The 72,089-nt window shown below is 41.8% G+C and overlaps 3 protein-coding genes across 6 annotated transcripts; 1 reads left to right on the top strand and 2 right to left on the bottom strand.

Moving 5' to 3' along the window:
* Positions 1-217: 217 nt before the first annotated feature.
* LOC131217220 (RING-H2 finger protein ATL43) lies at positions 218-2,806 on the bottom strand. Its single transcript, XM_058212069.1, has one exon. The coding sequence runs from the start codon at positions 2,483-2,485 to the stop codon at positions 1,223-1,225; it is 1,263 nt and encodes a 420-aa protein (XP_058068052.1). The 5' UTR covers positions 2,486-2,806; the 3' UTR covers positions 218-1,222.
* Positions 2,807-38,651: 35,845 nt separating this feature from the next.
* Positions 38,652-60,365, top strand: LOC131217218 (uncharacterized). Of its 4 annotated transcripts, none has more exons than XM_058212066.1 (15): positions 38,652-38,880; positions 40,601-40,973; positions 42,309-42,398; positions 42,518-42,614; positions 43,592-43,655; positions 48,325-48,368; positions 48,458-48,628; positions 48,755-48,853; positions 50,279-50,347; positions 51,928-52,066; positions 55,369-55,570; positions 57,173-57,306; positions 57,441-57,480; positions 59,459-59,635; positions 60,166-60,365. In XM_058212066.1, the coding sequence occupies exons 1-15, from the start codon at positions 38,746-38,748 to the stop codon at positions 60,183-60,185; spliced, it is 1,854 nt and encodes a 617-aa protein (XP_058068049.1). In that variant the 5' UTR covers positions 38,652-38,745; the 3' UTR covers positions 60,186-60,365. The 4 variants fall into 4 exon arrangements, 3 of the variants coding, with proteins under 3 accessions (XP_058068049.1, XP_058068050.1, XP_058068051.1); XM_058212067.1 differs by having other exon boundaries at positions 38,653-38,880; positions 40,601-40,673; XR_009157227.1 differs by having other exon boundaries at positions 38,654-38,880; positions 59,459-59,963.
* A 2,818-nt stretch (positions 60,366-63,183) lies between these two features.
* On the bottom strand, positions 63,184-70,720 carry LOC131217217 (probable xyloglucan endotransglucosylase/hydrolase protein 6). The gene is made up of 4 exons (XM_058212065.1): positions 70,482-70,720; positions 70,291-70,391; positions 69,988-70,184; positions 63,184-63,726 (listed from the first exon to the last, which is right to left on the bottom strand). Exons 1-4 carry the CDS (start codon positions 70,660-70,662, stop codon positions 63,336-63,338), a joined length of 870 nt encoding a protein of 289 aa, XP_058068048.1. The 5' UTR covers positions 70,663-70,720; the 3' UTR covers positions 63,184-63,335.
* Between the last annotated feature and the right edge of the window lie 1,369 nt (positions 70,721-72,089).

The following is a 72,089-nucleotide window of genomic DNA, read 5'->3' as shown; positions in this document are numbered from 1 at the left end:
TGAGAAATATTCAAAGGCCCTGATCCAGCAAAGAGATATCCAACAACCAGAATCAGCATCCCTCAATCGATTTAACTTTTATGACCCACCTTACAATGGGTCCCACACTTTGGCCTGTCCAATAAGAGCTCCACTCGTAGCATGAGCACAATTTATGAGTGCATGTGTATGAACCGTCACCATCTGACAGAGTATCAAACAATATTAACCCCCTCTCTTCAAGAAAAACGGAAACACGTAGTACATTTTTTTTGGTAGAGTCATATCACCATAAATATCGAACCCCTTTACTTTTCAACCGACAATCCTAACCAAAGACACGCCTCATCAAAATAGAAAACGACGGTTCCAAACGCACCAAAAATATCCCAGCCCCGAACCCGACAAAGGCGTTCCGCTAAGAAGCCGACACGATACCACCCGACACGTTACGTCCCTTCCATGTCCCCCCCATAAAAAAAATATACTAAAATAAAAAATAATAGAAAATCGCCTCCAAAGCTCCCCATGCAATGCACACACACCCCATGTGTCGCCGTTTTTTATAAAAGAAATCTCAACAGACGCTCTTTTTGTCTTTTACTTCGAACCCGATCCGATACGAAGGCCTCCCCATGCCGATACGGCACGTTACGATACGCCCGGTTTGGAAGTTAAAGTAATCAGTTCGCAGTCACTAATTCACCTCGAAAGTAGGGGTATTTCTGCTCTACTCGCGCGAGTAACTATTTACTATTCAAGTCTCCATTCCGATTGTAGGCTCCATGCAGATCGTGTGGGGCCCACTTGACAGTTTTCCTGGCTTGAAATTAGGAGTACCCAGTAATCAGGTTGGTCGATCACGTACGTTGGATGATGTGGACTTCCTGCCAATTATTACCAGCCGTCGGTTACTCCCGTGGTTAAGGCTAGTTGAAGACTGCGATGAACGGTTCCGATCAGGCATGAACGTGTCGGAAGAAAGGTATCCAGGTTCAACTCTCGCGAGTATGAATCGCGTCTCTCTCGCTGCCAAAAGTGCACGCACTGGGATTTCCGAGACGCTCGTGCCGGTCCGTCACGTGATTCGAACCGTTTGAGCTGAAGCTTCTCTCATTCTCGACCCGGGCTCCTGTCCGTGGTCCTTTCTATCACGCTTCGCAGTGCCAGGATCGTAATTCCCACGAATAGCGAAGGGTGTTCGATTAAAAAAAATCCCCAACAGTTCTTTTTTCCTGACACACTAGCTGTTGCCGGTACGACGTGGTTCGAAACCCAACCATCTCTTCACGGCCTTCTCCTCCTCTTCGCGGCGGAGCCTGCTCAAGCCCGTGATTTCGGACACGCATCTCGAATTTATTACGCTCCTGCCACTGGTTCCATCAATGTCATCTGCCACGCTCAGCCGCACGTCTTCCCGCCTCTGCGACTGCAGCTGCAGAGGGTGCTTGGATGACGTGGCTGACGAACACGGCGCCCTGGCGCAGGATAGCGAGTACCGCCCGCTGTCTGTCAGGATCATCTCCGACCGTAGGAATAAAAGATCCGACGGCTTCAGATCGCTCCACCGACGCCGCTGCAACGAACCCACATCCGAAATAATGATGCGGTGCTCGAAGCGCTTGCGGTCGGCTGTCCCCGCGGCGCCCGTTAGCAGCGCCCCGTCCTTCTGTCCGGCACGGTCGAAGCATCCGAGGCGGACCGCCTCTCCCTTCAGACTCCCGTTATCGACAGACCTCCTGAAAGACGCCTCGCGCGCGTCCGGATCGAACGGTCGCGAGCCGCTGGATTTCTCTCCCGCGGACGAGTGCCGGCCCGACACCCGAATGAACCCGGTCTGAAGCTGCGGCGTCCCGGTTCGCGACCGGTTCGCCTTCCCGGCTTTCTCCTCCCCGGTCTCTTCTTCCGGTTTTGAGATGGGTTCTGCTTCTTCAACCAGGAGGACGTCTTCCGGGTCGACTCGGTAGCGGCAGAGCGGGCAGGTCGAGTGGGCGTCGAGCCAGGTGTCAACGCACTCGACGTGGAAAGCGTGCTTGCACTTGGGCAGTAGCCGGAGGACCTCCGCCGGCTCAAACCGGTTGAGGCAGACCGCGCATTCTAGCCCCTCCTTCTGCCCACGAAGCGAGCTGAACCGGAAGACGGGCAGCGACTCTATCACGACCCGGTCGATGCCCGAGTTCCGCCGGGCCGTGGATGGTGCGAAACCTGAGTTGGTATTTGACCCGTATCCGCTCCCCCCACCCGAGGACCGCTTGCAGTGCTTGGCATAGAGGAGGAGGAGGAATGTGATGGAGAACATGGTGGTGAGTACGCCAACGATGACAGCGATACTCGGGCGGAAAGGAGCAAGATTGGATTTGGGAGGCTGAGCGGAAGGCGGAGATGGGTTTGGTGAGAGAATGCTATCTGAGGCCGTTGATGGATTTTTTACAGTGTCTTCCGCCATTAAAAGTACAGAACAGAAAGAAAACAGAATCCAGAAAAGGGTTTCTGTGAGAAAACCCATTTCTGGGAAATGGAGAGAGGAGGAGGGATGGAGATGGGTTTTTCTTCAATTTCTCAGAAGGGGAAGAGGGATTTATTGGGAGAGTTGAGTGTATAGAGAAAATACAAAGGAGAGAAGACAAAAGGCACTAACTGACTTTGATTGGGTGTATACACGAGAGAGGGAGGATCGCTTTTAACGGCTTTGATAGGCGATTTCGTCATCCTCCTTGCGAACTCTTACCTGCTCTGATGGAGAAAACAAGCTTCTCTCTCTCTCTCTCTCTCTCTCTCTCTCTCTCTCCTGCGATTCCGGCCGCGGAAACCGCGAGACCGCCCATCTGAGAATATACACTGAAAAACTATATATAAACTGAAAAAAACAAGACCACTAGCGGCCGGTTGCAGGTTATCTTAACATACAGCTCTGGCTCATGTCCCACTACGAGATCCGAGCCGTTTGTTAGGTGGGGCTTGCGGTAAGACGACCGAGCTTATTGCTTGCGCCAGGTGATCTTTATGGTGGGGCCCACGGGCCACATGAGCAACGTGAACTGTATTATTGGTTTGATGGGGAGTTAATTGATACTCTGGCCACTTATGACCTTGATATGCAGGCAGACTACTATTACACACGTGGGATAAATTAACTCAAATGAAACTGACTAAACGGTACAATCCCATTCCTGAAATCAGATTGGCTGAACAGCCTTTGACATCTGATTCTTGGACGTTTGTTTGCTGAAAGAGGACCGTTGGATTTTTATTTTTTTTTCAGCCGTCAAGTTGATCTCCACCAATTCGATTGGCACATGATCAAATGAGTGTATTTTTTTGGTTTACCATACATCTAAACATGGTCCCGTCATTTGGCCAGTTCAGATTTTGATTCATGTCTACCATTTCTCAGTGCCTGCGCATCATCCATCATACTCAGTCAGAGTATCAAAGTTGGACGCCGATTGGGTACTAGCCCACCATTTTCCAACGAGTAACGTACAGGAGCTCTGAGGGGCCATCGGTGATGTATGTGTTCTATCCAAACCGTCCATCCATTTTTACATGTCATTTTATGAACAAGCCAAAAGATGCGGCAGTTCCAAAGCTCAAGGGGACTACATAATGGGGATTAAACACCTACTGTTGAAAACTTTTTGGAGGCCACAGAAGTTTTGGATCAAGCTGATATTTGCTTTTTACCCTTCATCCAGGTCTATGTGACGTTATGAATAGGTTGGATGGAAATTAACCATCAAGGTCTGGCCCAGGAAGGTTTCAACGGTGGATGAAATTATCACTTTTTTATGGTAGTGTGGTCCACCTAAGCCTTAGATCTGCCTCATTTTGGGGCTTGCACCCTGAAATGATATTACAAAGTGAACGGACGGTGTGGATAAGACCCATACATAACAGTGACCCCTCGGAGCCCCGTTCTTAGCTAGGGACGGGCGGGGTAGTACCCAATCCACGTCCATCAAAGTTCTCCGTAAGATTTAACGGTCCATTGTTTTTGTACGGGTGGCACGCCTGAGAAGTTGACTGGGTTTTTTTATTTTTGCATGAGAGCATCTACATGGTGGGGCCCACTTTCATTATAGAGTATCTATATGATCAGACTGCCTGATTCTCTCGCGCTTGAAACGAGTTGTATGTTAAGCTAACCTACAGCGGTTCTAGGTGATTGATTTGGTAGTCTTCAGGAGTACGCGATCTTGTATGGGGGCACGCCTGCAGGTTTGACTCGTCTTATTTTTAAATATTTTTGGCATGAGAGGACCTACATGGTGGGGCCCACCTTCACGCGAGGATCTACGTGAAGGACTGGCCTGATTTTTTGTGCTCGAGACTACACGTTACGCTAACCTGCAGTGGTTGTAGAAAAAATTAGCACTGTAGACACTAACCTTTTAAGGGATTAATTTAATTTATTTATTTATTTTTAATTTTATTTTTTTATTTTTTTTTTATGAAAGGCCAAAAACTTATGTTATGCCTAAAGAGCGTTTTGGATAAAAATAGCCATAGTTTTAGGGTAAAGCAGTGGAAATAGTAGGGATACTTTTGTCTTACATGTAGAGGTTTAGATTGGTACGATAGTTTCTGTTTGGGTCAAATAAAAAACAGGTGAATGGTCGCGTCTACCGTAAAAAATTACCCGTGGTTGTATGTGACCGATTTGGTGGTCTTCATGAGTTTGTGAGACTGTAATTCCTCTGTCCAACCTGATTGGACACCGGTCAAGATGATCACAACCATTCATATGGGGGCCATAACTTATGGTCCATGCAAAAGTTGAGCCAATTAGAGGACACCTTTTGCTAGGAGGCGAACCGTTGAAACTCTTTAATCTTAACCGCCCATTAAAGCAGAGTTCTGGGATTTTTCTTTTTCTCTTTTTTTTTTTTAATAAAAAAATATTTATCAAGGTTCACGGTGGGATCTGCAGGATGAGTGGTTACGATCATGAAGAGCGGGTGGTAGTGCAGGACCTGCAGACTGCAATTTTGGTGGTCCGGAGCACTATCAAACAGTTTCCCCACAAGGGGACTTACATCATCAACGTCTTAACCCACCTACCTGGAACACATCTCCAGCAATCGGAGCCGTTGATTTGATGCACCACCATGCGGACACGCAAGAGCACAAAAGTCAGAGCTGATATATACATTTTCCCTTCATCCAATTCTGTATGACCTAATCAACAGGTTACATGTCAAATAACCATTACAGTGGACCGTAGGAGGTTTTAATGGTGGACATCCAATCACTACTGTTTTCCCATGGTGTGGTCAACCTGAGATTTAGATCTAACTCATTTTTGGGATTAATCACTAAAATTATCTTTCAAAATGGATGCACGGCGTGGATAAAACACATACATCATGGTAGGGTCCACATAACACTGACCACTAACCATGGGTTCCAGCAGGCACGTGTGGGGTGTGTGAGTGCGTGTGGAAGAAAATGGACCCCACTGTCTGATCAGTGGCTCTCAAACAAACGGTTAAAACAAAGTGCGGCTTCAATCATGCTGGAGATTTGTCGGTCGCGGCTAATCTATGGTGGGGCCCACTTCACTTAATGGTCAGATGATAAAGACAATCTGGCTAGTGGATTCTAACACGGACATACAGTAGTACGAAACATCAGGTGGTTGGGAAATTCTAGCCGCTCTGGCGGCCTCCAATCATGCATGGGAAAGTCGTATTTAGGATTGTAGTTTCTGTTTGGCTTTTTGCATCATCTACGCATCAACTGGGCCATCAGATATACGGTCCAGATATCCCGGCAGTTCCTCTCGTTTAGGTGGGTCACACTTCCATGCTGATGTAGACCGTTGGTTGTCCATCGTAATGACAAATCTCATTTGAAGCTCGGAGGTTGGGAAATTTTGGCTAAAAATAAAAATTTTAAAAGATTTATTATAAATTAATATATTAATAAATAATTTACAATTTATAATTATAGGGTTATTTTTGCTATTGTCTTCCACTTTTTTAGTGACACATGGGATGTCTGATCATCGATGGAGACCCTTCATTTAATACTTACCATTCATAGTAAGGCATTTGTTACGATGTTCTTTTCAAGCAATAGATCTCATGGTTAGAATCATCCAATCAAACTGCTATTTCATATTTGTAAATAACATAACATGGGATTTATGGAATGAATGGTTTAAGATGATTGGATTAATTTCGTTTATTTGCTTAATCTTGACTGTCCATTTTCCACACCATTGTCAGATGCTTGGGGACTATTAATAATTATTTCCCATTCTCAAGGTAAAACTTAATGTGGAATGTGAAGTTCATGTGAGGCCTATTGTGATGTGTTTGAATTATCTATGTTGTCCATCCATTTTGCTAGTTGATTTTAGGGTATGAACCCAAAAATGAGGCTAATCTAAAGTTTAAGTGGACCGCATCACAAGAAACAGTGGGAACTAAATGCCTATCATTAAAAACTTTTTGAGGGTTTCATAACTTTTGGATCAAACCGATATTTGTGTTTTTCTCTTATTTATGTCCATGTTACTTTATAAACAAGTTAGATGATAAATAAACAGTCTTAAGATCTCTAGGAAGAAAAAATATTTCAATTATGTAAGTTTTACCACCATTGTTTCTTGTGGTGTGGGTCACTTTAGCTTTAGAGTTGCGGCGTTTTTGGGCTCATGACTTGAGATGTTCAGGTAGAACAAATAAACAGCATGGATATCTCACTAGATCATAGTGGGGCCCACAAATTTAAGTAAGTCATTTTCATATTAATTTTCAAAACAAAGATATTCACAAAAATTAAACATACTTAGGGAGTAATAAAGACCCATTTACCATACATTTTTAGTGAAAATAAACAATCAAATAGAGCCGTCAGCATCCGATTGTCATGAACGTTGCACCATGGCTTGTCTCTAGTTATATAAAGAATAAACAACTTAAATTAGCGATGGACCGCCCCACCTGTTATTCAAAAGGTTTGTGGATGATTCTAACATCAGGAGGGTTGGGCAGTTAGCAAAGCCATAATTTGTAATTTATTTAAAATTTTGAATATTTTTTACCATTGGCTGCATTTTGTGAGATATTATGAAATTTCATGATTAATTAATCTAATTTCATGTAACGTGTCATGAAATTTCATGATAGTTAGTGTAACCCAATAAAGCCTTAGTATTGGGATCATTTCATCAAAAAGATCATGTAAATTCAAAATTGCTAATATTCCAAAAATATCAAAATATTGTCCTGAGAATATAAGTACGTTTATTTATCAAGAAAGTATTGCAATTGCATTTCAAAATCTCAGTTGTACTTGTCGTGTTGTTGTCCACTAATTCCAACGGTACCGTTCACATAATGAGCGGATATGCCTGGACTTTTATTCCAAGTGAGCATCATTAGACGAATCTTCGGGGTATGTTTGGTGGGAAAGATGTAGTTGGACAACAAGATAAAACTTGACAGTTGCATATGGTCGATGCATGCTCTATATAGATGTAATATCCTTATCTACATATATTATCCAGCGTAAATTTCCCATGCGATGGCATCTAAGAAATCTAAAATCAAGAATATAATGTTAATTCTATTTTTTTTTTTACAGTTGCAATTATTATATTTTCTGTCATTGTAGCTAAGTTAAAAAAAAGGTGTTTAGATAGTAATTAAATTTTCTAAATTAATTAGATAATAGTCATTGTTACAGATAAAGAGAGACTGACCATGGATGATTTGTGTGAGAAAAACTACAGTGTACCTGGAGTGACCCTCCAGCTCTGACAACCAGGCTCAAGCCCTGTGACATTCCGATTATCATTGAAGAAAACGGAGCTTGTAATGACCTCTGACTAGCCGATGAACTACTATGTTGGCTAGTACGCATCGAGGTTGACCTTAATTGCGACCCGACATCCAACTTAGGACGGCTTTAGACCTTTAACCACCTCATCTAGTGCAACCTCCCCAAGTTCTGACCAGATGATCTTATCGCTAAGGTTGTTCTAGGAGCCGTGCCGAGGATCTCAAAAAACAACTACTTGCCAAATAGGATAGCTTTCTATCCAAGGAGGGCATCAAAAAAGTACACACAAAAACACTGACATATGTATGGACTCAGATTTTATGTGTGAATTTGGCATCAGAGGGTCCCTTGTCTTAGCCAGGGTCTCCATTAATTTTTCATTTGTGCAGGATCTCAAAGGTATGACTAAGACGACCATAAAACAGCATCATCAGTCATCTCGTATTTTATGTCAGAGATATAAAATTATAAATAAAGGTGATGACCTCTTTGTAAAAATCCAAACGACAAAAATTCTCAAATTAAGGAAAAATCATTTCCTCTATTGTTGATTAAAGTTAAATCACAACATTTCTAACAATGCTGCATGTCATAGGTCTCTTAGTTCGTTAGCTTGTCCATCCCCGCATTGACAATACTCTGATGCAACTCAAGCTATTCTACTCATTTGCACCAAGAACAAGCTATGATAAAATACCACAAGAGAGTGAATGGAAAAGCTTTTTCTAAGTCGAGTAAGTGCCAAATGTAGAGAGCTTACTTATATTAAGGCCTTTGTACGCATTTAGCTATATATCTCGTACTCGTTCAAATAATAATCTTCTTCTTTTTTAACTTTCTAGAAAAGTGGTTGTTCACAGAGAAATGATAGGTCTTATCGTCATCCACAGCAATATAAAGAAATTTAAATGAAGAAATGTAGAGGTAGGCAAATGGTGCTTTCAAAAAGGGTGGTTGCAATAATTGATGTATGACTAACTTCCTTTTCTGGTTGAGATAGGACATGGATAGTTGCCCTCCAATCCACCCTTTGTTGGGGTTGTTAGCAGTGATTTGGACTTATGAGATCTGATGGATCAAACCTGATTTTAACCAATTCATGGTCTTTTCTTGGACATGTGAAGAAATTGAGTCAAGTTGGTTTAACCTTTTAGGTCTTTTTCTTTTTTTTTTTCTACATAGGCCTGGTATGAGCACTCGAATTGATGTAGAGCAAGTCACGGACATTTTCATAACCAAGATAGACCAAAGAAGGCCCGATCGGAGGTGAAAGTCATCAAGACCATCAGAACCTTAAAACAGGTAGATCTCGCAAACCGGAATGAGTTACTCGACATACCATATATGATTTTGAGGTAGGACAACTACTTTAGCCAACCAACGCGGATATGTTGGGTAGCCCACGTCGAATTTGTGAGATTTTATCAGATCGACAGTCAAATTTTCTGTTTATTTCAGTTTTTACTATTTTTAGTAAATTTTGGTTTGATTGTAACATTTCCCCTGGCGGGCTTTAGGAGTTGTGTCCAACATGAAAAGTGCTTAAAATAATTAGGAGATTAATGTGGTCAAGTTGAATAGAACACTTACTATAACTAGTAATTTATGAATTTGAAGACGGTGATCGACCTTGTCACGTTCATCACTGCGTCACGAATCCAAGACTTCATTGTTGAAATGTAAAGTGTCTATAGCAGAGGCATGCATTAAGACCTCCTTTAGGTCTAGTTAAAAATGGGTTTGGTCAGGTTTTGATTAAGTTAGGTTGTGTCAGCTAGTTTTGATAGGACTTGTGTGTGTGTGTGTGTGTATTAAATATGAGGATATATGTCGCTGCGTGTAGAGAGTAAAGAGAAAAAATGAAAATGAGACCGAGGGAAAGATGTAATTACAGGCATATGGGCTATATATGAAAACAGATCATAATAGGATTTCAATGGTGGGCCATCTATGCACACAATTATTTTAATTTTTTAATTTTTTTATGTGTTGGGACATCTTGCATTTTAGATTTTGGTCATTTTTGTGCCAATAACCTAACGTGATGCAGCGCAATAGAACGTGATCAATTCGAACCCAACCATCCTTTGTAACTAAGTTGATTTTTTATTTTTTTTTTCGTTTAGTGTTGAAGGTCAAATATTGCATATCAGACCCAGTTGTTGCATAGATTTACAAGCATGATACCGCTTAATGGCCTGATTTAATCGTGTTTGTAATGCAGAGTGTATGTACGAGCATGGACTGAAAAAGGGTGCTTAAAGCATGGATTTAACGCTCTGATGACACCAGAGCATGGGACGGACTCCAGAGGACCAAGATCGACGGAATTACACGTCAGGGATCCACGAAAATCGAGAATCTGAAGTTCAAGCGGCCTGAAAGTCAGCCAGAATGCAAGATCACTGGGTTTCCATCATCAGTTTGGCTCGAAATTCATACATGGCTTGAGGGCCATAAATTAACCGTACTCGTAAAATTTCAGCCATTAGATGCCTCTGGAAGTGGCACAACTGTCAGATCAGCCCATAAACAGTTGATTCTGGGCCCACCTAATCTTCGGATATGCTTTAACTTTGGTATCAACCCCTTAAATTTGATGATTCAGAAGATGAACGGTGCAGATTTCGCGAAAACATCATATGTGGACCCCATATGAGACCGGTGTGCATAGTGCATAAGTGCACTAGCTGTGTACGGCAATGAAAAAATTTTCGTTCCGTCTCTGACCGAGACTCCTTCCAAAAGACTCCAGCGTCCGTGTAACGGACGGATGCTAGCCTTCCGATTTTGAGTTGTGGGGCCCATGCATCGTTCAAAAGACAGATCTGGACCGTCCATGAGAATCACAAGGGCCATATCACGCATGCCTAGGTGGCAAATTCTCAAAAGGTCCCGGAGATTCATTTTGATCGTCCAAAAGAAAGATAGACGGTGAATGGATCTGGTCCAATGGGCCATGCATAATTTGAAGAAAACCCACCCTTCCTGACCAGTTTTTCGTCGAGAATCCAAATAACGGAGTGGATTTATCAGTCGAAGTCAATAAGTGGGTCCCACCGACAGCCAGCGCAAGAAGCGCTGACTCTGTTTTACACGTCCGTGAAATCCGGCCGTTGTGGGCCATTGTGCGTTCATGGTGGTGGTCGGATGCATGATCCAGACCGTCCAATATATTGCCCTAACCTTATCCATGATGTCTTTTTTGAGATATTTGGAAGAATAGTCGAGCAATCTCGATCGAAACGCGAGTCCTTTTTGCATTTTCTGTTGCTGCGCATGCTGCCGTGCGTAAACAGTTCTTGCGCACTCTCCACCGCGGAAAACGAGCTCCAGCCTCCATCTGCAGGAAGGATAAAAGGAGAGGACGGGAGGAAAGGAAGGAAAAGAAAAGGAGAAGCTTGGTGGACGTGAGCAACAGGTTTGGCTTGCACAAGAGAAAGAGTGGTGGAGTTTGGTATTTTTTTCTGTTTATTTCTTTTTCTTTTTATTTTATTTTACTTTGTTTAAGGGATCCAGCCGCATCATGCCTGTGTGTGGCTGAACCTCTTGGCTAGGGCTAAGAGGTGAAGCCTGTAGCGAAATGGGAGATTATATTGTGCCTGTAATTTAAAATTCATGAACTGAATGTGATTTTAGTTGATTATTAAAGGAATATTTTTCTTAGTCATTAATGGTCTGTTGTGACTGAAATTACAATGGGTTTGCAATGGCTTTGAGTATTTCTTTCCCCTTTTTATGTTATGAAGTCAGGAAGCCCTGTTGTTCATCATTGTTCTATGGGCATGGTAGGATGACAGTACCCTTCCTGATCTTCATACATTGTTGGTTGGTTGGTAACTAGTTTAATTCTGTTATTTACTTTGTCTCCTGGGCATGGTTTGGTGATGGAATCCATTCTAATTCATATACCTTTCATCTCTTTGAAAATTATATCAGAGGAAGTTCAGTTTAAGTTTCATAATTTTTGAAGCAGGCATAAAGATCTCCCTGATCTCTACAAGTGGATCCTCTGAATCCCTAGTTTCTTATTCCCTGAATTATTTAAATTTTCTATAATTATCCCATAATTATTCCATTAAATTCTATTTAGATTACATCTTTTGCTAGTTCTAGATCTAGTTAGTTCCAGATCACGTACAATTTTCAGTCCCTGTGGATTCGACCTCGGTCTCACCGAGTTTATTACTACATCACAACCCTATACTTGGGGAGTGAAGTTTAGAAGCTTTTCTTCCGAGGGAATACCGAGCCCTTGGGTCATGGACTCATGTGTGTGGGACCATGACCTACTTCAAGAGGTAGGTCCCACACACACACACTCTCTCATGTGATGGTTTCCTACCTTGATATTTTTGCCCGATGACTCATCTACAATTGAACTTTTAGATGAACCGTTTAGATCATCACATCGTGTGGCAGAAGTGGCACAAGAGCTTTGCTGGCAAACCTTGTAATTTCAGCACACGAGAAATTAAAGGTGGGCCACAGAAGTGCATGTACACGTTAGGGCCTGACTGATGAAAGGTTTGGATCTCCCACACGTGTAATGAACTATCACGTATGCATGCAAATGTATGCTCCTATTGATAGTCGCGGGGAGGATTAACAAAACCAGAGCGAGTATAGCTTAAGGTGCGCGTCAGCCAGAAAATTGCACTAACTATGGTTAGGTGAATGCACATGATTTCAGACATGAAAAGCCTATCAGAACCATTAATCTGATGGACCCCACGTTAGATGGTAGATTCCTCAAAAGTAATCCAGATTAGAAGTTCCCAACCCTTTGGTGCTCGTTGGAATGTGGACCGCTTATGTATAAGGTTAAGATCTTTCTAGACATTTCGTCCATGATGAAGCTCGTCAGACCAACGGGTCTAATCACTAGAATATGGTCCCACATCTTATAAATCATAATTGTAATGTTTGTTGATGTGTAGGCTCGTTGGTTCCTCCCAAAGCAATTCATCTACCATATGTGATATATACACGTTTCAATCCAGGCCGTCCAAATCATTGTCCCGTAGTAGATAGAGCATTCGTAGGAAATCGTACTTGCTAGATTATCCCAGCCGTCCAATGGTACTACCTTTTCAATAGGCAAAATCACATGGTTAGGATTGTTTAACTAGTTCTAGATATAGTGTAATGTCATGTCCAATTAGCACAGTGTCCGGAGGCGTACACGTAAGATTTGCCGCAGAACCGCTCGTGTATGGGGTACCACCAACAAATTAACCCTGATTAGCCCATGGGGGTGGACCAGTCTTGTTGTGATCGGACCGTGTGTGGGCAAGCAAGCCAAGTAACCTATTTGTACTTGATGGACGTGCAACGGCCAAGGAATGTCAGAAAAATCTAAAAATTGGGAAAACCGTAGATCTCACTGGACTTGTTGTCCATCGCGGACCGCGGACTCAGTAAACACCTAGAAATTAATTATTCACACCGTCCCAACGGCACTTACTAAACTTAACTCACCCCAGCCTTGACTCAAAGGCTAGAACTTAAATCTGACACTTTTAAATAAAACTGAGATATTAGGCTTTGCATCCTTCGGATCTCTTCTACATTCATGGTGAAGGCCTAAAGTATTTTTCTACGCCCGTCCACAAAATCTGGAACCCGATCGTGAAACGGTGGCCGTTGATCGCAGATCAGACCCAAACGGTAAAACCCCGTGTCTGATTGCCTTCAAATTTTGCACGGCCCTTCATCGGGCCATGGGACACCTATCTTATAAATTTGGTGGCCAGGGGGGCATCAGAACTGCCCCAAACAACCTGAATGGACCCCACGAGGCCATTTAAATATCGAAACCGTACGATGAAACTCCACATCTGTTTGTCTTCAAATTTTGCACAGCCCCTCATCGAACCATGAGACACCTACTCATCAAATTTAGTGGCCAAATGGGTGACAAGGCTACCCCAAAGCTACTAAATGAACCCAAATACTTCGTGGGAGAATCAATGATTAGATATAAATGAAAGTAGGCAGCGTAGGATAGGAAAGGAAAGGACGATGGTACAAGAGATTTGCTAAGTATCTTGATTGCCTTTGGATCATCATTCTCAAATCAAAAGGTCTTAACGGCTCACGTCGTTTTTACGGTCCACCAAGCAAGTAACTTTTAACCTAACACGTGTGTGAGATCCAATCCTTCCAATAGGTGGGCCACACCATGAGGATCAAATAAAAGAAAAATCAGCCCCTTCCACTTATCAGGTTGGCCACTCATAGAAAACAATATCTAGCCATTGACAAATGACAAAAATCCAAATGTGGTCTACTCTGATTTTGGGAGAGTGGATACCACATTTAATGTACAATTTTCCGACCACCTGCGTATCAAGCGTCATGCTCCGCTAGAGTATCAAATAGATCTTTTTCTGGAAATTGGGGAGGCAGATGGCTTGTCCGTTAGCCGTTTTCCCAACGTGACTGCCTCGCTGCCCGATCTGCAGTCTGCAGAGATTATTTGTTAGGTGAGCTAAGAATTAAAAAAATAGTTTATTCGAGGCACCGGTGCACCTGAGACACGTGTGCCTGATCCGAGCCAATGATTGGGTTGGGTCGGACCCACGGCTAATACACACGTCACGTGGCCTAATCTTGTGTGAGGAAAAAGGAGAGTTGGAAATTCCTAAACAGCCTGTACAGCTCGTGTTACGACGCGAGTCCAAAAGTCGGGCCAATCCAAAATTCAAGCGGGCCGCGCAACAAGGAACGATGGAGATGGGATCCCATCATTGAAAACTTCTTACTGATTATGTGCCATCCAACCGTTCATAAGGTGAGTTGCACCGGGATGATAGGAAAACCAAATCACATTATCTAAAACTTGGGTGAGCCTTATGGTTTCAATGATAGGCACCTAGATCCACACTTTTCTTTGTGGTGTGGCCCACTCGAGTTTTGGATTTTTCTGATTTTTGTCTTACACACTCACTTGAGCTGGAGAAAATTGATGGACGGAATGGATGTTATGCATATGGTGAAGTCCACAACTTTTTTGTTGCGTGAGTTTGCGTCCATGATGCATGACCGGAGTTGATACCATAGAAGCCGAAACAGTGCCTCTGTGGGCATGGGAGATACCGTGCCTCAGTGTCATTGCTGAACATGTGGCGTACACGTGTTAGATTGAAACCGTCCAAAAATCAAACTGTTTGGACATTGTTAGCTTTTCAATCAGTTGCATACAAATGGACACCAAATGGGAAACGGATTGGCTACTCCCCCTGACACCAGCTCCGTGGCTGGTGGTCGGTGCTCTGTGGGGCCCACCATGATGTACGGGTTTCATCCATTCCATTCATCCATTTGTACAGATCATTTTATTTCTTGTTACCAAAAATTATAGGGATATAAATCTCAGGTGGACCACACCACATGAAAACAATAGTGATTGGATATCAACCATTAAAATTCTCCTAAGGCCCACTATACTGTTTATTTGACATCCAATCTGTTGATTAGGTCATACAGGCCCAGATGAAGAGAAAAAACAAATATCAGCTTGATCCAAAACTTTTATGGCCCCTAAAATGTTTTTAATGGTTGACCCACATTCAACACTTTTTCCTGTAATGTGGTCCATTTGAGATTTGAATATAACTCAATTTTGGAATCATACTGTAAAATGATCTGTAAAAACAGATGGATGGCATGGATGAAACACATACATCATGCTTGGGCCCACATAGCACCGACCACCAGCCATTGGCTGGTGTCGGGGGGAGAAGCCAATCCGTTCCCCACCAAATGATGGTCTGTCAACGGAAATTTTAATTAGTGGGAAATCAATGGACGTGATCAGGCCACGTGCGTTGTTTAAGATCTTAGAAACCTTAAAATGCAGTGAATCTAGCAGTAGTGGATCAGCTCCGTAGTTGACAGGAAAGCATGACCACTTAAGTGGCATACATGAACCTCAATCCAAACCACACAAATAGTGGGCCCCGATGTAGACGGGTGATTCTAACATTGTTTGTAGTCTAGTCTAGTCCAATATCAGTACGTTTTACCGCATGTGTACCGTATAGTCCGTGAAGGATACGGCCGTATCAGCCCCATACATGGGCCATATGATCGACGTCCGAGGTGAGTAATCCAAAACATTCAAAACAGGTCAGGTTCGGGTGAGGTCCTATAGGGTCGTATCTGGGCTAATTGGGTTCGGATCCCGCTGGTCCGGATTTTTTCAAATTCGGGTCTATTTTTTAAGACCCGGAGCCAGATTTGCTCGTATCCACCGGGTGTTCAACGGGTCTTTAGATTTAGGCTTCCAGTTGAGTTGGGGATACATAAGAGCACTTATATAGTTAGGCTCAGCAATAAATGAATTAGATTGTGTTGATGCAATTGTCTGGTTCGTCCTCCTGGACCCTTGTATGCCTGCACAGAAAGAAAACAAAGGAGACCCTGGCTCGAGCAGGGGACCCTCCGATGCCAAAGTCAGGCCTGGACTCGGGGTCTCAAAGTATTGGAAGGTTTTTAGGAGGAATTTGTTTCGTACCTCTCAAGGTGACAAGGGTCCTCCTTTTATAGCTGCTGGGGTCCTCCTGATATTGAGCGCGGGATCTTCTCGGGTATCACGGAGATAGGATCGTGCCCATCTTGAGCCATTATCCGATCCCGTGAGCTTCGGGGTCGGAGATCTTATCCCAAGATATCCGGGATGAGATCTGACCTAGCGACGGTCGGTCTTGCAAGGCGGTCCGCCCGACACATGCCCGGAACGCTGATAAGTCGTTCGAACCGACTCAACCATTGTCTCGGTTTAGCGAACCATGCCTCGGATTTGACGCATCCTTCGGCGACCCGAGGTATCAAGTCCGAGTCCCGAGGCATTAAGTCCGAGTCCCCGGACTTGTATTTTTGCCCCCAACAAGAGCCATCCTACTCCGTGTGTTTCATATGACACTGAGGAGTAGCGAGTTTGGAGTCGGTTCGTAACTCAGTCCGAGATGAGTCGTGATCATTAAATGCATTCCATGAGGCCTTTGATGGGGGACGGTTCAGCTTCTGACATCGCATGCGCCGTCAGCCGTCAAATCACACATCCCGCCAATGAGGATTGGACACGTAGCGAAGGTATTATTGTTGCCAGTTGACGTGCGCCACGTGTCGAGCGAGGGAATCGATGCAGGCGTCGAATCATTTCCTCATTAATTGTCTCCGTCGTATGGCCACCTTATATAACGTCAGGGGCCCCGCACTTTAAACTTTTACTGCTCTTGCCATTCCCGCTCCGCATTTTCTTTAGGGTTTACATAGCCTTTCGTCTCCTTCCTTTTCTTTCTCTTTACCGTCGGTGCCTCTTTCCGCCATCTCCGTTTTCCTTTCTCCCTCAGGTGAGTTTCTCCTTCCTCTTTATTTGGTAATAATGGCGGATAGGAGTTCTCAAAGTCCCAGGGGAGCTTCAGGAGACGAAGGCGAAGCGCAACGTTTTAACGTTGCGGAATCGCCTTCCTTACTGACGGAGATAGCAGTGGACGCCAACGCTGCTTGTCTACCGGAGAGAGTCACCGAAGCTCCGGCGGAGCGCCCTGCTTCCGTCGTTCCTTCTCGGGGCGGGTCGTCTCTATTAACCCGCCCGGGAAGGCCTAACTTGCCAAGGGATATGGAGGAGGATGAGGAGGAAGAAGATGAAATTTTAATCGCCGAAGGAACCCCTGATCTTGCTCCTGTTGGTGAGTCGGCGCAGGCCGAATCTGAAGAAGAAGGATCGGGGGAAGATTTAAGCGGTCCGGTTCCCTCAGTCTTGACTGAGACGGACTTGGACAGAATCCGAGTCGGGTACCATATTCCCGAGTCGGTCATCACCTACCTTCCCCGTCCGAATGATTTACCGGATCACCCTCCTGCCGGGGCAGTCGCGATTTACCAAGTGTCGATGCAATGCGGCTTGCGTCTGCCCCTTCAGACCATAGTCCGGGGAGTTTTGTCTCGCATAAAGATTGCCCCGGGCAGATAGTCCCGAATGGGTGGAGGAACTTACTCGGATGTGCAGTGTTGTGGGCTGAGATGGAACAGCCACCACTTACAGTCGACGAATTTCTCCACCTGTATCAAGTGCGGGTAAATCCGAACTACCCCGGCTTCTACGTCTTCGCTGCTTGGCGAGGCGGAGGCGGTTCCCTGATAACCGACCCTCCCACTTCCAACAAACACTGGAGAGAGCGTTGGTTTTGGGCATGTGGTCGCTGGGAGACGGATGAGTCTCTTACGAGGCTCGTGTTCCTCGGGCGTTCCAAAGAGCGGTGACTTGGGTCTTCTCTCCCTCTCGCCCCCTCTTTTTGTTTTTTTTTTATTAGTCTGACGAGCTTGTGTTTGGCAGATATTCCAAAGAAGCGGCCGACGCTCGTACTGCCTCGGCTCGGATCAAAGAGTTGAGGTCGTTGGATCCGAGAGACAGTCTTGGAAGGTGCTTCTCACAGTAACGCCTTCATCTTGCAGGTCTGGACTCGGAAGTTACAGGTAATTGGGAATGAATCTTCTGGATTTTTCGAATTTTCCCCGACTTACTTCGTCATAACTTATCCTTTTTTTTTTTTTTTTTTTTTTTTTTTACGAGATCTGCCGAAGCTCGTCCCAACCTCGTGGATTGTCCCCGAACCGAGATGGCTGGAGCTCGTCCGCCTCGAGGCGATTACGAGGTTGAAGGCTCCTCCGCGGTCGGTTCTTCTTTCGGAGCCTCGCCGAAGAGGCAAAGGGTCCAAGCCGTCCTCGAAGCGGCGAGCTCTTCTGCTCCTTCCGTCGTCGTGATTCCCGACCCGGACGAAAGGGCGGAAGAGACGGCGATTGCTGCTTCGGAGCCTCAGGCGGCACCTGACTCGGCACGCGTTGAGACGGCTGTGCCGAGTCGGGAAGAAGAGACCGAGGCCGCGTCCTCCAGGGGGGAGGGAGAGACGAGGACCGCGTCCTCCCGAGGGGAGGAGACGAACCAGGAGGGGCCGTCAATCCTGGAGCAAGTGGTGTCGGGGATGGTTCCTTGGGCCCTGGCCCGCGGGTGCGAAAGAGAGTTCGTGAAACTCTACAACGCCCCGTCGTCGCAGACCGTTAGCCACGCTGCCCGGATGCTTTTTGAACTCGCTCCTTGCTTAATCAAGGCCAGCAAGGAGCTATCCTCAACTCATCGGCTGCAGGCTCTTCTGTCTGAGGCCGAAGGTCGACGCGGGGAGGCCGAGATCCGGGTCGGCGTCCTGACAGGCGAGGCGTCCCTTGCCCGGAAAGCTGCTGAAGACGCGAGGGCAGAGGCGGCTTCCTCCAGAAGAGCCCTGGACGAAGCGAAGGCAGAGGTCGCCCAGGCGCTGGCTCGACTCTCCAAAGCTGAAGAGGAGAATCAGCGAGTTCTAGCAGTCCATGCTTCGTGCGCGGATGATTTAGCTCGGGCTAAGCTTGAGGCGGCGGAGCACATTCAGCAGGCCGTCGAGAAGACTCGGGAGGCCGAGAGGGCTAGGGACCAAGCCGTCCAAGCATTCCTCGAGTCGGCGGAGTTCGAGGATGAAAGGGACCGCTTGTTCCAAAGCGGATATCTGGAATGCGTCAAGGACATAAAGAAATCCTTCCCTGACCTTGACCTTTCAGAAATCGAGGGTGGAGCAGCCTCGGGATCCGAGAACCCGGACGCCACTGCTGAAGATACTGCTGGGGATGAGGCCGGTGCATGAGGACAGTTACCGGGGCCCTTGGACATGTATTTTTTTTTTGCTTTGATGTATTCACTTGCTTTGTACTTACATATGTTTTGAGGAATGAAAGAGAAATGCCTACTTTTACTTATTTGACTTGGCTTTATCCTTTCTTTGATCGTTGAATATAGAACTAGGGATAGTAGACTTTGAGGTGTTCAGCGTTCCAAGGGTGAGGCAATGGCTGTCCGTTTAGATCTTCCAGCTGATACGTTCTCGGTCTAATAGTGCCCGAGACGATGTAGGGTCCTTCCCAATTGGGTCCCAGTGTACCCGACCCAAATTCCTTGGTGTTAGAAAACACTTTCCGAAGAACCATATCTCCCATTCGAAATCTTCTAATCCTAACTCGGGTATTGTAGAACCGAGCCACTTGTCGCTGCCGCGCCTCCGTGCGCAGCCGTGCCACTTCCCTTTGTTCGTCCAAAAGGTCGAGTCCGAGTGCTAGGAGTTCTTCGTTTGCTTCTGCATTGAATGTGGTGATTCGAGCCGAAGGTAATCCGATTTCAACGGGAGTGACGGCTTCCGAGCCATAAGCTAGTGAAAACGGAGTCTCCCCCGTGGCTGTTCGAGCGGTGGTTCGGTAGGCCCAAAGAATTTTCGGGAGCTCTTCGGCCCATTCTCCTTTGGGCCGGCCAAGCTTGGTCCGAAGATGTTGCTTGATAATCTTATTAACCGCTTCAACTTGTCCGTTGGTTTGAGGATGATGAGGCGAAGAGTAAACGTTTCTGATTCCGAGGTTGTCGCACATCCCGCGAAAGCTTCTGTTATCAAATTGCCTTCCATTGTCTGTAACGATGGTACGGGGTACCCCGAATCGGCAGATAATGTTTTTCCATATAAATTCGGTGATCTTCTGCTCGGTTATTTTAGCTAATGGTTCTGCCTCGGCCCACTTCGTGAAATAGTCAACCGCTACCACAGCAAACTTGGTCTGACCTTTTCCCATAGGGAGCGGTCCTATGATGTCGACGCCCCACTGGAAAGGCCAAGGACCAGTCATCGGCGTTAATGCTTCGGGTGCTTGCCTCGGAATTGCCGCGAACCGTTGGCATCTGTCGCATTTTTGAACAAGCTCGCGGGCGTCGTGTTGGATAGTGGGCCAGTAGTATCCCTGTCGTAGGACCTTGTAGGCGAGAGATCGCCCTCCAGAGTGGTTTCCGCAGATTCCTTCATGAATTTCCCGTAACACATAGTTTGCCTCGGTGGGTTTGAGGCACCGCAGCAACGGGGCGTAGTAACCTTTCTTGTAGAGGGTTCCGTTGAATATGGTATAACGGGAGGCTCGAATCTTAATTCGTCGAGCCTCGGCACGATCCTCGGGCAACTTTCCTTCGTCAAGATATTGGCGGATTGGATCAATCCAGGAAGGTTCCGAGTCGATTGTATTGACGGCCTCGCTAATTGGTTCATCTATGCTGGGCTTGTCAACGTATTCGACAGGGACGGACCTGGGTATCTCATCTTCATCGGCCGAGGCGAGCTTTTCTAACAAATCAGCTTTGCTGTTTTTCGTACGAGGGATCCGAGTGACGCGACAGAGTTGAAATCCGTTGATGAGTTCCTTTGCTTTCTGCATGTATGCCCTTAACTGGTCTTTTCGTGTCTGGTATACACCGGTAACCTGGTTAACAACCAACTGAGAGTCGCTGAAAACACTTAGGTGAGTGACCTCCATGGTAGCGGCGAGTCGGAGGCCGAGTAACAACGCTTCATATTCCGCCGTATTGTTCGTCGCTTGGAATCCAAGTCGTAAGGCATACTGTATGTAAGTATGATCGGGGGTTTCCAGCACAACCCCAGCCCCACTGGCCTTCGAGTTGGAAGAACCGTCAACATACAGATTCCACGGAATAGGGCAAGGGGGAGCGGTTGAGGTCGGAGCTGCACCGTCCTTCGGTGTATCATTTGCTGAAAGTTCGGCTGAAGACGTTCCCTCGGCGATAAAATCAGCTACGGCTTGCCCTTTGATTGCTGCCTTTGGTCGGTATTGAATATCAAACTCACTCAGCTCGATAGCCCATTTGGTGAGTCGGCCGGAAGCTTCTGGTTTCTGCAGTACCTGGCGAAGCGGAAGGTTGGTCATTACAATGATGGTGTGGGCATGGAAGTACGGCCTAAGTCGCCGAGAGGAAGTTATTAAAGCCAAGGCCACTTTTTCCAAGCTTGGGTATCTCGTTTCTGCTGGCACTTTGCTGACGTAGTAAACCGGTAGTTGCTTTCCTTCTGATTCTCGTATCAAAGCCGAGCTAACCGCTGCGGATACAGCTAGATAGAGGAGCAACGACTCCCCCGGTTCAGGTTTTGATAAGAGAGGTGCAGAACCGAGATATAATTTTAATTGCTGGAATGCTGCTTCACACTCTTCCGTCCAACCCATCGCTTGTCTTCCTTTCAATTGTTTGAAAAAAGGGAGACACTTATCCGTTGCTCTGGACAGGAACCGATTGAGTGTTGCGACTCGTCCGGCCAATCTTTGGACGTCCTTAATGGTTCTGGGAGATTCCATATCAATCAGAGCCTTTATCTTCTCAGGGTTTGCCTCTATTCCTCGCTGACTGACCGAGGAATTTACCGGAGCCTACTCCAAAAGCACATTTACTTGGATTCAGCTTCATCCGGAACTTCCGTAGGATTAGAAACATTTCTTCCAAATTATTCACATGATCTGCCGCGTGTATGCTTTTGACGAGCATGTCGTCGATGTATACTTCCATAGTCCGGCCTATAAGCCGAGCAAAGATTTTGTTAACTAACCTTTGATAAGTTGCGCCGGCATTCTTCAGACCAAATGGCATCACTCGGTAACAATAAAGGCCTTTGTCGGTGACAAAGGTAGTTTTTGATTTATCTGTTTGGTGCATTACAATTTGATTATACCCTGAATATGCATCCATGAAGCTAAGGAGCTCATGTCCTGCGGTACTATCTACTAGCTGGTCTATCTTCGGAAGCGGAATATCCTTGGGGCAGGCTTTATTTAAGTCGGTATAGTCAATATAGACTCGCCACTTCCCGTTGGATTTCTTTACAAGCACGACATTCGCGACCCACTCTGGATAGTGTATTTCTTCTATGAAATTAGCACGGAGGAGTTTGTTGACTTCTTCTTCGATGATAGCGTATCGTTCGGGGCCGAGCGGTCGCCGCGTCGGATCGGTCGATACGACGGATCGATGTTGAGTCGGTGAGTCACCACAGAGGGGTCGATCCCGGGCATGTCCTCGTGACCCCAGGCAAAGACGTCGGTGTACCTGCGGAGCAGGGCTATCAGCTTTTCTTTCAAAGGGGACTGCAGAGACGAGCCAATTCGTACCGTCTTGGATCCATCTGTCTCGACCAAGGGGACCGAGACAAGATCCTCGACCGGCTGTCCTCGTTCATAATTCTCGCCCCGAGGGTCCAGCGATTCGATTGTTAATATGTTGGTCGGACTTTTGTCGGCGGCTCCTTTTACGGCTATCATGTAGCATCGCCTCGCATCCTGCTGGTCTCCTTTGACAATCCCGACTCCCGATTCGGTCGGGAATTTCATGGAAAGATGGTAAGTGGACACCACGGCCTGGAGGAGACTCAACAAAGGTCGGCCGAGTATTGCGTTGTATACCGATGGTTGATCGACGACCAGGAAGTCTACCATCACCGTCGTCTGACATGGGGTACTGCCAGCAGTGAGTGGTAACGAGACAATCCCTTCAGGCAGCACCTGTCCTCCGAAAAAACCGATCAACGGGGTCCGAACTGGGCGCAGTGTGGATCGTTCGATCCCCATTTTGTCGAACGCCTGGGTAAATAACACGTCTGCAGATGACCCCGTATCGACTAGTATACGAAACACCTTTCGGTTAGCGATAGTCAGGGTGACAATCAATGCGTCATCGTGGGGGTGATAGATGCCTCGGGCATCTTCTTCTGTGAACGAGATGCGATATCTTTCTCTTTTCTTCTCCTTTGATGGCCGATCTATAATCATGAGCTCGGACTGAGGCTGACTAAGTTTTCGTGCATGATTCCTTCGCGCGTTGTTTGAGTCGCCCCCACATTGTGGACCGCCGATAATCGTCCGGATTTCTTCCATAGGATGACTCTCGGTCGGGCGCGCCTCAGATGCCCCAGCTTTGACCATATGTTCTCTGAGTCGGCCGTCTTTTATGAGTCTTTCGATCTCTTCTTTTAAGTGACGGCAATCACTTGTGTTATGCCCGTGATCGCGATGATAATGGCAGTACTTATCCTTATCCCGCCGATTAGGATTACTCTTGAGCTTACTGGGCCAGCTAACAAAGCCTTCGTTTTTTATTTCCATCAGTACCTCTTCCCGAGTCTTATTCAGGGGAGTATATGTGGAAAATTTTCGATCCGGCCGTTTTCTTAACCTTCGCTCGTCACGCGCTTGATCCTCTTTGCGTTTCCTTCCCCCGGCCGGCTTCCTTTTTGGCCGACTCTTTGGCCGAGGTTTTAGTTTCACGCAGGATTCGCGCTTCCTCGGCGTTGGCATATTTATCGGACCGTGCCATAAATTCTGCCAGAGTATCGGGCGGAGTTTTGTCTAGAGATGCCAGGAATGGCTTATCCCTAACTCCTTGCATGAGTGCATTGAAGGCCGTTTCTTCCGAATGTTTTCGAACTTGAAGGGATTCGAAATTAAAACGCTTGATGTAATCTTTCAATAGCTCTCACTGCTTCTGAACTACGTTATTCAGATGTGCAGGGGGCTTCAATTTCTTCTTTCCGCCGATGAAGTTGGTGAGGAAGGCGTCGCTCAGCTCAACGAATGAACTGATGGACTTTGGTTTCAGCTGTTTGAACCACAGTCGAGCTACATCAGTCAATGTAAGAGAAAAGGCCTGACACATTACTGCATCCGAGGCATCATGGAGTTCCATATAGGTTCTGAAGCACTCAATATGCTCGGTCGGGTCGGTCTTGCCGGTGAAAGGAGTGATTTGAGGTAATCGAAACCTCTCGGGCAATCGGGCCTTTAGTACCGAGTCCACAAAGGGGGACGCTTTCGCTTCGGACCCGGTTGAATATACATTCCGGCCGTGCTTTATGTCCGCCATCTCTTTTGCCATCTCTTCCCGCACTTCTTTTTTGAAATTTTGAATATCGGCTTTCCAAGGTTCGCGGCTTTCTGCCGTGCCTTCCATGGAAGGGCGATTGCGCCTTCTTCGCTCTATTTCGTGCCGAAGATCAGTCGGGGGAGGGAGGCGTTGGCTGAATGCGCTGGAGATGGTTCTGACCCGCCTTGGGGTTGGCTCGGCCGGAAAGACTGCGGCGCAGAAGGTTGAGGATCAACCGCCGCCGTCGGTACGCGCGCTGTCTCCCCTTGAAGATGCGGGAGTGGCTGCATTTGCTGCTGATACATTCGTTCCAGCATCTGCTTCATCGTATTCATATCAGAGCGGATTTCCTGAACCTCCTTGTCCAACCGCCCATCGTCGCGACCCCGCTGATTGTTGCTTGTTCCGGTCGCCCCTCGTCGGCGGTTGTTAGGTGGGTTCTGGGCTGGGGGAGGGCCGGGTGGCCCTGTAATCGCGTTCTCATTCAAATCTTCTTCTGGGACCGTCCTTCTAGTCATCACCATTGGACTCAGTATAGAGATACGAGATGGCTTTTTGCACGTTCCCACAGACGGCGCCAAACTGTTGATGCAATTGTCTGGTTCGTCCTCCTGGACCCTTGTATGCCTGCACAGAAAGAAAACAAAGGAGACCCTGGCTCGAGCAGGGGACCCTCCGATGCCAAAGTCAGGCCTGGACTCGGGGTCTCAAAGTATTGGAAGGTTTTTAGGAGGAATTTGTTTCGTACCTCTCAAGGTGACAAGGGTCCTCCTTTTATAGCTGCTGGGGTCCTCCTGATATTGAGCGCGGGATCTTCTCGGGTATCACGGAGATAGGATCGTGCCCATCTTGAGCCATTATCCGATCCCGTGAGCTTCGGGGTCGGAGATCTTATCCCAAGATATCCGGGATGAGATCTGACCTAGCGACGGTCGGTCTTGCAAGGCGGTCCGCCCGACACATGCCCGGAACGCTGATAAGTCGTTCGAACCGACTCAACCATTGTCTCGGTTTAGCGAACCATGCCTCGGATTTGACGCATCCTTCGGCGACCCGAGGTATCAAGTCCGAGTCCCGAGGCATTAAGTCCGAGTCCCCGGACTTGTATTTTTGCCCCCAACAGATTGCATGGCACATGTCGGTGTGTAAACGGCCTTTCTTATATTGTGGGCATAAAAAAGTCCTCACTTTATTACTAGAATATTCAATATATAATTAATACAAATAATTGTATTATGAAAACTAAGTGGACCCGCTCAACTCCGCTGACCTAATTTTAAAGGGTCTAACGGATGATGAACTTAGCCAGTATTAGAGAAATTGGGTTGGTTATACCGAAAAATATAAAATGAAATAAAATGAATTTCAATTATTTCAATTCACTAGGCCGAATCACGTAAAATGATATGTTGTCCTTAAAGTGTGATTGTGGCTCATTTCAAACCTATCGCACTTAGGCTTCTACTAGATCACTCACACCGTTTATGCACACATGCGAAGTGCAAAGTGTGCCAACTAGCACCATTACAGCCACATTGCTCACGCCCTTGCCTGAGTGTGTGTTTCAATGCGTAACATTGGAACATGCAACCTGATCGTTTCAATTTTCAAAGCTCTAAGTAAGAATACTACACACACATCCACATATAAACCCTAAAACTCTTTCTATCATTTCTAATGTGAGACAAAAGCATACACTGCATTTTTTCTATTTGAAGTTCTCAAAAATCATTTTGGCAGTAAAATCTTGAATTTTAAAAAATTCAAAATTTAAAATTATTTTTTCAAAAACCACAAATTTCAATAGCTATGGCTTATTTTTAGTCGGTTTTTAACAAGGTTCAGGAAGTTGTGACCTGAATGAACCCAGCTTGATCTTCTAAAATTAAACCATGTCCATCCACTACTTGTGGGTCTAAGTAGGACATGAATATTAAATATATTCAAGAGTCGCACACATCTTGCGTGATGATATTATATTTCAACGAAAAATTATAATGAGCGCATATTAAATGTGAAATGTATACAATTAATTTAATACATGTATATATATAAGTATTTTTTTGACAATTATAATAATAATACATGAGGCCCACTAAGCATGGGTTTCAATGCCAAAGATACGAGTGAAGAGCTAAATAATAAAATATGAGATGAATACGGGCATTTAGAAATGTTTGCCGACATATTCTTTTGCAATGTGGGCTTCTGTGTGAGTGTGAAATTACCTAATATTTTAATTTCATCCTTGATCCTGACTGTTTCATTGGCGTCCAACAAAATAGATGGTTGAAATAGAAATTAACGATGGATCTAATTTCGACAAGGAACGCATAGATCAGAGAACACAATCATCCAGTTGATCTGATTTTCGACCAATGGCCCATTTGAAGGAGGGACTGCAATTTGGACGGTTTGATTTTGAGATTAACCAAAGTCCCTGTATAGTAGCTGTGTGGATGCGTATGGATTGTCACACTCTTCTTATTTTGACTGCTTTTTTTAGGCCTTGAAAAGAGGTATGGAAAGCACCACGCTTCACCACGCGATTCAGTGGTCAACTCCACGCTCGGGTTGACTCGCTCTGGTGTAGGGGAGCGGTGGAGCAGGATGAGCCGTAATATGGTAGAGCCAGCTCTCGATAGAACACATGGCAAGGTAACGCAGAAATCAGGTCCGTACATGTGTGGGTCCCTGGCATTATGGGTTACATGTCAAAAGCCACCTACATTAGAAAATGCCTATCCATCTGCTTTGTGGCCATTAAATTGACGGTCAAAATAAAAACTGTCATGTCACGGTTCTTTCAACTCTAAGTGTGTTATCTGCCGCGATGCAACTGTTGAGAAAATAATAAAGAAAATTGTCTCCTGGAAATTGGTAAGCCAAATAATGAAGATTCCAGTGAGAATGTTGTCCTTAAAACGTATTTGTCCTGTACTCAAATAAATTGAGTATGTGGAAAGGTTCCAGGTAAATAGCTTTTAAGATACAACGAGCCTAGTGTGGATACAGGTTCAGCAAATACGAAGATCCACCAAATAGAATTCTTATACACAAATTTCTAGCAAAAACAAGTAAAGGAAAAAATCTCAAAATGAGAAGGAGAGAAAGGAGTGTTAGATCACATCACTAGTTTGATCTTTGGTTCGGATAAACCATTTTAGACCACAACGCTGGTCTGTTCTTCAAGCAATGGTTCAGATGAACCTTGTTGACTTGCTTGCTAGAGTACAACACTGTTTATATTTCTTACTTGATTCGTATGTTTGGAGTGTGTTTGTGATGGATTGTAAACCCATCCATGCACTGTTTATATAAGCTAGTTTTGGTCCAGGGCCATTAAGTCATATGACTGTTTCTAGTTGTTGTGCTAGCCACAGATAACAATTTCTTACTCTAACAACTACATTTTCAGCCTTTATATAAGTCACAGGATCTCATTCAAACCTCTAAACTCCCAACCATCTGCCTTAACTTTCTATCGCACCACGACTCACACTCGTCTCGCGCCGGTTCATGTAAGGTCGCGAAAGAGCGACCATCTGCGATACGATACGGACGTGCAAAATGTGCCACTGGCATCTCTACAGTCACTGCCTCACATGCCCACGCCCTCACATCGAGCCTGTGACCGAGCTCAAGCGTGCACGGGTGTTCCAACACGCAAGCCCAATGCACCTCGGTCCAAGTGAGTAAACATGAAGGTACTTCACCTTTCTCATATAAAGCAAAAATTCTTCTTCCTCTTTTCCAATGTGGGACTATTCTCAAAACACCTAAAAAGTGAGTTTTTGCAAAAAAAACATATATAATATATAATAATTTTTTATTTAAAATATATTTGAAATTAATATTTTACAACAAAGATAACTCGGATTGCACCTTGGCCGTGCCAAGAGGGACTTGGTATGGGAGGGGTCTGTGGGGGCACATCTGATTCATGGGTTTTATATATTCCGGCCATTCATTTTTTTAAAGATCATTTTAAGATATAGGCCCAAAAATGAGGCAAATCCATGGCTCAAGTAGACCACACAGTATGGATTAAATGTCTATCATTTATAATATTTTTGAGAGTTGTAAAAGTTTTGATCAAGTAAATATTTGTGTTTTCCCTTCATCCAAGTCTAACTAACCTTATGATCAGGTTGGATGGAAAATAAACATAACGGTCATTTATTAGGTGGAACTGACCTCATAAATAAGTTGGATGGAAAATAAACATAATGGTCATTTATTAAGTGGAACCGACCTTATAAATAAGTTGGATGGAAAATAAACATCACGATCCTAGGCTCAACTGACCTTATGAACAGGTTGGATGAAAAATAAACATCCCGGTTAGCCCATATGGAGGTTTTAACAGTGCCATTGTTTTCACCTTTGCTTCTTGTGGTGTGGTTCACTTGAGCCTCGGTCTGTCTCATTTTTTATTTTATGCACTAAAATGATAAGAGCGTGGATAAAACCCATATATTAAGGTGGCCCACAGAACCCTGCTTGAACAGGAGCGGGGCGCAATTTGCATCCGCCTAACAAACAAAGCAGACTATGTGAGACCCTGGATCCACTGAGGTGGGTGGGACCCTGGCTGTTGGGCTCATAGTGGTGTATGTGCCTTAAATTCACACCCTCCAACCATTTTGAAAGCTTATTTTAGGGTTTGATATAAAAAGTGAAGCTGACTCGAAATGTTAATTTTCTATCCAACATGTTGATAAGGTCGGACACACCTAAATGAAAAGACCACGTAAATATCATATCCAAAGCTTTTTGTGGCCCACTGGAAGTTTTTAATGTTCAATCATCACTGTTTCTTGTACCACGATCCATCTGAGATTTTGAACTGCTTCATTTGTTTAGTTCATGCCCTTAAATGAGCTTTTAATAAGGATGGGCAACGTGTATATAGTCACATAAATCACAGTGGGCCCCACAATCAGGGGTCTCACTCACACCCGTAGATCCAGGGTCCCACCTAATCCGCTCCCCTCAACAACGGTAATAGAAAGTGGACCCTGTCCATGGTGGGCCTAACAGTTTGATAGCTGTCCACGGCCATATAAATTTTTTCTAAATCCACTGCCACATGAGTCAGGGGCACATGTGTCTGATCATCTGAATCACGCATGCCTCGTTCAGCCACTTGCTGGAAATTGCTTTATTTGGAAAATTTCTCCCCGAAACGGATCGGTTGCTGAATTTTGTCATTTTGTGCAATTAAAATGTGAGCATGGCCCACTTACATTCCAAAAATAAAATAAAATGAATGGCTTGGATACCGTCAACCACGAGCATAACTAACGTTAATCATTGTGCCACCTGTACGGTGGATGGCTCCAAGAGTAATAATCCCGGACGCGATTGCCTGCAGCGCCTGGCTGCACCAAGATTCCTTCAGCAATAAGCATTGTGGGGTCTACACTCTCCATGTTTCGCCAGATCATTTTAAGTGCAGATCCAAAACGTGAGACAGATCCAAATCTCCGGTGGACTACATCACAGGAAATAATCGGTAAAATTATAACCACCGTTGAAATGTTCCTAGTGTCTGCCATGATGTTTATTTGTGATCCAATCCGTTCAAAAGGTGACTCTGATCTGGATGAAAGAGAAAGGACAAAGAAATCAGCTTGATTTTCAACTTGTGTGGCTCCTAAGAAATTTCTATTTTTGGGCATTCAATGCCCACTTTTTCCTGTGATGGTCCACTTAAGCTTTGGATCGGACCCATATTTGGGTTCATGCTCTAAAATGAGCTGGCAAAGCTGATAAACGGATGGATATAACACATACATCATGGTGGGCCCAGGGCCGCTGGCAATCCGCGTCCGGTAGTCCTGCAGACTAATCGTACATGTAATTGCCAATGGGCTGAACTTCACGTGTGCACCGAAGGTTTGGAAGGACGCGGATTGCGTCCTACCCCCGCCTGGACGGTAATCCGTCCGGGCAGGGATCTGTGGGGCCCATCGTGATATAGGTGTTTTATCCACGCCGTTAAAATATTTTCTTAGAGAATTTTAAGATATGGAGTAAAAAATGAGACAGGTAAAAGGATTAAGTGGACCACAAAGTGGGGATTGAACTTTCACCATTAAAAACTTCTTAGGAGCTGGAGAAGTTTCGGATCAAGCTTATATTTTTGTTTTCACTTCATCCATGTCTGTAGACATTATGAATATGTTGGATGGTAAAAATAAATCACGTTGGCCCTTAGAAAGGTTTCAACGGTGGCTGTCATTATCAGTGCAGCTTCCTTTGGTGTGATCCAATGGATCTGTATAAATCCATAATTTTTTATATGATTCCTTAAAATGATCTGATAAAAGCGATGAACGGAGTGGATACAACACTTTCATCACGATAGACCCCACAGAGCCCTACCCGGACGGATTACAGTCGTTGCGGGGTCGGACGCAATCCACGTTGGAAGCGGATTTCCTGTGACCCGGGCACAGGGATATTCCTGGCCTGTGTGAGGCCCACATTGATATCCGTGTCAAATCCCCTCAGTACATCTGCTTTGAAAGACCAAAATGAGAGAGGATTCTAAAAATCAGTTACATAAACAACTCACGCGGGCCATACCACTTAAAACAGTATGGGATTTAATGCCTGGGATGATAGAAGTTTGTCAGGATGATATTTGTGCTTACAGTTTATCTGAGTGGTAAAACCCTATGAACGGTTTGGATGACATATAAACATTATGATCGGCTCCAAGAAGGTTTCAACGGTGGTTGTTTCCGTTCCCACTGTTTCGTTTTCTGTGGACCACCTGAGTTTTAGATCTACCTTAGGCTACTGTCCTATTGTCTTATTTAAAAACACATGAACGGAGTGGATTTGTCACGGACATATCTGTTGGCACATACAGCCCTGGCATAAGAATATATTGATATATGCCCGGGTCACGCCTGTGCTATAATGAATAATCTCCACCGTTGAAATCTTTCTACGGCCCACAGTAATGTGTACTTGTCATCCAATCTTGCCCTATGAAGTTTTCACCTGTAAGTGTTCAATTTCTACTGTCGTCCAATTGAGCTTTTGATATGCTTTAATCTTGAGGTCATGCCCTAAAATGACTTAGAAAAAATGTATGGGCGGCATGGATAAAACACATATATCATCGTGGGCCCCACAGATTCCTTACACCACACCGTGTCTTTGTTGTGCAGACTGACCTGACCAACGGATCAAAGTGATTCTTGGGCTATGGCATCCGTGCCTTTCTGACATGGATAGATTGATCAAGGACCTATCATGGACAATATTACTATGTATTTCAGCCCATTTCTTATATTAATGTAAATGGACCACTAAATAGGTGGTCCATATTTCTTTGCCACGTATATGTCTAGAAATGTCTCTACCCCACTTAATTGCATCCTGAGGGTTTCCTGCGTGAATGAGACACATAAATTTATAGGAAAACTGTAGCCAATGTGTCTTTTTCAACAACCAGGTAATATGGTTATCTGTAACCATCACATTAATTGCACCTATTTAATTAGACATTCTCAAATTTCTAGCCTAAATTATGAAATTTGGTGATATTTGCTGCAGCCAAACGCAACTCAGGTATTGAAAGGGATGGGTGCGTGGACAGGCTAGAAAATTGACATTGACCAAGTTAGAAATGTAATTTATGAAAGATGGGTAAATTTCAATAGAGCAAATAATAAATATAAGGCCGAGTTATTCATTCACTATGAATAAGCAACGTCTCTGTTTGGTACTTAATTTGTTACGTGTGGGGCCATGATTGGTTTATCCAATCTGCTAATCTAGCGGCCCCACCATGCTGGGAAAATCTCTTCAATTAGTCTAATCCAACCTTTTCTATTGTTGTCATGTAAATACACTGATGGTCCACAATTAATGTAGAAAAGAAAAAATAGATCTAATGGTTGGGATCTTCCAATTTAGGAGAAGTTTTGGCATGGTTCATCAGCAGTGGGACCCATCAGATCAATGGATTGGATAAACCAATCATGGGTTCCACATTTTACAGATGGGGAACTTGGCCTCATTATAGAAAAGAAATAAATAACTAATTGCATAAATCTGCTGCGTCACTGAATAGATATCTATGAAGCAACTTGCAAGATTTGAAGTCACTTGTGAGTGGTGGTTTTATTTTCCTATTAACCATTGATGGCATGTGATGTAAAGTGGGTTATGAATACTTTCATGGCAAAGATGGACTAGAGAAGGCTTGACCGGAGGTGGAAGTGATCGGGATCGTCAAAACCCTAAAACAAGCGTACCCTACAAATCGAAATGAGTTATTCGATATATAATTAATATATGATTTTGGGATAGGAGAAACTACTTTAGCCAACCAACCCACTACGCTAGGTTGCCCACATTGGATTTGCAAGATTCCATCAGATCAATGGATGAAAATATATTTTAGTTTCGTTTTTACTATTTATGATAAGTTTTAGTTCAACCATAACTCTTGATCTAAGTTTTAAGAGTCGTGCCCAACATGAAAATGACTTAGAAAAATTAGGAAAACAACATGGTTAGGACAATTGGACATTTACTATTTTTGGCTGAAAACCATAAAGTTTAGTAGAAATCAAGATTATCTATAAATAGTAATTTTACTATTTATAGTAAGTCACGTTTTTTTAAGGACTTTGAGTTAGAGTTTGATTCGGATTCTTATTCCTATATTTGATATCATTGTTTAAAAGATTGTAAATTCGTTTTTATCATCAATCAATTTATTTTCAAATTTATTATAATTTATTTATATTTTTCTATTTTCCTTCGTGGATTCAAGGAATATATGTGAGGAGTCCACGAAAGCCTCCGTGAATTACGAGTAATTATCCTCCAAGGAAGATGGTGATCGACCTCATCACCTCATGTGCACCAAATTCTACCTAATGCATTTTATTTTTGTTCAAAACCCATTTCAGATCCTTTAACATTTAGTAGTTTTTATTACAGATTAATCAATTTATTTTCAAATTTATTTATATTTTCCCTCGTGGATTCAAGGAATATATGTGAGGAGTCTAGGGAAGCCTTCGTGGATTAGGAGTAATTATCCTCTAAGGAAGATGGTGATCGACCTCATCACCTCATGTGCACCAAATTCTACCTAATGCATTTTATTTTTGTTCAAAACCCATTTCAGTTCCTTCAACATTTGGTAGTTTTTATTACAGATTCTTACCCTAGCAACTATTATTGTATATAGTAGAGATATACTCTCACATTTGTAATCATGTGATGAGCCTGACAAAGAAGAGTGTTTTTTTTTCTTTTTTCTTTTTTTGGCGCACATCTCATATGTGGAACCTAAAACTTTAGTGTTGAAAAGTAGAGCATATGTCACTCAGCCATGCATGAAGACTTATAGAAGAATATAGGCTGAGCCAATTGGTCAAATATGTGTTTGGTTTGAGTAAACATCATATGAAGTTGTAAGAAGTATTCAACTTCAGTTAATTTAATATAGTCAAAGACCAAATGTTGTATGTTGTTGTCCAAATATTTCAGCTCATTTTTCATTCCATTTCATGCCATTGAGACAGACATTCATGCCACGCATTTGGTAGGTCCCTTCTACGTTATGGGATGTGCAAAACTTAAGCCATATTCAAAACTCAAGTAGGCCACACCATTTGAAATCATAAGAAATGCCTAAAACATCTAAAAGCACTTGGTGAAGGCCCCCCGAGTTTTGAAATGGCATGTGATCCCTCATCCAAGCAGGACACACATAATAAATAAGTTTGATGTCAAAACCACATCTCACTAGGGCTTACGTATAATCAAAAAGATTTTAATGTGTGAGTGACACAGGGGAGGAGGTTAGGTCGAGCGTCCCAAATCCATGGAACTTCTTTGGACTCCTCACAGAGACTCTTCAAATGCATGAGGAAAAAAACAAGAAAATAGAAAATAAATTTTATAAAATTTGAAATTGATTAATGAATAAAATAAATAAGTTCATAACCCTTTAAATAAGTATACCAAGCAATGAGAGAGAAATCAAAAGCAAACTATAACTAAAGCTCCTAGAATTCGCAACTTATTATAAGTAGAAAACTTACTATCTATAGACGGTCGTAATGTCTACGATTTCGCAAGGTTTTCGGCCAAAAATAGTAAGTGTCCTATTTGGCTTTACCAAGTTGTTCTCCTAATTATTCTACGCACTTCTCGCATTGGGCACAATTCCTAAAGCCCAATAGACAGAGTTATAATCAAACTAAAACTTATTATTTATAGTAAAAACGGAGTTAAAATAGTAAAACGGCCATCAATCTGTTAGTATTTTGCAAATCCGGCTTGCGCAACCCAGTGTAGCACGTTGGGTGGCTAAAGTAGCTCATTCTACCCTGAAATCATATATTTTACACCCACTAATTCACTCTAGATTCCAAGATATGCCTGATTTAAAGTCTGATGGTTTGGATCACTCTTGTCGTCGATTAAGCCTTTTTTGGTCCATCCTGGCCATGAAGCTGTCCACGAGCAGCTCTACATCAGTGAGCATCCACTCTCAACTACCGTCTGAAATACGGCTCACATGAGTCATGGATTGACATGATTTCAGGAGCTTAGGACGTTGCAACTAATTAATGAGATGGATATCTATCACATGTCACTATTGCCCCCATGGAGCTCGACCTCATGGGAAGCTTCCATCTGTCGACCTCCGTAGTACCTTTTCTTGGATTCGATATTTCCAATGTTATATGGTACGATTTCGAATGCACAATAAGAAAGAGAAAGTGATTTGCAAGACGTGAGAGAGAGGGAAAGAGTCCTAAGAAACAAGTAAGATTATACTTTTGACGAAGAGTTTCTCATTCACACACCTTTACCTTTTAAATTAAAGTACCCTTTATTTTGTTTTAAAAATAAGTTAGGCCCATGTTTAGGAATGGTTGGGTCAGGTCTAATCAAAATATTGTTTTTGTTTTGGTTTTTTTTTTTCCTGCTTGGCGGAGGCCTAACCATTACCAACCTTATCTAAATCTTTCATGTTGCATACTTTAAAGAGTTTAAAATTTTAAATTATGGACAGAAATTTGGCTGTGCTACTCTTTATTCAATACTAGATTACATAGGTTCGGTGGGTTTTAAAGAAATATGGGCCCACATGATGGCTACCTTGCCGGTCCCAGTTCTTATGTTAGATGGCACACTTTCTTATGCATGAAAAATCATAGCACACATATGGGCTTATGGAAACATTTAACTTGGATTATTAGACTTCTTTTTTTCTAACCTTTTATTTTTCACTTATAAGTTTCAAAAGTGGAACAACATTTGTTTTGGTTCAATTATAAGTTTTGGACCAATTTTTTGTTCAATGTATGTTCACGATGTATCCTACGTGATGAATGGCTCCGATCAAATCACTAGAAAAGCTAGCACACCCCAGCTTTTTCTAACCTTTCATTTTTCACTTACAAGTTTACAAGTGGACCAATTTTATTTTTAGTTTACTTTCAAGTTTCACTAGTGGATTAGTTTTTGGCTCAGTACATGTTTATGGTACATCGTACTTACGGTGTTACTCATATAACACATTAGTGGGTGTTACCTTTACTTTGTGAGGCCCACCTTGATCAATGCCTTGTATATCCACGTTGCCCATCTGTTTTTTCAGCTCATTTCAGAATGTTATGCCAGAGCTTAAGCTGATTTAAGTCTCCATTGGACCACACCACAGGAAAACGTGGTTTTTGGCTCATTTCAGGGTGTTTTTAAAGCTCATTTCAGGGTGTCGTCCGTACAGATGGGGCTTATTCTGGTGAGGTAAAAAGAAGTGGGCTTAAAAAGGTAAATGGGTCATAAATGTGTCGTACAGTGGTAAATTTCTCAACCTGCGCAGTAACTGAGCCCAACACTGTCAACGGCTGGGCCTGGGTAGGTCTCGACCTGGATTTTGAATTATTTCGGGCTGGGCCCATTTAAAATTTGAAAAATTTTCAGGCTCGAGTCCGGCACATTGACACCCCTACCCAACATGATGATAGTATGATAATTAAAAAAATTAGGCCTATCCAATCATCAGGTGGCCCACACCATAGAACACCACAAGTCCCTAAATCCTACCGGATGTGGGATGGGCGTAGTACAGACCCGAGTCAGTCAGCCCACCTTCACTTCGAGTCGGTCAATTGCGTACCTGACCAAATGCAATCAGCCCAAAAGTGCTACTGTGTCACACGTGTGTGTGATCCTGACCGTTCACGAGGAAGGTCTGTGGTGAAGGTGTGTAGGGTATAAGATAGATTCATCTCCTCAATCATTAGGCGTACTTAATGTGTATGAAAAAAAATGGTCGTAAGAAAGGACAACCGGCGGTCTACACTCAACATAGTTGCATGGCCCACCCAAGAAAACGGCCCGTTTTTATTATGGCATTTCATCGTTACTGTTGCAGATTTATAAAATTAAAAATTAAATTAAAGTAAAAAAAAAAACCCAACTATAGCCCATGGGCTTCCAAGTTAAGTCCAAGCCTTCAAATATGATTGGGATTGGACAATCAAAATATCATGGTATTTTCAGGCATATAATCACTATGCAATAATAGTGTTAATTCCACCTAATGCAGTTCAATATCATTTAATACACTCTTCCAAATAGACTATTTGGTTGGAAGTAAATGGAGGTAAAAGGGAGAATTGGAAGTAAATGGAGTTAAATGATGTTTTAGGTTTGCTTGGATGAGAATAAATTCATAAAAATGAAATTGAAGTGAGAGTTAATTGATGTGTAGATGAAGTCCTATCCATGATGGGATTTGGAAGTAAATGAGAGTGAAATACCTCTTTGAGCAAGTAAACAGATATATTGATGTGCACACGTTCATTATACTTGTGGCACACTGATGATATTTTAAAACATTCTCATTATTAGATATATAATTAAAATCACACTTATATGATGATCCAAACCGTCCAAAGGTTGGCTGTTTAAATGGATGGTTAAAAAATGATGCTAAAGTTACTTGTGATTCTCATGTTTGTGGCCCTACTTGGGGCTTGAAATTTCTTCACCTTTACTAATAATAGGCTTATTGTAATCATTTTGTTAAATATTACAAACGTACAATAATTTGGGATGTTAAAATTAATTTAGAATATCACATATTCTTGTGAATATGTTGAAAAATTCGAATGCATTGCATTTCTCTTATTAGTACCTCAAAACATAATATTTCGAGGTAAATGAATTGACAATAAATGACTTACTCAATTGTATTTAAACGTAAGTAAATTAAATATACAATATTTAATATAATGATTGTAATAAGTCCGTTAAACTATATAATTTAATAAAAAATGAGAATATTTTATACTTTGAATGAGCCTAACATAAGGATCCCAATAAAGTAACTTGCCAATAATTTTTAACCATCTATTTAAATGGCCATTAGATAACTTATATCATTCTATATGTGTGTTATTTGTAATATATTTAATAATTGAATTATTTTGGAGTATCATTAATATATTATGCGATTGGTAGACAATGCAATTTACATGCCATACATACCCTCCCTAACATCACTTATCGGGATGAATTAAAAACACAAATAATAGCTTGATTCAAAACTTTTATAGCTTCACTAATATTGCAACTGTAGGTGTTCAATCCTCACGTTTTCAGCCTGCTGAGTCATGTGTCCTGGGTGGATGGCCTGACTTTCCTCTCCTGTGCCTTAAACAATGGGGCCACCGTGATATTTGTGAGAAATTTACAAAAGCCAGCAGATGGAAGACTCAAAGACTCAAGTGGGCTGACTAAACGAAAAAGTAGGTAGGTAGGAAAATTCCTACGGGTGAAACCTCCCGGTGGACAGTGATGTTTACATGCCATATATACCGATCATAACATCGTTCGGATGAACTGAAATCACAAACAATAAATTGACTCAAAACTTGTGGCCCCCCGAATGTTCCTACAGTTGACGTTCAATCCTCACGTTTTTGGCACACTTGGGTCTTGTATCCTGCTCATTTTTGACCCATGCCATGAAATGAACTAGAAAAACGGATGGGAGGGGTGGATATCTAGAAAACATCACGGTGGCCCAACCTAAGTTTCCCGCGCAGGGACTTCCGGAAAGGCTTTCGCAGAAAGTCCGCGTACATCTCTCCGTACCCTCGCAGAGTAAAGTGTTTCTGTTTGAGAGAGAGAGAGAGAGAGAGAGAGAGATGGGCGTTATAACGGAGGGCAGCATCTCCGGCAATCTTCCAGATGCTGAAGCCTTCGCCGTTAACTATCCGGGCTACCCTTCTTCGACTTCTCGCGCCATTGACACTCTCGGCGGCATCGATGAAATCCTCAAGGTATTCTTATTTCTACAATATCCACTATTTCCCCAATTCCTGCAAACAGGACCCGCGTTTGGATGCACTATCCAATCATATCGCAATAATTTCATCAATTAACTACAAGCGCCCTCAAATCTCATTTTACATGACTTCCAACTAAATTCAATGGCGTTAGAGCTCTCGCTTCAACAATACGCATGCTTTGGTTGTTGTAAATTATCGCAATTCAATTCTATTGCTCATCCAAACGCAAACACGAAACCTTCCAAACTCGGGTAATGTGCGAGCTGATCGGGACCGTTGATCTGTCCCGCTACCTTTCGGTTGGGTGATATCCCAAAAGAAGGGGGATTGGATGGTGTTAGCTGTTCAATTCGGCGTACTGCGGCGTGAACTGTTGGCTAAAGTCCTAGCAACGGCCCACATTCAACCAGGAAAATCCACAGTGGATGGATGGTCAGAGTTGTAGCATCGCCACGAGTTTTGGCTTATAGTCTGCCAGTGAGGTGTTCCATGAATAAACAGTCATGATCACCTGCTCAACATGTGTTTGCCAAATGTACCATTAGAAGAGCTGCACACTAGCATCCCTATTTGGGATGGGCCTCATATTGATTCATGGGCTTTGGTAGCTATGGAAAACAGTTGGTCGGAGATACACTTCATTTATTAAAAGAAATATTTAGATAGAAAAATGTTTTGGTGTGTGAATTTTCTCCTCTTGATTCAGTAAGAAATTGCACTCCACCTGAGAATATGACATGCATGTATAGCATACATTTTATGGAGAAGATTGATACTCTTGTTAGATGTGATAATCCATACATGAGCACACTAATACAAGTACATGTGGCAAACATGTGCCTCAAACCATCCAAATTGCGGTTTGCACTATCGAAGGGTAATAACTCAAAAATCACACTAAATAATTGAGACTTGAGAGCGACTATCTTCCTTTCCAACTTTCCTGTTACATAGGTATGTGTGTGTGTGTGTGTGCGCGCGCGCGCGCAGATTAACTCAAGGGAAATCCTTATGTACCACCTTTATGGGGATGTAACATCAAGGTATTCCATAACAGTAATGGTGGCCGTAATGGCCGTTACAGTCTCTCTCTCTTTCTTTGAAAAAAAAAAAAAAATTAAAAAAACTTGTATCGGCCCTATAATGGACCATTATGGCCTTTACAAGGGACATAACAGGTTGTTACAGGGGGTTGTAACGGCCATTACAGATTATTTTTCCATAACAGCCGTTACGGCAGTTACGACCCCATAACATGTAACGGTTGCCACCATTACCTTTACGTAATGGCCTTTACGGCCCTATAATGGCCGTTACGGCACACCATGTATAGCATTGTCCCCAAAGTTATTAAGGCACACAATCAATCATCGGCTTAGATTGTCAACTGGCCTGATGCTGCTATTTGCAGACCATGATCCAAAATCACACCAACCTTATCTATTGTTGTTTTCTGTAGGCAGTTTTATTTAATGCGCAAATCACATTGTCTCTCTCTAACTATTCTCTGAGGTTTGTGACTTTCTCCAAGCACTGAAACAAAATTATGCAGCAGCATGGTTCTTCAACCTGTTTTGGGGAATTTTGAGAAGCGTTGCGGAATGATTCGTTAATCCATTCATGCGTGTCACTAATTAGATGATGATGATGGTGTTCGGCAGAGAGCCATTTTCTTTATCTGACCCAAAATGGAATTGTTTCCTTTTTGCAGACACGCAACTCACCGACGAACAAATTGGATCTTCGTTTTCGCCCTGAAGACCCCTATTGTCATCCCACATCTGGTAAACTTCATCCATGTAGTGGTCTTCTGCTTAGGGTATATAAAAAGAGGTCTACCGATGACAAAGATGCTGCTGTCACTAAAGAGAAACAAAAGCATTCGTCAACAGGCATGCTTAATTCAAAGTCAAAACCTTGCTTTACTGAACCTTGCAATGATGGACAACAAGGTGACACGTCTGGGACTCAAATGTCTACCGTAATTGATGAAAAGGTTGCACAAACACGTGAAGAAGCATCATCATCCACACAACTATGCGCTGATATTGTGGCTAGAGTGCCCGAAGCCTATCATTTTGATGGTGAGAGTGGAATGCTTGTAACTATTATTCCTCCATGTTTTCTTTGCAGAATCCTTACTCTTGAATATCTATTCTTCTAGGAATTGCTTGATACTTCAGCAGAGTATGATGTTCCACATGCCAAATGCACATGGTATTCAAGTACGACGGACCAAATCCCTTTCAAATTGTGAACCCTGTTAAAGTCCCTTGATATACATTGATACACCATCCTCTAACGGATAAATTATTCTCCCACAGGGGGCCATTGTTTATGGTGTGAGTGAGTGACCCTCCACCCTTGCCCAGGATCATAACTTGGAAAGCATGCGAATTGAATGATTGTAGCTACCAGATTTGTGGCATCACATGGATGTTTAGATGAAAAATAATCAAAGGTCTAAATTTTTTTTTTTTTTAAATTCCATTAACTAGAGGTTGGTTGTTTTATCAATCTGATTGGGGCCCATTATTTTGACCATTTGGATTGATGTACACGTATAGGACGTGTACATCAACTTCATGCATGCATTTGGACTTTGGATCATCGAACTCTGCCAAAATATTAAAGTCCTCATATTCCTCTTGACAGTCGGCTAGTAAATGGGTGATGTCAATTTCCACGCTCATTGAGCTTCTTTGGCATCGCATTATGTAGACCGTAACTGTTCATAGATTTGCCTTTTGGGTGACATGTAGTACTTAGGCTAAAGTGCACTGTCGGGCATGGTCATGTTGGCACATGAGCAGTGTTCAGTAAATGTGTATCACTCCACTTGAGCATGTCCTTTCCCCTTTTGATCCGATGATGATACATGTCTGCATCTTTGTGCTAACTTGGGCACCTGTGTTTATTACCTAATACGAGGGAACTCCATGTGTATATGTGCCTCATGCTCAGCAACGCCTACCATCTGCACTCCATAACTCTCCTTTCCTTTCTTGCCCTTTGGAATGTGCTTGTGTTGGTTGGGCTGGGGTTTTAGCACTGGATGCGACCATGTTGGAATCGGAGTCTTGTTGATGTGAGCCTTTGGCATGTTTGGGTCTAGAGCCCAGGTAAAAGAGGAAATTTGATGTCCAGTTGGCTGCCGATTGTGAAACTTTTTCCAAGTTACCATTTACAAGCCGACTGCAATTGTTGGTAGAAAGGCTAAGATGATGAATGGGCAATATCAATATATTAACATGAACGTTTGTTGTCAACTTCATGCCACCTTCATGCATGTTGTTTTTGGTGACATGTTTTTGTTCTACGTTTTTCCAAATTTCTTTTGTTCTATTACTTCTCTGTAGGAATGGCAGACTACTAATATGTTCTTCCCAATTTTCTTTTGTTCTATTACTTCTCTATAGGAATGGCAGACTACCAATATGTTCTCCCTGTTCATGCCGATGTGGCCAGGCGAAGGAAGAGACATTCGACTGAAGGGGAAGCACACTTTGGTGAGTCCTGTACTTCCCTCTTGGGTGTAAATATGCACAGAAATGGAAAATGCTTCTCTTGCAACTTATTTAATATATACTTGCTGCTTCCACTGTAAATGTCATTTGCTGTTTTACAGAGAAGGGTGGCCTTTTGGACTTAGATCAGGATGATTTGATGTGTCTGGTCCCTCCGTTTTTCTCACACAAGGACAAGGACGAGCCAGGGAATTTAGTGTATGATAATTTATCCTTTTTTGTGTAAATAGTACATTAATTGCATTTATTGTTTACTTGTCATCACCAGTGTTTTCCTTTTGGCATCAATACTCTGGTCTTTCCCTATCTTTTTTTTTATCCTAGAAAGTGAATTCAGCCTAAAGACAGATCCTTAAAAAAGAAGAAGAAGAAGAAGAAGCCGGCTTAGTTTTTTTTTTTGGCTTGATAATTTTTACCCATATCACTTCTGATTTTTCATCAGAGATTTGTTTGCAAACAGTAATATGCTGTGAAGTTCTGTACTACTGAAAATAAAGATGCAAGTATTGTAGATGTCGGATTGTTATTTGTTTTCTCAAATCCTTTGGTTGGGTTTTTGGTGCTAAATATCATGAATCACATAAGCATTTTCCTCTATTTACTTTGTTTTACTAAATGTTTTAAATAGCTACACTATGTAGCGTAGCTTAGCCTTAATGCCACGTAGCTCCTGAAAATGGCTTAAGTCACATGTAACCTACACTGCACGCTACATGCTATGTAGCTCACATTAAAAGTTATTTTTCACTACAACATTAAAATCAATTCATGTTTTCAATGACTTGTTACATTTTTTCTATTTTCAATAAAAATTAATTAATCTTTCCAATGATTTTAATAAAATAATGTAAGTAACAATAGTAAATTAGTCTTGGATCTGCCTTTACACTTGTCATTGAACTTTCTTATTACCTTAGGTTGTGTTTGATTGCACCAAATATCATGAAATTTGTTAAATTCCATTACTAAATACTAATCAGTCTAATTTGGTGCAGAATATCATGAAATTGGTGTAACCAAGTGCAACCTTGATTAAAAATCTAGTATCGGCATGTAGCTTATGCTACACGCTATGTAGTTTATGCCTCACGCTATGTAGCTTATGCCTCACGCGTTAGAGAGGTGAACGCTATGCAACATGCTATTCGCTATTTAAAACATTGGTCACTTTCCAGGTTAAAGCATCACAATTTGAATTCAAAAAGGAGATATGCGTCAGTTCTGCGAAATCAGTGGGAGGTAATGTTTGTGTTGATGGTAATTTAAGGTTGTTCTATGCAGTTGAAATGTATTGGAGAATTTTCTCTCCCTAATCATGTTAATGCTACCGTCTTATTGAGAGAAGTACACTACGTTATGCCTGAAATTACAAAAGTGCCCTTGCACCTAAAACATTTTTGCATAAGTTTTAAAGAATCTTGGTGCTTGTTCCTTGAACACCTGTTGTTGAAGATACTCAAGACATTCTCTAATGTAGCTGTCTTATTGGCCATCCCCAAGTAATGACAAGGGATAATACAGTACAAGTTGTTGCTAGGAAAACTATTTGTTTGCGGCAGCTTTTGCTCATGCGCGACTAAGGGTTGGGTTGGCATTGCTTCAAGCAATTGCAGAATTGATTCTCAAGAAATTATTCTCTAAATTTTTTCAAACATGTATAAGAAAAACAATTTCCCTATGAAGGTTTCAATGGTGACCATTGAATCCCCATTGTTTATTGTGGCGTGGCCCTCTTTAAGTCTTGGATCTGCCATATTTTTGGAGTAATAGAATAACATGACATGGTGAAATGGATGTACGGAGTGGATATTGCCTGGTCATTGAGGTGGGCCCCACTATGCTGCAAGCAGGGGTTTAGAGAAAGGTCAAATCTATCTGGCTTCTCCAGAAATGAGATTTGCTAAGCCCACTTGTGTGTGCAATACAACTCATTTAACCACCACACATATGCCATCATGGCATGTAGGTCCGAGATCCAATCCATCCATTGGAAAGGCACACCCATTTCCAATATGGGCCAAAGTTTTCTAACCCATCCACCTATTTCCAATATTGGGCCCACCTTCTGAGTGGATCAGATTAATTTTAGGGAAAACATGGTCAGCCCAATCGATGGATGGATTAATCTCGTCCTATGTGCCATGATGGCACGTGTGGAGGTGTATGGCTCTCCGCTTGTGGGCAATCTGCCAACAAGAGAGATCTCTTCGATTTTATGGGTGCTTTTCTCAAGTTTGTAGAAGTGGAAATGATTGCAATAAATGAGGGGCTAGGCATTGTTGAATGCAAATTTGGAAAATTGGTTAACTAAGGGGCTAACCAAACAGACTTAAAGCATAAAAAAGTGATTTTTAGAATCAAAATCACACACATAAGTCTGTTTGGTTAACCAAACAGACTTAAAGCATAAAAAAGTGATTTTCAGAATCAAAATCACACACATAAAAAATCTTCTCTTAGCAAAGACAAACATGCTCAAAGTAAATAGTAAGTGCAGAGTGCTATGGTGCTTGTATTTAGTACTGGGGAAAACAATGGTAGTCCTTCGCATCAAGCTCGAAACAAATTCTATTGCAAATACCCCACCAGAAGGTAGGATCTTTGTGTAAGCGGTGAGAATCCTCATTTCTGCTACCCAAACTAAACCCTGGGAGGCTGCAAGGGTAGTAGCTTGCTTCAGGTATGAAAATATAAAGGCTAGGAGCAGTGTTCGAAGTATCGGTATCGCTACAAGTTTCGCCGGCCAGGGATACGGAAACAATATCGATATCACCGAGAATATCGCTGATTACCGGAAATGCAGGGAGACATGGGAAAAACGGTGGAATTTTTAGTGAAACTTCAAGAGATGTTAAAATGTACATATTTGCATATTTAGAAATAAAAAAATTTGTAAAAAAGAATGCATACATAACAAGTTTCCGTTTAATGGGGCATTAAAAGCATATGTTGTTGTAAGAAATCAGTCCAACCATCCCATCCGACCTATTTAACTATCCAACCTTCCATCCAAACATCCATCGATATTGCAAAATATCAACAACATATGATATTTCACTAAGAAATCATCAACAATTGGAAAGGAAATGGAAGATTGTGGTCTCAATATCGCGCATGTTACGATATTGATAATATCGAGATATTATCAATATTATCAATGCGAAATTGAACACTACATACAACCATGTGCCTATGAAAAAAATTGAAATAATTTTTTTTTTTTTAATAAACAAAATTTTAATGATATCAATTTGTTGGCAATATTATTGAAATAACGTTGATACACTTATGATACAAGCATTACCTAGAATTTACATAGTCGAAAATATTGGTGATACATTGGCGATATTGATGCATTGGTAATACAAGTGACACCTAGAATTTACATAGTTGAAAATATTGGCAATTACATTAGCGATATTAATACGTTGGCGATACTTAGCGATACATTGCTAATACTTGAAATTTTTTATTCTACCAGCATTATCGGTATCGCTGAGCTAGAGATAAAGATAATATTAGAGATATTTCAATAATATCGGAGATAATTCGAACACCGGCTAAGAGTGTAAAAGACTACAAATGACTCCTTAGGGGATGTTCAATCGAAGGTTTTGAGTGATTGAGGCAAGGTCCTTAGGCCAAATCATGTTGAGAGAGGAGTGCTTGCATGACCTTACCAGTTTAAGAATTTTGAGGGTTCTCATCAGAAAGGAGAAGCCAGAGAGAATAGACCTAAAATGAGTGGTTGGGGCATAGTGAATGCATATTTATAGGCAAGGAACCCCATTTGATCAACTTTGTATAAGTCTAATGATAAAATCACATGAGGGACACGTATCTTTTGCTCCTACAATTCTTGGTGTACTGCTTGACATGGTGACGGTCTGAATCACTGCTTCACCATGTTGGAATCTGCCATAAATGGTGTGCTATTCTTGTCATTACTGATTATTACAGCCTGTACGAATGAATCCTAGTGATATTGTCGATTCTCTCAGTTGAAGTGCGGAGGATGATGGTTGGGTCTTGGGGCTCTTGTGTTGGTTGTAAGGGTGTCTGGTGCGACTAGTGTTCGAAGTATTGGTATCGCTACAAGTTTCGTTGGCTAGGGATACGGAAACAATATTGATATCGCCGATAATATCGTTGATAACCGAAAATGCAGGGAAATATAGGAAAAACGATGGAATCTTCGGCGAAACTTCAGGAGATGTTAAAATGTACATATTTGCATATTTAGAAATTAAAAAAAAAATGTAAAAAGAATGCATACATAACAAGTTTCTATTTAATGTGGACTTAAAAGAATGTGTCATTGTAAGAAATCAATCCAAGCATCCCCTCTAGCCTATTTAATCATCCAACCTTTTGTCCAAACATCCATCAATATTGCAAAATATCAACAACACAAGATATTTCACCAAGAAATCATCAACAATTGGAAAGGAAACGAAAGATTGTGGTCTCAGTATCTCGCATGTTGCAATATCGATAATATCAAGATATTATCAATATTATCGATGACAAATTAAACACTACATACAACTAGGTGCCTATGAAAAAAAAAATTAAAACAAAAATTTTGATGATATTAATACCTTGGCAATATTATTGAAATATCATCGATACACTTATTAGACAAGCATTACCTAGAATTTACATAGTAAAAAATATTGGCGATATTAATGCATTTGGCAATATAAGCGACACCTAAAATTTACATAGTTGAAAATATTGACGATTACATTAACAATATTGATACGTTGGCGATACATTGCTAATACTTGGAATTTCTGATACTACCAGCGTTATTGGTATCGCTACTAGTGTTATCAGTATCGCTGAGCTGGAGATAAAGATAATACCGGAGATAATTTGAACACAGGGTGCGACAATCCCAAATGGGCATGCATGATGAGCCGGATTCTGGTATGTGGGCATGCATAACCTATAAGTGTCCTATGGTCTATGACCCATCAAACTGCACCATCAACACCATCATTATGCTATTAATCATGCTAATATGGTATCTTCTATCACCTAAAATATCTCCTCTTCCACATTTAATCTCCCAAAGTGCAGCAGAGTCACCTATTCTTGCACGGATGCACTAGATAAGTCTTTTAAGGCATGTGCAATGGCACAAACACACAATGCACCTGCACCTGAGCATGAAAAAATGTGCGCCCTTTGTTCTGGCAGTGTGAAATTGTTTCTCTAAATGCTATAAAAGATGTTAAATGTCTTGTGAAACTCTTTATTTGATGAAATATTTTTCAATTTTGTTTGTAACTAATCACTATGCTAGTTTGGTATCTTGTACTATGTCTTTCTTTTTATGTTTTGCTTGTATGTACCATTGAACTTTGCTAAGCACACTCATGTGCAATAAATCTCATGTACACACCACATGTGCCAACCACCATGGCACATAGGTGTGGGATGTGTGCAATAAAGGTCATGTACATGCCACACATGTGCCAGCCATCATGGCACATAGGTGTGGGATGTGTGCAATAAAGGTCATGTACATGCCATGCATGTGCCAGTGTGGGATCCAATCCATCCATCTGTTGGTCTGACCTTATACATGTATTCCCCAAAATAAATCTGGTCCACTCAGCATGTAGGCCCCAGTATTGGAAACAGGTGGATGGGTTTGAAAACTTTAGCTAAGATTTTCAGCGCCATACATTTGGTTTGCAAACTGTGGCCCACATAACCAGTGGGTCAACCTGATTCTTGGGCTAGGGTATCAATATAGTGGTGCAGTTCTGATGTATGGATTGGATCTCGGACCTACCTTGCCATGCTGGAACACATGTGGTTTCATTTTATTAATTGGTTCAAATGAAAAAATTAATAAATTCCAGGCTGATTCATTTAATGTTTTCTTATTTTGCAGATGGAAATTGAGCCATGCTTTGCAATTGATTTTAACATAGAAGATATCCTTTTGCTTTTGCTTTTGCTTGATATTAATCAACCTTTTTCTGTCTTGACATTCTTCTTTCACCGTGGAACTTAAAATTCATAAAGATTCCTAAGAAGATTAATTGGGAGGATAACATTCCCCAAGGTTCAGCTTCCTGGGAGTGGCAGATGGTTATGTCAAAACTGTTTGATGAACGGCCGATATGGCCTAGGCGGTCAGTGCATGACCATCTGCTTGTGAATGGTCTAAAGGTCACCATTGATCAATTGAAAAGGTCTTCTTCATTGACTTGCATTCTATGTTGTTCTTTTCTAAATTCTGTTATTGCTTGAAATGCATATTGTTCAACCTTGAGGATTTATTCTTGATAATTTGCATTCACAAAGTTTAGAATTTGCAGGCTTTTCCTTAGGAATGCATATTACTTCGCCACTGGACCGTTCGGCCACTTCTGGATCAAAAAAGGATATGACCCCCGTAAGGATCCCGAATCCCGGATGTAAGTATCTAGCTTACCTTACCTTTGTACTTTTATTGTATGCGCAGGTTTTTTCCACATTCTGTGTTGCATTATGGTTTATCGCTTCTGTTTCTAGCTGTTGTCTGATTTTCTAAATTGTTGAGTTGTCAGACATATCTTTTGTAACTTGTGCAAGAGCAAACGATGGTTTATTGTTTTCCATCATTTCTTAGCTGGAGTAGGGCAGATTTAGATTTAAGCAATGAGAAGATTTGCTTATGTAGCATACGAAATAAAAAGAAATGTATAAGAAGGCATAAATACATTTGATATTTGAGTTAATTTGGATTTGATACTTGTTATAGCTGATAGGAACTTTGTCTCTGAATGTATGGAATTACAGGAAATAAGACTGAGAGACGTTCATTGTTGTTCATTTGCAGTTTGACTTCTGATTAATTTGGATGGATGACTTGTTGAGGAAATTTACAGCAAGTGTATTTGTGGAGAGGTTTCTAGAATGCATCCTGATGTATAAGAATACGATATGTCAGGACTTTAGCCTTTGAATCTGGGAGATCTTCCAATGATCCATGACATTTACGCAATGGGTCTCACTTTTTATGGTGGATAGATGACAAATAGAGGCCCTTCAATTCAATAATTTCAACCTTTGAGAAATTGGCTCTTTTGCTTTGAATATGGAAATTCACCATTGCCTTATAATCAAAGGGTTGAAATATTCGATCTGAGAGTTTTTCCGGGCATACCCTATCAAAGGGGAGCCCTATCGCATAAGAAGTTTGGGACATTGAGAAGAATCCAAATCCAATGCCTAAAGTCCTTACGAATTGTGTTGTAAACTTCTAATACATCAAGGTGTATTCTATCAAATCTCATTTTTGGAAAGAAATTTGGACTAGATTCTGCTCTAGTTCTTGTTCAAATATGAGTTAAAATACAAGAAATTGTTTTTTTTTGAAACATGAGAACACACACACTCTTACACCCCCCACACACACATGGGTTCTCGAACCCATGGCCTTAGAGTTGAAACACAGTGTCTACCACTGAGCCATGAGTGGAGACCCAAAATACAAGAAATTCTTGTGGCTATGAGGTGAAAGTGGACAATATTGGTCCCCTAGAAGTCCCTAATATGACTTGTTCAGATATTTGAAGGAGCCAACTTCCCTTTGAGGCCAGGAGGCAAGTTGGAAAAAGCCGATTTTGTCCTACTCTAGAGTTAGAAAATAAGTGGGCCAGGGCCTGTGAGTTGAGCCACTGGAGTGTTTGGTATGGGATCTGGATTGGACCATACTATTTGATAATTTAAAGTGAATTTCAGCTTTGTAATTCCGCCGTTGAGAATTGGTTTGTAATTCAGCTTTATCCCTGTTTAGAATCCTCTAGGATTCTTGAAATGTCTGAATTCTTATCTTGTTAGTTGTTGACTTCCATCAGATATCAAAGAGTTGATTTTCGACTTCCATATCAGTTGAGAACTTCTGGGGAGATGAGCACAGTTGATGAGTAAGATCTTATTTGGACTTTCCTTTGTGTACTTTTCTTTCCTTAAGGAGCTTTTTGTTGTATATGTTGGGTTGGTATTGTGCATGATTGTCTTGCTTTGCAACCAAGGTATTCTATATCGGTAACGGTGGCCGTAATGGTCACCACCATTACCAATACGGGTATCGGCCGTAACGGGGGCGTAATGACTGTTACGACCACTGTAACGGTTGGAAATTTTCTTTTGCCCAAAAATTTCTGAGAAAATATCTATAAAATTCAGAATAATGTAAATATTCCAAATATGTATTCATTTTTTTGTTTTGAACATGTTTATGGTAGTGTAACAGTCCACTCTTTGGTGAGAGTGTTGTATCAGGTTGTCTGGTGAATTTGTGAACATGATTATATGTCTTTAACGTTTACAAATTACAATCAGGCATTAGAACTAGAAATCAGAAAAAAAAAAGAAAAAAAGAAAAAAAAAGAGGCATTAATACTAATTCTCTCTCTCTCTCTCTCTCTCTCTCTCTCTCTCTCTCTCTCTCTCTCTCCCGTGCAGTGTTTAAAGTATTAGTATCACTACAAGTGTTTTGCTAGCCGGGGATATAAAAACAATATTGATATCACAAATTTCCGAGAATGCAGGGAAGCATTGGGGATACGTAGGGTAGACGATGGAATTTTTCAGTGAAATTTCAATAGATGCTAAAATACACATATTTGCATCTTTATGAATAAAAAATTACAAAAAGAATATATACATAATAAATTTTCATTTAATAGGGCTTAAAAGTATTGTGCTATCATGAGAAATCAGTCCAATAGTAACACAACAATCACTTAAAATCTCATTAAACCAATTAACAAGCAAATAAACATGCATGATGCATTCATACATTATATATCCATGCATAAATAAGCATATAAACACAATACACATGCGTGATGATCCAACCATCCAACCATCTATCCATCCAACCATCCCGTCCATCCAACCTTCCATCCAACTATCCCATCCATCCAAACATTTCTTTAATAAACAAAATTTTGGCAATATCGATACATTGGCGATATTATTGAAATATCGCCGATACATTGGCGATACAAGCGACACTTGAGATACTAGCGACACTTGAAATTTATACAATTAAAAATATTGGCAATACATTAGCTACATCGATACATTGGCGATACAAACAACAACTAGAATTTACATAGTAAAAAATATTGGTGATATCGATACATCGGCGATACTTGGTGATATATCATTGATAACTGGAATTTCTAATGCTACTAGTGTTATCGGTATCACTACCAGTGTTATCAATATTGCCGATCTGGAGATACGGATAATATTGGGGATATTATTGTAATATCAGGGGTATTCTGACCAATTCTTTGATGTATAATGAAAGATGTGTTTCTATTCATAATTTCTACTATTGCCTTTGTGTTTATTTAGCTTATTTTCCCTGTGCAAAAACTATTAGATCCTTTATCTTGAATAAACTATCACAGTTTTTGCTTTAATGGGTTTATCAGATTGCTCCAACTCCTGCTTAACACTTTCATTTCCCTCCCTCCCACCCCCCTCATAGGTTAAAGCATACATGGAAGGATATATGTGAATTTCGAGCTTTTCCGTCTAAGAGTTTTATGTGCTTGCAATTTTTTGAACTTGCTGATGACTACATTCAAGAAGAAATCAGAAAACCTGCTGAACAGACCACCTGTACAGTAAGTTCTTTGCTCATTCTTCTTCATTAAATAACTATAGAAAATCCAATAATTTGCCATATATGGTGATAACAGTGTTCCGCATTATGATTTGGGTAATTCTCTATCATGTTTAGCATATACATTTTATTTGAATTTAATGGCCTGTTTGAATCATCATCATCATCCCTCTTTTCCCTGCAATTGAGGTTGGATTTAAACTGGTAAATTTGTAGAAGTTTTACGATTGCTTTAAAACATTTGAACAGTCACAAATTTAATTTGATTAACTTAATCCATGTTAAACAAGGTAAAGAGAGAGAAAAACCGCTCCACCAGAAATTCCCTCTGCCCCTACTGTACTCCAACTTCGTAGTTTTCACCGGCTGTCTAGGGTTGAGTCCTGGGATTTGACGGCAGACTTGAAAAGCCACCTACAGACACTTTACGCCCAATCATTCTGGATAACAATTGCATCCTGTCTTGCAGCAGCTGCTGGCACAGAATTAGCCAATGCTTATTCCTCAGATACCGTCATTGCTTCTTCTCCGGGAAAAGAAGTTTATGGCCCATGGGCCTTCTACCTCTATGTGGTATTGCTCTGTCAGGCTTTTGCCCATTGCAGAAAATTCCCCACTGCCTCCTGTAGGAGTCTGGTCCGTGTCTCAGTCCCAGTGTGGCTGATCATCCTCTCAGAGCAGCTACTGATCATTGCCTTGGTAAGCTATTGCCTCACCAACTAGCTAATCAGACGCGAGCCCCTCCTCGGGCTGATTCCTTCTTTTGCTCCTCAGCTTATGGGGTAGTAGCAGCCGTTTCCAGTTGTTGTTTCCCACACAAGGGCAGGTTCTTACGCGTTACTCACCAGTCTGCCACTGGAAACAACACTTCCCCTCTAACTTGCATGTGTTAAGCATGCCACCAACGTTCAACACGAGATACATATTAAAGAGAATGGCTGGGGCACTCTTACTAGACTAGGGCTCTCAGGTGCACATGGTGCTCTACCAACAAGACGAGATGACTTGAGCCCCTTTATATAGATAGGAGTTATAACTCAGTACCAAATGTATCCAATTTGGGATGAAATGCATAAGACTATGAACTTAAAACACAACACAGTAAAAGGTTGAGGTTTACTCACAACAAATATTTTCCATTAATGACTATGCTGAAAATTTAGTACTTAGAATCATTGCATGAACGAAAATTACTTTGAAGTTTTTGGTTGCATTTGGAATTTACTATAAAGCTGAATGGCCATGGTGAACTGAGCTCAATTGCCATTTCAAGTCAGTTTGATGGACTTTATCCATTGCATTCTTGGTGAATGGGTGATGCAGGACATGGAAAATTAAATATGATATACGAGATTTCAGGCTTAAAATCACGTTAGTTCAAAAACAATCACACAAATTCCATATCCCACATGAAAATCCAAACATTCAATTAAAAAAAGGGGAATCTATGCGGGTCCAAGCCGACACAGGCTAGGACTGGACCAATAAAAATTATAAACCAAACGATGTCAAAGGGAAATAAAATCAACTACTCGTGCATAAAAATCAGTCCATAATCCAAGGAATTCCCTAATTTCAATTCGAGGAACCCTAAGGTGATAAAAGGGGGCAAATCAATTAGGGATCATGTAATCTAGGGTTAGGATTCATGAAAAACGGCTATGAGAGGATAAAAGAGGATAAAAACCTGAGCCAAAAGATGATCCCGCGTGTGGACAGCAACAATGGCCCAGACGGACGTGCGTGTGATCCCGGCCGCACGTTTGTGGGGCCCACTATTCAGAAAAAGGCCACCTTGGCCCTGGTCGGTCAGGAATGGACTCCAAAACCCCCAAATCTCAGCTCGATCCGATGTACGGTTTGTGCGTGGTGCTCCGCCGAAGTTTCAGCTCGCCTACGGGCCGAAATCTGGAAACCTGCTGTAATGAAGAAATCAAGTACGGATGGTAGAGGAAGATGGAAAAAAGATGATGGAAGATGGGAGTGAATTGGGATCGATGTGGCTTCGCACCACGGTAGTTAGCCCTTCGAAAAGGGAGGGCTTCGCACCCACTTTTAAATTCTTCTACAACTCACGAAGAAAGCAGAAAAATAATGCAGGAATTTTTTATTAACTTCAATGAATCAAAAGAACTACAAGGGGTGCCTATTTATAGGGAAAATCCTATACCCCAAAACTCGCACCATGTGTGCAACCTATTACTTGGCGATGAAGTAAACTAAAATAAAAACTAAACAGAGAAATCTAAAGCGTTCACAATGTTCTAAATAATAACAATAAGTAAAACCTAAAATATGAAATCAATCCGAGGAGTGGGCCACGATCATGAGATCCCATGATGGGCTTTTCTTGATTATCGGGCCCAATCTTTTGAACCAAACTTCGTCTTCTAGGTAGGAGGCTCTCCCTGGACGTCGTCATCGAGATAGATCGATGGTGGGGCCCTCCTACTCCGTGCGTGCGTGCGTAGGTGAGGCGGCGTGCGTGCCTGTATGCGCGAGATGTCCCCATCAATGGGGTGTCTGCACTTTCCAAACGGGGTAATGTTTTGAGTTTGAAGCCTGTACAAGTCATTAGGGAAAGTTAGAGGATTTCAGAGTTCTTTTTTCCTTCCGACTCTTTAAAGTTGAGGCCCTCTGCAGAAATCCCATGCGCACCCCACACACACACACACACACACTAAATGTCCAATGCTTTTGGTTGATGATTGTAGCCTAAAGCTCTAATCCAAGAATCTTTGATTCCTGCTAAGTAGAGACTGTGTGAAAACATGGGCTGAGGTGGTGAGGTGACCTACACCTTCCTTCTCTATTATCGGGGCCCATTGCTAGAATCATCAGAAGGAAAGACCATTCAAGTGGAGTCACTTGAGTCAAAGAAGAAAATCGACCTGAAAAACTTGAACAATTTACTCGTATGGATTTCTAGCCTTCCATAGATTCTGAGGATCTGTTGGCTGGTAGTGACTCCTTTGTTATTGCTGAAATTCTTTTGGCAGTTTTGGCTGTCCAGGAAATGGTTTATTCGAGAACCTATTATGAGCATATAATGCATGACTAATTTCAAATCTCATACTCCACAATGCTTGTATTATTGTGTTGAACTGCCATAGTTGCTCTGAATCAATACTGTTGTTGTCTGTTCTTCCTCCTGTTGAATATCGATTTCTTTTCCTTTTCTCTATCGTTGGTCTTATAAGTCTGAACTCTGAGGTTCACCAATCATGTCTCAATCTTTATACTTCTGGTTATTAGGATCAATGGTTATTACTGCATGGTTGGTGACTATGTAGTCTTTTGCAGCATTTGACGGGATGGTTCTCTAAGAATTTGTTTGAAAGTTTGAAGTTACGTGTTTCCATGAAGTTCCTTTCAATATGTCCACGAGTTGGTGCAAAAGACTTGTTTAATTCTGTATCAGAACGCTTTGAAAGGAGCAAGAGGCTGCAAGTTCATGGAAGAGACTCAAGGCCTGATGAAGAGGAGCATCAACTTGTTATCAGAGGTTCAATATTGACCAGAATGCCCTTACCGTTGCTAAATATTGAATGTTTTAGTGCTTAGCTTTGTGTTGTCTTTTTTCCTTTCTTTTTTCCTTTTATTTTATTTTATTTATTTATTTATTTATTTATTTTTCTAAATAAATATATGGAGGAATGCTCACTGCACAAGGCCTTCTGTGCAAGTTTTTGCACAAGAGTTCCCATGGGGACATGCGATCAATGTGTGCAATGCCTGGGCTACATATCTGGCCCACCATATAAGAAATAAGCCTTGGCTCAAAGATCAGGCTGAGGAAAGCAATGACGGCCACCTGGCTCTGTGTCCCATTCCTATCAAGCATTAGCATTGCTAAAAGTTTGCTAAAGGAGTAGATGTCAGTTTGATCAGAGGACTTTTTGCTAGGGAGAGAGTATGTGTATCTCATGCCTTCATATTCTGAAAATACCTTGCTATTATGCGGGGCAAACAAAGTGCAGGTGGCAAATATCCGCAAATGTCCATAGATGCTTTGAAATCATCTCAGGTAGAAAAGTTAGTGCACAGAAAAGTGAAATATTGGGCATTCATGTCTACGATAAGGGGGTTCGGATGTAAGACAGGAAGTTCTCCTATTTTTTTGAAAGGTAACACTTCCAGGGATTGAAAGGTAACACACACACACACAACGCTGTCTCTACCAGCTCATCTAACGAGCGGGGGAGAGGAAGTTTTCCTACGTCCTACCTTTGATTACCACTCTGCATTAGTAAAACTTTGAAGCGTCTGTGCGACGTGTTGATTGAGAGGATCAAGAACAGACTTTCAGCATTAGGCAGTCACATCACTCAAGTCAAAGTTGCATCATCAAACATGCCAGTATATTTCATGTCCTTATTCCAGTGCCTCAAAAGTGTGATACAGAGAATAGAAAAGATTCAAAGGGATTTCTTATGGAGGGGACTGGAGGACAAAAAGAAGTTTCATTTGGTAGGATGGAACATAGGATGCATGCCACAGGATAAGGGAGGCATGGGAATAAAAGACATTGCCACGATGAACCTAGCGCTTCTGGGAAAGTCGGTGTGGAGATTCAGTGTCAAAGATGACCATTTATGGAAGCAAATCATTGCAACCAAATACGGGATGTATCAGGGCAGATGGTGTACCACCAACTCCTTATTCAGAACAGCATGTACATGGAAGCTGGTGAAGTGGATATCAAAAAAGTTCCTGGAAGGAATCTCTTGGTGGGTGACAGCTCTTGGATCAGATCTTGGGAAGATGGTTGCATTGTGGTTCTAAGAGCTGATACCTCATATCCCTTTTTCCTCTGCTTTTGTTTTTGTACCTTTTTACCCTTGTTTAGGAAAATTTTATTCTCTGCCTTTCTTTTTTTAAAAAAATAAAATAAAATGCTCAATAGGCCTGAGCCTTGGGCCATGATCCACATTGGTGTAGCTTGCTGGATGATTGCTGTCTTCCATGTGTCCTCATTCCCCATAATAACTTGTGTGCAATAAGATTTCCGCTTTTTGATGTATGACTGATTACATTATTTTGCATGCATATTTTAACTTTCATTATATTTGTGAGTGTTTGACACGAGTGATTTTCCCCCTTTCAGACCCCAACAATCTTTCTGCTGATGGACTGGACATTAGATCTAACGACACAGAAATTGCATGTGATGATGATGATGATGATGAAGCTGAGGATGAGGAAGAGGAGGAAGAAGAAGAATATGGATTACCCTATGGGGTAAGGGAATCGCTGCATGTGCATACATGGAAATATTGCTAATCCAAGCTTCTTGAATTTTCAGAAGTTCAACATCTTAATTAATTCTCCGTTCCTTGGGGTTAAAACTTTATATCGTGCACTTTTGTTTGCAGGATGGTGGAGACAGCAATTTCTCTTTGGATCCAAGTTCTTGTATCCTTGAAACATGCAATATCTTTTGTTCTGAGTTCTTAAATGTAGCATTTTTTTACAAGTTTCTCATCAAAAGTGCCTGTCTTAGATGGGTGAACATTACCACGATACATGTGGGTGCACCCTCTGATGATCCTAATTATCAGTCTGTAGGCCCTTCTATGAATTGGTCCTGGTCAAAAACATCACTAAGATTATACAAACCTGATGAATGGGCTGCTGACTGTTAACTGTTGAGGACACATTTGGAAGTTGGGATTGCCCAAAAGGTGTGGATTTTGCAGCATGAAATGTCCAAAGTAGGGCCACACCACACTTGCATGTGCCATGCTGCCTAGCTCGTTTGTAGGACATCTAGGCTGTGTATCAGGTGGGACCGACTGTGTAGATTGCTTATTATAAAATCAGGCCAGGAAGCCATCAGGTCTGCCTCTTTGGGATGGATTGGATGATTTTTTTTTTTTAAATTTAATTTGTTTTAATGACAACAGTGTGCCCCCGCCACCCCTTTTTAAGGTGGAGACTATTCCCTGCGGATGCATGCAATCACCTGCAAACCGCGTGCATCGGGTAAAGCACGGGGATAGGAATTAAACTCACGTATGTGGGAAGCAAAACCACGACGCTAGCCATTTGCCCAAACCCCAGGCGGGTTCCAGGATGGATTGGATGATGCCATCATGTTTTCATGAACCTCATTACTTATGGCATGGGATTTTGAATAGGCAAAAGAGGAAGAGCTCTTTAGCACTTTTCTCTGCTATTGGTATTATGGACAATCTGTAAGGACTAAGGAGGGACGTAACAAAGTAGGGCTGTCTTGGGGCTTAAACGTCTTACATGGGTGTAACAGGGAGTCCTTTGATGAACATTTTGGGGTGGCCTGATGCTTGTTTTAGCCATACTCATCATCTATGCTCTTTTGTCTGGTGGTGTGGGCCCCTTTTATTTTTCGCTTTCTTTTCTAATTAACTTGTAGTTGCTTTACCCTTCCAAAAAAAAGAAAGAAAGAAAGAAAGAAGCGGTTGCAACAAAGAAAAGAAAAGAAAAAAGGTAGGTTGCATTTACAGGCACAATGGTGGGTCCCACCCGATTCATGGCTCGGAAGTGCTACCCATGTGCGTGTAGAGTTGTGTGTGGGGCTAGTGGACCTCTTAGATTAGATTCGAACCACTGTCTAAATTCATGATCATTATCCTCTAAGCCTTACCCCAATTAATTGGGGTCGGCTACATGAATCATGTTCTTCCATTCCACTCTATGAAGGGCCATAACTGCAGTTAGACCATAAGTCATCAAGTCTTTTGTTAGTACCTCCACCCACGTCCTTTTGGCCTTCCCCACGCCCTTTTAGAGCCTGCAACTTCTACCAACTCACTCCTAACTGGTGCGAACCACTGTCTAAAGTCATGGTGTATTTTGTGATTCCTTCCATTTCCCAATTCTGGCTTATGAGAACCATAGTTCAACAACTTGAGAACTCGACTCGGTGATCATCTGGGTCGGTTCGACTCAGACTTGATCTGAACTCGGCTCAATATGTAATAAACATAAATTAAAAAGATTACAAGTATTAACTAATCTATAAACTAGGTAGAATTAGTATAAAGTAATAAAAAATAGAAAAGTTGCCATGGTTAAGTGCTTCTCTCCCTAACCAAAGGTCATGAGTTTGATTCCCTCCTTTGCACCCCTTTACGTTTTTATTAATACAAATAACCATCCTGACAAACAAGTAACTTGGTTCGAGTCTCACCTAGTCAAGGTGACTCAGCTGAGTTTTGAGTTGAGTCAGCGAGTTTTAGAACAACGGCGAGAGCTGGTGTTAGATCGCTGATAGAAATCATAAATTTTAATTGCTGTTGTAAACTGGGTTTGTTTAGATATGTTGGTTCAATTCGGGATTTCTTTTGGCTGATTATTTGCGTTGAATGCAATCTTATTCACGTAGAAAAAGAAATTTCCTATATTTGAACAGATCCTGTTGGAGAAAACATCTCCAATGGCTACCTGCAGCAGCTCTTCGGCTCCCTTCCATTCATCGATGGAAACTACAGTGATGCCCAGGATGCCAACATAAGTGATGGGGAATATCAGATATATGAGCAGGACAGCGGTGGTGACAGTGACAACTACAACGACAACGAGGATGATGGTTTTTAATATGATGCTGTTAAAATTTATATTTTGCAGTTGAAGTGATTTATAGAGGCCAGAGAAATACTCTTTAATAGTCTGAGACAGTGCTGGTTCATACACATGGAGTCAGAAATCATACCAGTGGCATCACTCAAATCAAACCCTGCAAATCATGGCCCACACTTTAGATGGGTTATAAACCAGATTTTACGCTGAGCCAATGTCTGAACTGGCAGATTGGTGGACATCTAATGGATGGCTGAAATGAAAAGCAGTCAACGGTCCAAGTGAAACAAGCAAATGTCTCTTAGCCATTGGGATCATTCCATCAATCTCATTTTCAGGTAACCTATTTAAGAGTGGTTCTATGATATGGAGAGTAATATGAGCAGTACATGCGGATGAAACCATTGTACTGCCATAGTTTCAGATAACCACTAGAGGTTTCACCTTTTCAAGCCTTGAAGCTGATGTTTTTCTTTTGCATGCGAAAAAGATGCCATGAGTCTTATTGCTGTATTTCTTCTCTTAACTGTCTATTTGCAGGCCACCAATCGGAGGGTTAGGATCGCCCCATGGAGAAGATTTTGGGGCATGCTCCCTCCACTTGTACAAACTGAGGTCCTGGATACCATGCATCTCTTTTGAAGTTTGGTGCATGTAGACTGTTCCCAATGGTCTCTCCATGTATGAATTGAGATTATCTGAAGCTGAATGTTATGTTTAATCTTGCCTTTGATTTTGTATTTTCCTTCTGATTTTTTTCCTGTAATTTTTATAGCTATTGACTAGGAATAGCTCAAGGAAGAGAACTGATCAACCTACAAGCAAGGGGCCGTAACTTGTGGTACCCTAACATCTTTTCCATCATGTTACTTGTGTAGGACATCAGTACCATGAAAATGGTATGTCCCATCAAGGCTGCTCATCAGGTTAGCCACACCATTGGAAACGATGGACAATTGGCAGTCTGACTCAACATGCGGGTGTGACCCACCTAGTGAGCCAATCAGCCTGATTTTTTAGAGTGATCTTCATGGTGGGGCCTACCATTTCCATTGTCCGTATTTTCTGCACAGTTGGATTGTTGGGGGAAAGATGGTAAGGTAATTGTTGAGTGGGTTCAAGCCCATGCATGAGTGGTAGAGTGCCTTTCAACATTGGGATCTCCGGGTTCGAGCCCATGCATACCTTAAAAAAGAAAAAGAAAAAAGTTTTTTGATGAGTTCAGGGAATTCCTACCAAGTCTAGCCTTTTAGCCTTGAGTCGATCTATTCTACCTTGGACCGCTTTTCAGGTGGGGCCCACCAGTAATTTGGACATTCATTTGGTGCAATGCATATGGATGCTAAATTCCTTATGGATATGGAGCAGTTTATTTTGTCTTTATTCCAATATTTGAAGTTTGTATTAGACAAGTTTGAGAGTTGTAAGAGGGATTTCTTATGGCAAGGAACGGAAGAAGAGCATAAGCTTTCACCTAATGGAGTGAGAAGAGGTGTGCGAACCATTGGAAGAAAGAGGCACTGGGCTAAGGAATTTGGAGGCTACGAACTCATTGATATGAAAATGGCGTTGTAGATTTGGGTTAGAGGATGTCGGTTTTGTATGGAGTTCAAATAGGAGGCTAGTGGACAAGGGACTCATCTCTACACCCAGATACCTCGTTTCAACACTGAGGTCTTGGTCTCAATTCCTTAGAGTGGGTGGCTAACAGTGAAGTGTGAACTGACAGTGGGGCAACAAAAAAGAAGGAAAAAAAAAGGGACTCATCTCTATACAGGGCTTTGTACTCGTGTAAGTCAAGAGGTGAGTTTGAGATTAAAGTTTTTTGAAGGGGTGGTTTTTTCATTGGGAGAGAGTAAGATGATCAGGTTTTGGGTGGATGTTTGTTTGGGCGAGAAAGCATTAAGAGAAGACTTTTCAAGGCTAGGTAGAATTGCTGTGGAAGCAAACATCCCAGTTGCATAGCATTTCTCCCTATCAAAATATAGGAGGTAATTTGGGCTCTCCCTTGCTATGGGAGTTTGTCAAACGAGGAGTTGGATGACTGTATGAGGCTTTTGGAGTGGCTGAGAGATGTTTTTCCCTCGGTAGGAGAAAGGGATGCTATGGTGTGGTTTAACGAGGTTTAAAGAGAAGTTTGGTCAGTTCTCGGTCTCTTAAAGTTGCTGCTCTTGCTTGGCTTGCAGGTCGAAGAAGGTGATCACCATTGATTACCTTCAAAAGGGGACAATGGTGCTCCGGAATGTATGTGTGATGTGTTTGAAAAATGTGGAGTCAGTTGATTACCTTTTCATCAATTGCTCTTTTGCCAAAAATAATAATTGAGATAGCCTTTTCGTTTTATTGAGTGCGAGACCTACCCAAGGTAAGGTTTGGGTGCATGGCTAGTGTCATGGATTTGCTCTCCACAGACACAGTTTTGATTCCCTTTCCTGTGCTTTACCGATGTACGTGGTTTGTGGGTGATTCCGTGAATCTATAGGGAGTAGTCTTTGCCTTCAAAAGGGGAAGGAACACTATGTTATCATTTTTAAAAAAAATTTTAAAAAAAAAAGAAAAGAAAAAAGAAAGAAAGAATCATAGTGCTATGACTTTGGAGATTTTTAACTTAATGGGATGGGCCGTCTGCACGTTGGCCCCTCAAAGCTGTGGGTGCTCCTAGACACAACATATTTCCATTTTTATTATCATGTGATGTTCATTTCTCATGTCTTTGTTGGGTGCTTTTTGAATTAATTCCAAGCAATGGAATAAATGAAATGATGAGATGCTCTTAAGATACAGCTGAAGGTGCTGTTGAAAATGACATTCCATGGAAACATAATCCACTATCTCCAATGCTTTTAAAGATGAATTAGTGGAGAACTAAGATTTGTGGACATGGCGCGATTAATTATCAATCTTTTCTGTCCATCCATTGAATCCTAATAAGGATGGTTCATGTATCAAAAATCGACCCTACCAAACAATCCTATTCATCAATTTTCTTCTAACCATTGGCTATTTTTGTTTTCCATCGTTGCTTTAATAGCCACCTCGATGTTCATGTGTTGTGGACTGCCTGATTCTTCCCTTTATCCTTCTGATTCACACCTGATGAACAGGTTTGATGAAATATATAAATACCACGGTGGTCCCACAGACAAACCTATGGTTAACATCCTATGTTCATTGCATGTGCTGTGGCCCGTCTGAGATATGGATATATCTCATTTTTTGCCCAATGGCATAGAATCTAGGATCTCACTCAATGGACGGAGTGGATTTAATTTATATACAAAATAATGACCCCCCAAAGCATGTGCAGGTGTCGGATAGGATTCCAGTTACCACATTGTGGTATGACATGGACCATGCTCTATCCTTTTACCGACGCTGATATATAAACGCCCATTCCTTTAGCTGTCTTTTGCTTTGGAAGGAACAAAGGCTAAAGCCAAACTCATATAGTGTGAACAGGCCCACCACCCAAATGACCAAAATGACCATGTCCCACATCCACATAATTCATCCTCCCATGGGCATTCCAGTCATTTGGGTCACATCCTTTTCCCAAAATACTAGAAAGATTCCATCAACTTCCACTTTAAAAGACAAGGAAGGCTATGAAAGATTCCCCCATCTCCACAGCCTTAATTATTACATACAGTGGCCCACCTACACTCCCCATTTTTCACATAATCTTAACCGTAGGATCAATATCTCCCTGATCAAATCCCAGCCAAGCATTCTGGTGGTGGGACCGGGTTTCTGGGCTTATCAGTGCAATAGTCGTAGACCATGTGGTTTACTCGGACCCACCTGTACTTTCGGGCTTGGATTGAATTGAGCTGCTGGTATAATGGTCCATCCCACCAGTTGCTGGACTTAAGGGTGCAGTCAGCTGGACCAGGAACGGTGCAACCCTCAATGTCGAAGTCCTTGTAGTAAGCATAGAAGGGGGCCTTGCTCCAGTCAGTCTTTTCCAGCCCTCCCCTTGTGGCCCAGTTATCGGCGTCCCAGAGGGTCGAGTAGACTCCCATCGGCTGTGATTTGGGATACGGCACGCCCCTCGCCTCGTTGTTCTTGTAGACCCTTATCGGGACGTCGTCTACGTAGAACCTGCAAATCCAACGGTTCTGATTGGATCTTAGATAATTGAGAATTTTCCTAATTAGACATTGAAATTCTAATTAACTTTCCTGTGTTTTGTGCACTTGTGCTACTACATTTTAAGTGTTAATTATAACCAGTGACCACTTCAATCAGTAGTCCCTAGGCTCCCATTGGATGAAAGCTGTGGGACCCACTTGTTGTTTTCAACTGGGGGCCCAAGGAAATCATGGAGGAATCCAATCATGTCAAGGTGGGATTCAAATTCAATGGCTACCATCCATTTTCTATTCAAAGAATACAAAAAAGAGAGTCCCATACAAAAAGTCTAGAGACATGATTGTGAGTCTATGATTAGAAGAGAATGGAAATTTATGTGGTGAAAAACATATATAACCAAGATAATTATGCATCAATCTCGTCAATGCATGATCAGATCGGACAGCGATGAGATGTGTGGCCCACCAATTTTGACTTCAGAGGAGGTGATGGAACGTGCCGTACTCCACGCCTCGGCACTGTCTGATCACGTGGAAAAAAATGGGTGGGAAGTTCTCTACAACTGTTGTAAATTAAGCTTACCCTACAAAACCTTCTCCAATGTATTTATATATGTCTAAAACTAATATGAATTTGAAACATGTTCATATGAAATTGATTTAAATGCATATAAAACTCTATTCTTTGGATGGTTTTCCAATGTTCTCGACTTGATGGACGTGTTGGATGGCATACAGACACTATGGCGGTCCACGAAATAGTCGTAGAGAAAATATAAAAGTGCAAACTAGAGAAAACCATACAACAAAGCGAAAATGATTGCGAATTTTGTGAAAGAAGAGGCTTAAATGAGCATTCTTTCTAATATTCATTGCACCCAACTGCATTCTAAAGGCGCATAGTTTGAAAAATGCAGACCAAAAGCACTTTCCGCACTGATCGAAACGGCCCGAGTGATTTCCATGGTATAAGAAAAGAGATTACTAACATACTACAAGAACCCGGCACAATCATGGTTTTAAATCGATATATTGGTACTGTATCATTAACCACTGATACATACCCATATCGACACTTATCAAGTCATTTTGGGCTGATATGGACTGATACAGCTGCATTGTTTTATAAGCAATGCGGAATGAATTTTCCAAATGAAAGTCTTCACCACTGACGGAGAGGAGAAAGCAAAAACATGGACACTGTTCTTGGACAGCGCTCTCCACAATTGGTTTCTCGATCGTTTTAGGGATCCATACCAGTTTCAAACTATATTTTATACATTGAGCACAATGGTCACTTAGGTAAATGGCAATTACACTACATGGGAATTTGGCAATTGATAATTACCAAAAGCACATCCACCATAATACTCCTAATGGCCATTGGGGGGATGGCCACTGTGCTCAAAGGGACTATAACTTTCAAAGAGTAAGTCTCAAGTCTAACATGTTGGACCACAAGTAATGGTCCACCCAGTAGATAATTTCTAATCTGTTAAGTTTATATGACATCTAACCCATTCATTAGATTGGCCTTATCACAAGGATCACTTCGTGCAAAAATCATCCATATCCGCTCATCGAGTCTGCTACACTTGTATTTTTCTTCTTATCAATTGCTAAATGTCATTTTCTATAGCGTGGCCTATTGATGAATGGATAGGGCAAATTTTTTTCATGAGATGAACCTCATAGTAGGGGCTAAGCTAGTGGACAAGTTGGATTAAAGATGCACTTAACATGATGGAAGTATTCAAATGGATGAACTATAACTTGTGGTCTATCAATATGGACTTGAGACTAGCTCATTTCCAAAGGCATGCTTTGCAAATTTGGGTGTTTCAATATGAGAACAATGGCTAAATGGTGGAGGTGCATTTCCTTCAACTGGAGTTTAAATTTTTTAAAAAGTCGCCTTAGCCAACAAGCGCCTTTCTTTTTGTTCCCAATGTAGCATTTCCTATTCAAGAACTGATCACCCACATGCACTTATACTGCTACTTGTGGTACAGGGCGTTTTCAGCCACATGAAAAGAAGAAGAAGAAAAAATCCTGTGGCTAGAAAGTGTCCTATACTGCAAATATCAGTCCTGATACACCTAAGGGAAGGAAAAAAAAAAAAAAAACATGATATTGCGAAGAGGCTACCAATGAGAAATAAAAAGAATTTTCTAGAGTGTAATATTTATTGAAAGATAAGAGAAAGAAAATGTTGTTTTGATCACATATTGCAATGCAGACATGGACCACTGAGAGTTGGTACACATTATTTCCCAAGATTTAAAAGCTTATTGGTAGGAATATATTCGCATGGAGTTTGAATTTTCAAAAGATTATTTTGAAATAGATGTTAAGATTCCAACATGCCCTCATTGGATAGTGATGGATAAGTGCACACCGACTGTGCACATTTAGCACACATGGTATCATCTGGTCCATTCTTTTCATCCCCCATCCCAAAAACCTCAAAACTGGACTCAGCCCAATACTCAGCTGAGTGGGGTTGACTCAAAGATGCCACTGGGTCTTTACTTGACCCGAATCCATATATAACAATTAAATTTAAAATATTTAAAATAATAACAAATATTTAAAATGGTGTGTGAAAAAGAAAAATCCATGATGCATTAGTGTTAGACACCCCAATAGCTAGTGTGCTTTTATATATATATATATATATATAGAGAGAGAGAGAGAGAGAGAGAGAGAGAGAGAGAGAGAGAGAGAGGAAACACATAAAGTGACTCGTTGAGTTGACTCAGCGAGTTTCGAATCTAGTCGTGGAGTTTTCGAACTGCGGTTTTCCATTGGATTGCATGGTGCTGCTGAAAAAGCCCTCAATGAGCCCTACATGATATACTTGTTTTATCTATTTTGCCAACCTATTTTATAAGATTAGATTTAAAAATAAAAAAAAGGTAAATCAAAATCTCGAGTGGACCACACCATAGGAAATAGTGGTGATTGAACACCCACCGTTTCAAACTTCTCGGGGTTGCAAAGTTTTGAATCAAGATCATATTGTATTTTCTCTTCGTTCAGGTCTGTGCGACGGTATCAACAGGTTGGATAGAAAATAAACATGACAGCGAGCCCTGGAAGATTTTAATGGTGGGCGTTCAATCACTACCATTAGCCACAATTTTAAGCTCACGCTCTAAAATGGCTTAACAAAATGGATGAAGAGAGTGGATAAAATACATGCATCATGCTACGGAGCTTTTCCAGCAGCATACGATACCTATGTCAGTGCTGTTTCCAACAGTACGGAATGAGTCCTGTGACTTTACCCAAGGTAAGTGATATTCAAACACAACTTCTTTTTTTCCGGCATGATCAACGTCCATCAAGTGGAAGGACAATATGATTTTTTTGCATGGTTTAGACCATCCAATCAATATTGGTTTTGGGCAACAGCCTATGAAAAAGGTGGGCCTTCTAATGGACGGTCTGGATCAATGAGCATATTCATCTATTAGATTCGATGAAGATCAATGAAGATTAATGGTTGATATAGGCATTTATTACCCGTTTTCAGATTTTTGTAATATTCTATCCAAAATAAAACATCTATCATTCTTTTCTTCTTTTGTTTTTGTTTTTTTTATTTTTATTTTCTGATTTTTATTTGGGAAATTAGAAATATAGAAAAGCATTGATAAGGTGAACTGAGTACGGAAATCCATACTCATTCACGTGTATGTGACATAACCTACCGGTCTCCTAACCTCCCGTGACTGAACAGTCGTTGGTTGAATCTCGACCGCTGATCTTTAACATTTGATGGCCATCCATCATATCAGATCATTGCAACGTTTCGGTTTTTGGCCATCAAAATTGGAGTCCATGGCTTGGACGGTTTGGATCAATGCACAGATATGGCATGTTTACAGCAGCTCTGTGCATGCTTATGAATGGTCACTGTCTGTCAGTGTATCAATTAACTACTCTTAAAACTGTCAACGGACTTTATTTTTTCCACAAATTTCTTCGAGAAATCTAAAATTAGCAAAAGTTCCAAATCTACCCATCCCAAAGGTACAACCCAACATGATGATCAGAAGTAGAAAAAATCAGGCCAATCCCATCATCAGGTGGGCCACACGTCGAATAGGAGACTTTTGAGTGGTGCACGTTCCTTTTTATTAAGTGGGGATGGCCCACTTGATGATGGGATTGGCTTGAATGAACATCATGGTGCGTGAACCTGTTGGATGGATGGGATGTCAAATACAAGAAGTGGGCACCACCATAAGGTAAAAGTACAAGGGTGTTTTGGTCTTTTCCCACCTCAAGAATTACATTTTGAGATTCGAAAATATCAAACCTGCATTTAAAGCACACGGTAAGGAAAACCCCACCTTTTTTAAATCCTTCAAACGGTGAAACCCAATTTCTACGGACGCGGATTAGGTACTGACAAGATCAGTAGCTAAATCGCTACTGAAGTGACGTCACCAAGCTCTGTGGACCCCACCATGATGAATATGTTGTATCCATACGGTCCAACCATTTATAGAGATCGTTTTATGGCATTAGAAAGAGAATTATATAGATCTAAATTTCAAGTGGACCCACCACAGAAAACCGTGGGAGCAGTCACACCCACCGTTGAAACATTTATAGGGCCCACCATGATGTATTTTTCAAATCCAACTTATTCATAAGTTAAAATAGAAATAAATGAAGTGAAAATAAAAATATCAGCTTGATCGGAAACTTCTGTGGCCCCTAAGAAATTTTGAACGGTGGATGTCACTGTCCCCACTGTTATCTATGGTGGGATCCACTTGAACTTCAGATCTATCTCATTCTTTTTCTAATACCATAAAACTATCTCTCCAAATGGATGGACGGTACGGATACAACACATACATCATGGTGGGGTCCACAGAGCTTGGTGACGTCACTTCAGTAGCGATTTGGCTACTGACCTTGTCAGTATCTAATCCGCGTCCAATTTCTACGGCTGGTATTGAATATGGTACTAGCCTTACCTGATGTTCTTTGATTGCCTCCAACGGTCTTTTTGTATACACATGAAAGCTTGTACGCTCTCTTTTACGCTTTTTATCTTTTTTCATCAGCCAAGTGAAAAATGGACCCCACAAAGGCCGAAGCCCATCTATAAGGTAGTTAAACCTGGTATATTGAACGGCTAGATCGAGATGCAGCTCAATCATGTGGCTGATCACACATAAAGGAATGCATTTGCCTCATACGTGGAAACTAGGCACATGTTCGAGAGATCAGAGCCGTTCATTAGGTTATCCCAACCATGTCAATTCGATATCTGGCAAAGAAAGGCTTCGGCCTCGGTAGTGACCCCTCCAGTACGGACCTCAGTACTGGTCGGTGCTGGAAAAGCTATTTGGGCCCACCATGATTTATGTGTCTTATCTATGCCGTCCATCCATTTTTCCAGATCATTTTAGGCCATGAGCCCAAAAATAAGGCAGATCTAAATCTCAGGTGGACCATACCATTGGATGATTGAACGCTCACTATTAAAAACTTCCTAGGGCCCAGTGTAATGTTTATTTGCCATCCAAACTATTGATTAGATCACACAGAACTGTTCTAGATGAAGGGAAAACACATATCAGCTTGATTCAAAACTTTTGTGGGCCCTAAGAAGTTTTAATGGTGAGCGTTCAAACACCACTGCATCTTATAGTGTGGTCCACCTAAGATCTGGATCTGCCTCATTTTTTAAAATACCCAAAAAGATCTGAAAAAAATAAAATAAAAAAATGGACGGCATGGATTAAAAAATTACATCTTCCACCACTCGGTACTGGAGGGGTCACTACCGAATCCGAATCCGAATCCGTAAAGAAAGGCCTATACGTTCCTCAGTCGGGTCACATCCGTACAGAAGCAAATGAACGGTTAAGACAAACCAGCCGATGTTTCAAGTTCTGTGTACACGCATGGCCCACCTGATGATTATATTTCCTTCTTTTAGTAGCATATATACAACGTTGTGAGTATTCTAAGTGACCGGTTATGATCAATGGTGTAGATTTAAGCTGCATTTTTTCAAAACTGGTGCCCTGGCGGGTTTACTTCTCTAAAAATGTAACAATCTGGACCGTTACTTTCTGCTGTTTTGATGGAAAACCGATGGCCCTTTGGACCCATAATCCACTTTCTGTTATTTTCCGCTCTAAACATGATCTGGGTTTCTTCCAAATGCTTTAATCTTATCCATCCATTAATTTCAATTTATTATTGGAGAATTAAAGAGAATCAGTTCTGAAATGCTTACACAATGTGGCGTCGATTCCACAGGATAGAATAGGTGTGGAATTCTGCTGACGGGTCGAACCAAAGGTTCACCCTCTGCTCCCGGTCACCCTTCCCATGTGCGTACACGTTCGTTTGGACCGTATATGGCTGGCCAGATCGATTACCTAAGAACTCAAAATCCAATTCGTCGCGAATCTCCTTTGTGTCTGAATTCAGCTGCACAAACCCAAATTTCATTTTTAGCCAATCGATTAATCTAAATATCAGATTGAATTTTTGATTAGTGGTCCACTTAAAGTTCATAAAATGGTGGAAAACGTACATAAAATGCAGTGACAGTCCCTGCAGAGTCTCCTGGAATGAGTTTGATTTTCATACTAACACGGCCAAAGACGTATTTTCTATTGGAAGAGAACCCGCAGCCTTAAGTTGTGGAAAATGCAACAGGATTAGGAAGAAAGAAAGAAAAAGGAAGTGATAGAAGTGTGTTTTAAGGGGAAGAAGGTTTCAGACCTGATGACTGGTCCAGCAGGAGTTGAATGGCTGTCCCATTTTCCATTTGCTTGATGTGGGATTCGGCCCATGTGGGGCGGAAATCTTGTAGGAATGTGGCTGGCTTCGCGATCGACGGTTGGATGAGAATCAGGCCAAGGGATAGAGAGAAGATGAGGAGAAAGATGGCATGGTTTGCCATTTTCGTTGTGGAATGAGACGAGGGATTACTCAGTTAAATAGCTCCTATGAGGGGCAATGTTTATGGGACCACGTCGCGGTGTGGTCTCGAGACCACCATAAATATAAGTATTACTGTACGGTGTGCGTTTGGTACAAGTAATTTGATATGTGGAAGGTTATCCACCATGCATGTAGTATGTACGTCAGTCCAGATCCACAAATCATGGCCACATTCCTGCTGGGCCATGAAGCCCAACAAAGAATGGATGATCCTAACTGTCAATTCCAATAGGTGGACCTCAAATGGATGATTCGGTGGTACAGATTCATCTAGCGGAATCAGATGGATAAGGTCGTCTGATTAGAAAGTTACATTCCCGGCTCACCAACGCTGTGGACGGTGGATACACGGGCGCGGACTGGTGTTACCCGGGTAACAGCTTAGTGGGTGTAACCCTTGCCGTAGGGCCCACCTTAATCATATGTCGTATATTCACTCCGTCCATTCGTTTTTACAGCTCATTTTAGTACAACGAACCCAAAAATTAATTATATCCGATTATCAGGTGATCCACACCATAATAAATAGTGACGATTGAATGCTCACCATTAAAAACTTTCCAATTCCAACTAACAAGATAAGTAATGTTTATTTGCCATCTAACCCGTTGATAAGGTCGAACAGAGCTGGATGAAGAAAAATTACAAATATTTGATTCAACCAAAACTTTTGTGACCTAAAAAAAAGCTTATAATGGTCATTCACCAATTTCTCAAGTGGTGTTGTCCACCTGAGATATGGATTTACTTAAGTTTCAGAATAAAGTACTTAAATGAGCTGATAAAATGGATGGACGGCATGGATATTAATTAAATTCATCAAGGTGGGCCCCACACGGTAAGGGTAACACCCACTGAGCTGTTACCAGGGTAAGAGCTAATCGGCTTTCCTGTATTTACATGCATGTATGACATATGTACTGGGGTTGAGCTGGCACTTGTGTGACAAACTCACACCATAGAGTTATCAGGACGACTGCATTATCCACGTGGCATACAGCAGGTCAACCTCGCAAATGAAAGGCAAGAACTAAAATAAGCTACCTTTCACCTTAACGGGATAAGTCTGATCGATCTGATGGCTAGGATCAACCGACGGATGAAAATCTACGGTTGCTGGGGCCCATCATTTGGACAGTTTGGATGGGACTTTAAACTGGTGGGTCAAGCTCAGGAACGTAAAGGCCACCGCTGGCCGACAGCTTTGTTGGAATACGGGGCGTTATTTAATACTCAGGCTGCGCATGATGCTTGACACGCAGGCATTCATAATTTGTACACGTGGCATACAATAATTTAAATTAAACAGACTAAATTGTGAAATTCAGTGCCTCTAATATGTCAAATTCCCCGATCAGGTATGGGGCACAATGCTAGCCTCTGATC

Source organism: Magnolia sinica, chromosome 10 (genome assembly GCF_029962835.1).
Source record: "Magnolia sinica isolate HGM2019 chromosome 10, MsV1, whole genome shotgun sequence".
Lineage (NCBI taxonomy): Eukaryota > Viridiplantae > Streptophyta > Magnoliopsida > Magnoliales > Magnoliaceae > Magnolia > Magnolia sinica.
Note: the sequence above shows the minus strand (reverse complement) of the source record. Positions and strands in the feature narration are given on the sequence as shown.

Excerpts from the sequence above, each read along its gene's own strand:
- LOC131217217 (XM_058212065.1), bottom strand. The coding sequence starts at position 70,662 with ATGGCAAACCATGCCATCTTTCTCCTCATCTTCTCTCTATCCCTTGGC. Across the intron at positions 70,392-70,481 it reads CCTGCTGGACCAGTCATCAG|GCTGCGGGTTCTCTTCCAAT; the intron begins GTCTGAAACCTT and ends CCACAACTTAAG. Across the intron at positions 70,185-70,290 it reads GGACTGTCACTGCATTTTAT|CTGAATTCAGACACAAAGGA; the intron begins GTACGTTTTCCA and ends GGGTTTGTGCAG.
- LOC131217220 (XM_058212069.1), bottom strand. The coding sequence starts at position 2,485 with ATGGGTTTTCTCACAGAAACCCTTTTCTGGATTCTGTTTTCTTTCTGT.
- LOC131217218 (XM_058212066.1), top strand. The coding sequence starts at position 38,746 with ATGGGCGTTATAACGGAGGGCAGCATCTCCGGCAATCTTCCAGATGCT. Across the intron at positions 40,974-42,308 it reads CGAAGCCTATCATTTTGATG|GAATGGCAGACTACCAATAT; the intron begins GTGAGAGTGGAA and ends ACTTCTCTATAG. Across the intron at positions 57,481-59,458 it reads CTCTTTGGATCCAAGTTCTT|ATCCTGTTGGAGAAAACATC; the intron begins GTATCCTTGAAA and ends ATATTTGAACAG.